This window comes from Coregonus lavaretus, assembly GCF_964263955.1.
Source record: "Coregonus lavaretus genome assembly, chromosome: 27".
In the NCBI taxonomy this organism is placed as follows: Eukaryota; Metazoa; Chordata; class Actinopteri; order Salmoniformes; family Salmonidae; genus Coregonus; species Coregonus lavaretus.
Window position 1 is genome coordinate 16,967,582 of NC_140014.1, and position 72,089 is coordinate 17,039,670.

Below are 72,089 nucleotides of genomic sequence, written 5' to 3' on the forward strand. Positions count from 1 at the left end.
TGGTTAGGCCCATCATTCCCATCGCTATATTTTTTATATTCCTTAATTGTTTGAAACCTGGACGTTTTACTTCATATTATGAGGCATGTCTTATCTTACTTGAAAGTAGCCTATAGGCTAAATCCCACCATAGAAACGTGGAGGCAATTATTTTTATAAAGTCTTACTCATATGCTTTCTCTTGTTCTATTGATTTTCTTTCAACTTTCTTTCATTGTCTAGCAGCCAACGGCATTATTCTAGTCATATTAGCAACCCATGATAGTTGTTGCATATTTAACCCCACCCTCTTTCTAAATTTACAATGGATATTTCCATCTCTTTCCATGAAACCGCTCGCATGTGCGGTGCACAACTTGCTCAGGAATGGCAGCAGGCAGGTGTGAGTGCATCTGCACGCACAGTGAGGCGAAGACTTTTGGAGGATAGCCTGGTGTCAAGAAGGGCAGCAAAGAAGCCACTTATTTCCAGGAAAAACATCAGGGACAGACTGATATTCTGCAAAAGGTACAGGGATTGGACTGCTGAGGACTGGGGTAAAGTCATTTTCTCTGATGAATCCCCTTTCCGATTGTTTGGGGCATCCGGAAAACACCTTGTCCAGAGAAGACAAGGAGAGCGCTACCATCAGTCCTGTGTCATGCCAACAGTAAAGCATCCTGAGACCATTCATGTGTGGGGTTGCTTCTCAGCCAAGGGAGTGGGCTCACTCACAATTTTGCCTAAGAACACAGCCATGAATAAAGAATGGTACCAACACATCCTCTGAGAGCAACTTCTCCCAACCATCCAAGAACAGTTTGGTGACAAACAATGCCTTTTCCAGCATGATGGAGCACCTTGCCATAAGGCAAAAGTGATAACTAAGTGGCTCGGGGAACAAAACATCGACATTTTGGGTCCATGGCCAGGAAACTCCCCAGACCTTAATCCTATTGAGAACTTGTGGTCGATCCTCAAGAGGCAGGTGGACAAACAAAAACCCACAAATTCTGACAAACTCAAAGCATTGATTATGCGAGAATGGGCTTCCATCAGTCAGGATGTGGCTCAGAAGTTCATTGGCAGCATGCCAGGGCGGATTGCAGAGGTCTTGAAAAAGAAGGGTCAACACTGCAAATATTGACTCTTTGCATAAACTTAATGTAATTGTCAATAAAAGCCTTTGACACTTATGGAATGCTTGTAATTATACTTCAGTATACCATAGTAACATCTAACAAAAACATCTAAAAACACTGAAGCAGCAAACTTTGAAGACCAATACTTGTGTCATTCTCAAAACTTTTGACCACGACTGTACATGCGCATAAAATGTGAAGAAATAATAGTTTATCAAAATTTTAAGGCAAACATTCGGATCTGTTCCATCAGCCTTATTATTTGAAATGCAGTATACCTCCACTGTACTACTCTGGTACGTATCAGTGGGGATTAAGAAGTGACTATATGCAATGCCCACGGAAAAAATAAGTGGGTATATGGCGTATACCTGCGTATACCCTCCACTACACCACTGCATACAACGAGCAGTGATCATGCTGTTTTTATGTGGCTGTTATGGAAGTTAACTGTGTTTGCGTGTGATCAGGGGTGTATTCATTCCGCCAATTCTGTTGAAAAACTTTTCTTAAACGGAAGCAAACGTAACGAAACGGGGATAAACATACAGTGGGGAAAAAAAGTATTTAGTCAGCCACCAATTGTGCAAGTTCTCCCACTTAAAAAGATGAGAGAGGCCTGTAATTTTCATCATAGGTACACGTCAACTATGACAGACAAATTGAGAAAAAAATTCCAGATAATCACATTGTAGGATTTTTAATGAATTTATTTGCAAATTATGGTGGAAAATAAGTATTTGGTCACCTACAAACAAGCAAGATTTCTGGCTCTCACAGACCTGTAACTTCTTCTTTAAGAGGCTCCTCTGTCCTCCACTCGTTACCTGTATTAATGGCACCTGTTTGAACTTGTTATCAGTATAAAAGACACCTGTCCACAACCTCAAACAGTCACACTCCAAACTCTACTATGGCCAAGACCAAAGAGCTGTCAAAGGACACCAGAAACAAAATTGTAGACCTGCACCAGGCTGGAAAGACTGAATCTGCAATAGGTAAGCAGCTTGGTTTGAAGAAATCTACTGTGGGAGCAATTATTAGGAAATGGAAGACATACAAGACCACTGATAATCTCCCTCGATCTGGGGCTCCACGCAAGATCTCACCCCGTGGGGTCAAAATGATCACAAGAACGGTGAGCAAAAATCCCAGAACCACACGGGGGGACCTAGTGAATGACCTGCAGAGAGCTGGCACCAAAGTAACAAAGCCTACCATCAGTAACACACTACGCCGCCAGGGACTCAAATCCTGCAGTGCCAGACGTGTCCCCCTGCTTAAGCCAGTACATGTCCAGGCCCGTCTGAAGTTTGCTAGAGTGCATTTGGATGATCCAGAAGAGGATTGGGAGAATGTCATATGGTCAGATGAAACCAAAATATAACTTTTTGGTAAAAACTCAACTCGTCGTGTTTGGAGGACAAAGAATGCTGAGTTGCATCCAAAGAACACCATACCTACTGTGAAGCATGGGGGTGGAAACATCATGCTTTGGGGCTGTTTTTCTGCAAAGGGACCAGGACGACTGATCCGTGTAAAGGAAAGAATGAATGGGGCCATGTATCGTGAGATTTTGAGTGAAAACCTCCTTCCATCAGCAAGGGCATTGAAGATGAAACGTGGCTGGGTCTTTCAGCATGACAATGATCCCAAACACACCGCCCGGGCAACGAAGGAGTGGCTTTGTAAGAAGCATTTCAAGGTCCTGGAGTGGCCTAGCCAGTCTCCAGATCTCAACCCCATAGAAAATCTTTGGAGGGAGTTGAAAGTCCATGTTGCCCAGCGACAGCCCCAAAACATCACTGCTCTAGAGGAGATCTGCATGGAGGAATGGGCCAAAATACCAGCAACAGTGTGTGAAAACCTTGTGAAGACTTACAGAAAACGTTTGACCTGTGTCATTGCCAACAAAGGGTATATAACAAAGTATTGAGAAACTTTTGTTATTGACCAAATACTTATTTTCCACCATAGTTTGCAAATAAATTCATTAAAAATCCTACAATGTGATTTTCTGGAAAAAAAAATCTCATTTTGTCTGTCATAGTTGACGTGTACCTATGATGAAAATTACAGGCCTCTCTCATCTTTTTAAGTGGGAGAACTTGCACAATTGGTGGCTGACTAAATACTTTTTTTCCTCACTGTACGTGAAGTTGTCCAATAGAAACTCTCATTTGCAACTGTTGGACTAATGATTACACCCTAGTTCAGCTAGATGCAGGCAAGAGTGTGCAAGACGGTATTGAATGTGTGTCACTGACTGTCACCTTGATTACTCAAAATTATCTCGACCTGTGCACCTACATTGTAAACTTTAATTCTTAGGCATGGTTGTAGCAACCTCATGATGTGTACAGGGAAAATTCGAGTATCATGTAGTAACCTAAACCTATTGATGTTACATTGAGCTGGGTGAATGGAATATGAATGACAGTCATCAAATATGCTGTAATAGAAATAAGGCCATGTTCATAAAAAAAAGAATCATCCTCCCTCATCTTAAAAGGCACCTAACGCCACTGACACACGGTATACACCATCCAACGAAATGCTTACTTGCAGGTTCCTTCTCGACAATGCAACAACAATAAAAAAATACCAAAAGATAAGAATAAGATCATAAAGTAAATGGCTCAGTAAAATAAAATAAACATTTTAGCATAAGAATACAGGAAGGCACTATTTATTTAAGTGATAATGCCCGAGGATATATTGGCACAGGTGTTGTTAGGCCCAAAACGAAGTCAAGAAAATGTGCTCTCTAGTCAGGACACTGTTGTTCAGAGGAGCTAGCCAACAACACAGCTAACACAATCACTTCAAATGGAAGCTGGAAAGACTGTAAACTAGCTGCATTTAGTTTAGTTTGACCTGTTTTCTATTGACATTTCTTTCTATATATCCATTAAAACGATGCCAGCAGATTCATGATTTCGACTGGCTGAGAAAAGCGGTCTGCCTGTCCAGACAAGTTCATTACTACAGCTGGAGATCGAATTTCAATATTAAAACAATGTTGCTAATTTGGAGAGACAGACAGCAAGGTTTATACAAATCTCCGCTGTTGAAAACGAAATGCTAGTCTAAAAGAAATGGGAGATTATGTCTAAATGCTTTTTATAGTGGAGATCAAGTTTATAAATTGCCTGGCTGGGCTGATGAGACAGTGGATTGCGCAGTGAGATGGAACAGAGTAAATAGGCATTTCAACATCATAGATTTAGCCGGTGGCAACTTGTGAAATAGACACCGGCTGGAATGCGGTTGTAACCTATCAGCATCCAGGACTAGACCCACCACTTGTATAAAGTCCAATATTTTAATGTGTTTTGGGGAAGGGGGGATTGGGGGGCAAGTGTTTATATTGTTCAGTATTTAGCAATAATAATAAGAGTCTGGTAGCAGCAGTTGTGGTGTTTGTGTAGCATGAATGTACTGTATACAGTATGTGTGTGTGTATGTATGTGTGGATGAGCGGATGAATATCTATACCCTGTAATTGTAATCTTAGAAAATTGCAACAGAAAGAGAACAATTATTGACATACAGTGCATTCGGAAAGTATTCAGACCCCTTGATTTTCCCACTTCGTCATTATGGGGTATTGTGTGTAGATTGATGAGGGGGGGAAAATAATTTCATACATTTTAGAATAAGGCTGTAACATAACAAAATGTGGAAAAAGGGAAGGGGTCTGAATACTTTCTGAATGCACTGTAGATATTGAGAGCAGTGGTCACATAGGAAAGTACAGTGTATGTCTGAAGACAGCCATATCAACATATGGGATCCATTCATGTAACTCATTATGCTCCTATACTACCACAGACATTATCGTTGAAATTGCCATTGTTATGGGAGCATTGTTAGGTAATTGTTAGGGCACTCACACACTATTAAAAGTGTGTGAGTACCCTTGTTGGTTAAATGGTTTGTCATATTGAGTGCATCCTGCATGGCCATACACAAACATAAAAAGGGCTGAAGATATTTAATTGCATTTTTTTCTATGGTAGACATATCCATTGTGATACAAAAACCACACGTTATATGGCATGTACTCACATCACATCCAACTAAGACTCTGCTTTGTAATTGGTAGTGATGATCTTATGTAAAATGACCCATATAGCAAGTAGCCCATGTTTCATGCTTCAACAACAGATCTCATACTATATGTTGAAGAGCTGATGCTCTGATATTGTCTGTATTATTCACTAAGTATGTATACTTTAAAAGGTAATTGAATCTTGAATCACAGAATCTCCTGACATGTCATGATTCGCAGCCTGCTACCACTGTGTTAAAAGCTAAGAGCTAAACATGTTATATAGGCACTACCTCTCACCGAAGTTTCAATCAGGAAGTTATCTTAAAAACGAATGTATTGTGTTATTATACACTGAGTATGAAAAACATTAACAACACCTGCTCTTTCCATGACATAGACTGACTAGGTGAATCCAGGTGAAAGCTATGATCCCTTATTGATGTCACTTGTTAAATCCACTTCAAATCAGTGTAGATGAAGGGGAGGAGACAGGTTAAATGATTTTTAAGCCTTTATTGTGTATGCGTGCCATTCAGAGGGTGAATGGGCAAGACAAAACATTTAAGTGCCTTTGAATGGGGTATGGTAGTAGGTGCCAGGCGCACTGGTTTGTGACAAGAACTGCAATGCTGCTGGGTTTTTCACACTCAACTGTTTCCTGTGTGTAGCAAGAATGGTCCACAACCCAAAGGACATCCGGGGGGGGGGGGTTGCAACTCAATAGGAAGGTGTTCCTAATGTTTGGTATATTCAGTGTATTTTGTACAATACACCGCCACTCTCACAGAGTTATCTGCCGCACCAAGTATCTGTTGACCTGCTCCTTAACATGGATATTATGTTAGGGAGCCTTTTAGTAAACTCCAAATTATTCCGACACATTCCCTTTCTGTGTGAGGTGCAGGGCTGGCTGAAGCCATTACTGGTAATGAGTGTGGAGTCCTGCTTTAGAAGGTTCAGGCATATAAAGTCACCTAAAAGCTGACTAATGGAATCCTACTGATGTACTGAATGCCAGGGGCTTTTACAATATTACAACATAACATGGCTTTGCAAATGTTCTATATTCAACAGACATGATACAGATTAACTTTCATGTACTATTCAGAAAGGCGACCTCTCACAAGATAGGAGTAACAGGTTATTTATAGAACTGGAAAACAGGTTGAGGGCCAGTGGAGATGCTGCATTGTTCAGGTGATTTGATTTCCAAGGCATTTTAACTGCAATGCAATGAATATTCGCTGTCACTGACATGCACTGCTCTTGAAGGGTGAAAAGGAAAGGGTGGATGGGAGGAGGGAGGTTGATGGGTTTAACAAACTGCATCCTCCCCCCAAAAACATTTTCATTATTATGTCTTTGAGTACTGTATGTCTACTCAAGCAATAATTTGATCACAAAGCATTATACAAAAATAGAGCATGAAAACATGATTGTACTTCAAAATTATTCCGAGCAATAAGAAATTAGTGAGTTTGAAATGTCATAGCAAATGAAAAGGCCCATGGGAAACGAAAAAGAAAAACTAATACAGGTCTGATATAATCTTTGTATATAAGTACAACTTCACTAAAACAGTTCCAGAAACATACATTGTGATCAGTTGTTTCCACTGTGGGTCTGTTAACACGACGATACATCTTGTCCTGGGCGATGGGCCACTTCAACAGGTCCGCTGGTCGTTTGGTAACATCCAGAGTGGCCATTGTTCTTTGTCATTTCACAGGTGACTCACGTCACTACACTCAAGCATGCTAGATGCAGACCACTCGGGAGATGCTAGCAGTATTCAAAATGCATGATTTCCAGCCTAGTGCAAACAAATCGCTTCAAAAGACCCGTTTAATCTATTTCAAGCTGTTTTTATGAGTTGTAAGAGTCGTTCAGATGAAGAGACTGAAGCAGGGTTAACGTCGTTGTGTTTGAAAACTCTTCACATACTTTAACCACAGTAAGAGGTATCAGGTTTATCATTATACATTTTTTATGATACAGTATGCATACAATTTACAACGTAGATAGAATTTAGTCAGATAAGGGTAACGAATGGAAGAAAAATAAACAGTATGCAGACGTTCTCTAAAGCTCTTTCTCTCAGTAGCTTCTGTTAAGAATCCCTTTTCTCAGGTAGTCCGTCATAAAAATCCTCAGAGTTTTCATTGTTCGTATTGTATTGAGGACGCAGAGCTGCTTCTATCTCGGAGTTGCTGTCGTCTGATTCTCCCCAAAAAGCTACAAAATAAATAACAGACCCATCATTTGACGCCTGAAACTGAATCATGAGATTCATAAAAGCAGAGATGGGGGGGGGGGGGGGGGGGGGTATTCAAATGCAAATAGGAACTGATAGTCATTGTGAAATGTATACTAATTACACATGTAACATTTCTATTACAGAGAGCAAGACCTTGAATAATTGTCCATGTGCCCTTTTCACACCCATTTGTGATCAATACATAGATGGATGATTCTGTCATTAGCATAACATAACATCTCACGTGGTTCACAATATTGCTAACAACTAGCTAGCTTACTTGGTGATATGACAAAGATAGACAGCATTATTTAGGTTGGCTTTGGATGCATTCTCAACTCACCTTTAGACTGTACAGCAGAATAGGTTTTCATTTTTGTTGTTTCTCTCCTGAAAATACAAAGAAAACAGTTAGCCTCTTAAGGATCGGACCCTTTTTTTTTCCAATATTCGCCTAAAATGACATACCCAAATCTAACTGCCTGTAGCTCAGGACCTGAAGCAAGGATATGCATATTCTTGATACCATTTGAAAGGAAACACTTTGAAGTTTGTGGAAATGTGAAATTAATGTAGGAGAATATAACACATTAGATCTGGTAAAAGATAATACAAACAAAAAAACATGCAGTTTTTTTCTCCATCATCTCTGAAATGCAAAATACTGGACTATTTTGTATCAAGTCTGCCCAAATGTGCCGAATTGGTCAATTGATACATTTTCAAGTACATAACTATAGAGAACATACAAAAATGATATGATAATACAAAATGTAGGTTTACACACTCCCAGGAATGTCATACATAATGGCTCATTAGCTTATACACTAACTTTCACACATCTAGATGGCCGGGCGGGGTGGGTGTGGAGCCAGAGACAGCAGCGGTTCAAACTGTAGAACCCAGTTCCTACATTTGAATATAAAAATGGATTTTATCAAACAAAACTATGCTACATTTTATCTCTGGGACCCTTAAGATGGCAAATCAGAGCAACATTACTGAATGTAAGTACATTATTTACCTTCAGAGGTGAATGTATCAAACCAGTTGCCGTGATACGTTTTCTGTTGTTGTGCACTCTCCTCAAACAATAGCATGGTATTTTTTCACTGTAATAGCTACTGTAAATTGGACAGTGCAGTTAGATTAACAAGAATGTAAGCTTTCTGCCCATATAAGACATGTTTATGTCCTGTAAAGTTTGCTGTTACTTACAACAGTCATGCTAATCACATTAGCGCAAGTTAGCTCAACCGTCCTGTATACGGGACGAGGTTAATAACCTTGTGTTTGGTTGATAAAAAAGGATATCATTGCCACAGTCAGTGAAATCATTAAAACACCATCAATAAAGCTCAATACATGTCCCATCAATCAAATGCACAACTCACACCAACAAATGCCTAGTTTCTTATACCAGTGCCCTTACCAAAATGTATATCTAACACGCATGTTACAAGGATGCCTATCTAAAACTTCCAAGCCTAAGCCCGTTTTAAAGGAAAGGAACACCAAAGGGAACTTCCTTGACTCCTGTTCTAATCGTGCTGAAGGACATCCACAAGCCCCCTCTTTATTAAGAAGTGGTCCAAAGACAGGGTTGCTGGGTTCCCATAGCATCAGTGATATCGCTATGTAAATGTAGGACCCCTGAAAAGGCTTTGATGTGCCTTGATGCATATGCAGTAGGCCATTCTACTTTTAAAGTCCTCTTCAATTTACATCATCACAGGGCCTATTCACAACCACCACAATACATCCCCATCATCTTTCGGGTTATCATATATCCATATGGCCAGTTGTTTATATTTTTATGTCCAACGGTGAAAAGCTTTTCTTTGAGATGGAACAAAAATAGGGCAGAGTTTGCTCTCTCACACACACACACACACAGGTTGTGTTGATTCATCTGCATCCCTCAATTGAAACGCATGACCCCTTTGATTGCCATCCTCACAATACCCCCTTCTCCCCAAGCCCAGCCTTGGCACAGCCAAATGTGACTGCTGTACACTGAGTATATGAACTCAATTATGTTGGCTCTGATCCTATTGAAAGCCACTCAATCTTACAAACTATACGTTTCTGCTTTTGCCACACCACCCAAACAGGTATATATGTTTAAATCCTCCCAACTCCCATTTCTAACAGCCAGAAGATTGCTTTCCAATACAATGCATTCAATTATGTAGCCGGCATAAATATTACATTGCAACCATTACATTCACATATCAATAAGCTTCCTGGCAGATATTTGGATGATGTCTACCTCTATGCCTCAAGGCAAGAGAAAAAGAGTATAACTCTGAAAACCTTTGGCACTCTGAGCAGGCAAATCAAAACAGAGCCAGGTATATTCAGGTATGATTCAATGAGATATGCTTTATGCAAGAAAATGGCTATATTTATTTAACATTAGTTAACATAAATTTATTCAGACTAGACAAATATACAGTGCCTTCAGAAAGTATTCACACCCCTTGACTTTTTCCACATTTTGTTGTGTTACAGCCTGAATTTAAAATTGATTAAATTGAGATTTTGTGTCACTGGCCTACACACAATACATTATAATGTCAAAGTGGAATTATGTTTTTAGACATTTTTACAAATTAATGTAAAATGAAAAGCTGAAATGTCTTGAGTCAGTAAGTATTCATCCCCTTTGTTATGGCAAGCCTAAATAAGTTCAGGAGTAAAAACTTGCTTAACGTCACATAATAAGTTGCATGGACTCAGTTTGTGCAATAATAGTGTTTAACATGATTTTGAATGACTACCTCATCTCTGTACCCCACACATACAATTATATGTAAGGTCCATCAGTCAAGCAGTGAATTTCAAACACAGATTAAACCACAAAGACCTGGGAGATTTTCCAATGCCTTGCAAAGAAGGGCACCTATTGATGGATGGGTAAAAATAAAAAAGCTGACATTGAATATCTCTTTGAGCATGAAGTTATTAATTACACTTTGGATGGTGTATCAATACACCCAGTCACTACAAAGATACAGGCGTCCTTCCAAACTCTGTTGCCAGAGAGGAAGGAAACCGCTCAGAGATTTCACGATGAGGCCAATTAATTTTTTTATTTTTTATTTTACCATTATTTAACTAGGCAAGTCAGTTAAGAACAAATTCTTATTTTCAAACCCGGACGATGCTGGGCCAATTGTGCGCCACCGTATGGGACTCACAATCACAGCCGGATTGTGACACAGCCTGGACAACTCTAGCACTGAGATGCAGTGCCTTAGACCGCTGCGCCAATCGGGAGCCAATGGTGACTTTAAAACAGTTACAGAGTTTAATGGCTGTGATCGGACAAAAACTGAGGATGGATCAACAACCTTATAGTTACTCCACAATACTAACCTAATTGACATAATGCAAAGGAAGCATGTACAGAATAATAATATTCCAAAACATGCATCCTGTTTGCAACAAGAAACTAAAGTAATACTGCAAAAAATGTGGCAAAGCAATTCACTTTTTGTCCTGAATACAAAGTGTTATGTTTGGGGAAAATCCAATACAACACATTACTGAGTACCACTCTCCATATTTTCAAGCTTAGTGGTGGCTGCATCATGTTATGGGTATGCTTGTAATCGTTAAGGACTGGGGAGTTTTTTTAGGATAAAAAAATAAGCGGAATGGAGCTAAGCACAGGCAAAATCCTAGAGGAAAACCTGGTTCAGTCTGCTTTCCACCAGACACTGGGAGATAAATTCACCTTTCAGCATGACAATAATGAACACTTTCTGAAGGCACTGTAAGTCAACATTAACAAATTGTTCTTAGCTACAAAATACAAAAATACTCAGCTATAAAATTAGACTCACAGCCCTGATCCAATTTGTCAAAGTTACAGTGGAAGCTGTTTGTAACCTTGCAGTGGACATCTTTAATATCAACATGTTTTAGACTTCAGTCCATGTTCAAAATCACTTTGTAAGAGTGTCTTCTTAGCAGCCATTATACCCACCATAAAAATCTGTCTTTTTTGTAATGTTCAAGTCACCTTCAAGTAGGAGAAATTCTTACGAGAATGTCAACATCCAAAAGTTTTGATTAAGTGTCAGACACTCCTGTAACATTCTTTGCTTTTCATTGAGAGATTGTTTGATTTAGGGAATACCAGACAGACAAAACTGTAATTACACACACACGATCAATAGTTACATGGTCAAGTCATAATTTTGGGAAGTGCAACCTTGTAGTCCTGACTAAACAGTTTTTCATAAGTCTTAGTGCAAGGTGAGCTTCAAATTAAATGTTTTTAAAAACTCTGTACTTGAAGAAAATGAAGTGAAATATGTAAATGTCTCGGTTCCTGCTACTGTTGTGCAGTATAAGAGGCTATCCTTCAGATTAAGTGAATGTGGAACAGCAAAGAGTGAGACAAGGATGTCTGGTCTGCTACTTCCCATTTAGCCTGCTGCTACATTTACATTTGACATTTTAGTCATTTAGCAGACGCTCTAAAGAGGGTGAATAAACCACCCGGGCCCGCATCATGTCAAGTGGGCTTGATACCCCTCGGTACTCCTGACAACGAAAACCCCAACCACGGCTGGGAGACCACTTTGACCGTCATCAAAACTGACGGTGCAGGCCGAAGGGAGTAGAAATGGGAGGACACGGTAATGAAAGTGCCCCCTAACCATATTGCCTGGGATGTGCCCGCCCGGAGCCATCCCCCCTCTCCCCGCTAGACACAGCCACATGGGGCACCTGTGGGCAGGTGACCCGGTCGGATCCGGCAGGGATTGGGGGAAGCCGGTGAACCGGGTCTTCCCACCACGGTCTCACATATCAAGCGATTGGGTCGTGCCCACAACCCATTCGCGGCCCCAGGTACCTAGCAAACCACTCTGCGCCCCGGCGCAGGCGGAGGTATAATGTCTCCCCTCCTGTCGCCTCGGCGACGGCGGAGCGCCTGGACGCTTCAGCTCTATCTAAAACCATTCTGCGAACAATGACCAACGCCATGGCGAAAGGGCCGACAGGGAGAAGAAAGGCAAACTTCCAAACCCTGCACAGCCTCTAGCCTCGGTGGAAAGCAAACAAGGGAGGGCACGGTGCCCTCCCACCACAACACACAGCCATCAATACTGACATGCATGCGGTGAGGTGCGAGGGGCAGGAACGGTAAAAGTATCACATAAGCATAAGCGAACATAAAATCAGAACATCTTCATACAACGGCTGAGGGCTCTACCTCCGATTACCGGTCGAATATGCTACACTAACATAGCTTGTCAAACACAGTCCCTCTTATTTTAGATAGGGACTTATTTTACAACATTATACATTAGCTGTTATGGCATTGCATCCTAGACTATGACATCTGAACTACACTTACAACAGTTAGGTAACACAAGGAAGTGAAAACACAGACATAATCAATATGTTTATATATATTCACATTCCCTCTTTAATCTCCAGCCATTTACAGCAACATGTTACTTCTTCTCCCTGCCACTGTAATGATGGTAATAAATACATGTTTCCGGGGAATAAATTTGACTATTCTTTTATATAACTTCCCCAGGCAGCATGGGAATGATCTATCAGCTGCTCCACTTCAGACAGGGACCGGACTGATTTTCAAGACTGGGCCATTACCATAGTGAGCCCAGGACGCCAATGACCCCTTCAATCTAATATTACATTTCCATAAACATTTATGCCAGTTCATATTGTGCCGAGTTTCCCTTAATTGAGGCAATGATCTGAATATGTAAGACAGACTGGGTTGGCCACTGTTTTGCAGACTCCGGTAGACGGAGGTGAACGTAATGTGAAAAATGATGCAAATTATAGCTACCATTAAAATGCCTCCTTTTTGGAGAGTCTCCTTCCTGGTTTTTGTGATTGTTACATATTACTGTTTACCTTATGTTATATCTACATTACAATAAGGTTTGTGAGCAGGAGGACTGGCATCTTTCATTCACAACTTCATGCTTTTTTCTCACATTTCGATTATTGTCTATCATTAGGTTATAGGCCTAGCAGAATGGAGAAATGTTGTATGATACATTGGTACAAATGATACAAAAAAAGGAAATATCAATATAACCCATCATGTCATATCCCGTATAGAAGAATTCCACAATAACACAAATACAAATCCTTATTATCCTACTGCATTTCAAAAAGCAGACTTTATTTTCCCCAATTAGACATACTTATTGCTAGTCTAAGTAAAGGAGACCTAGGCCTATGACTATCTCCCTCGCTTATCATATGCTATTCTTTCAAACTGCACTGTATAATGATTGTGAATATATTTGTAATGAGTTCAATAGAACGAAGGTAAGGTGCTTCCATAATGGAAAAGCTATACAGGGTGGTGGATTCTGTCTGGAAAAATAATGCTTACCTGGCATTTCATATACTGTTAGCACAGCCTGGTAGAGAATGCTGCCTCTATTTACCCTGTCTTTTTTAAGCTCCTAACACCCACACAGAAACGCTAATAGCACAGGCACTCTAGCACAGCGTTTGTCTAAAGGTAAAGGGAAAAAAGAGGGAGACCCATCACCCCATCAACTCCTACTCCCTTCCCAGCTATGACCCACAGCTAAATTGTTCAGATGTTTAAAACAGCAGAGGATTATAGTAGGATGTAGCACTCAGGGGATTCACCGCTTCCACTCTGTGCTCTCTAATGTGTGAGTGCTCTCTGCTGGCCATAAAGGAAAACTGCAGCGTTGGAAATAGTGCCACAGATTCACACTTGGGTACATTCATTGATAGTAGGTGGTTCCTTCATTGGAATCACAGCTACTTGACAGAACAGAACATAATGACTGACAGGAATAAAATTGAATAGTTTTATTCAATTAAATTCTAGACCAGTGAAATTATTCACTAAGATTCTCAAGTTTACAATACATTATATACTGAACAAAAATATAAAACGCAACATGCAACAATTTCAAAGATTTTACTAAGTTACAGTTCATATAAGGAAATCAGTCAATTTAAATAAATAAATTTGGCCCTAATCTATGGATTTCACATGACTGGGCAAGGGCGCAGACATGGGTGAGCATAGGCCCACCAACTGGGGAGCCAGGCCCAGCCAATCAAAATGAGTTTTTCCTCACAAAAGGGCTTTATTACAGACAGAAATACTCTTCAGCACCCCCACAGGTGAAGAAATTCGATGTGGAGGTCCTGGGCTGGCGTGAGGCCGGTTGGACATACTGCCAAATTCTCTAAAACAACGTTGGAGGCGGCTTATGGTAGAGAAATTAACATTCAATTATCTGGCAACAGGTCTGGTGGACATTCCTGCAGTCAGCATGCCAATTGCTCGCTCCACTTGAGACATCTGTGGCATTGTGTTGTGTGACAAAACTGCACATTTTAGAGTGCCCTTTTATTGTCCCCAGCACAAGGTGCACCTGTGTAATGATTAATCAGCTTCTTGATATGCCACACCTGTCAGGTGGATGGATTATCTTGGCAAATGAGAAATACACAATAACAGGAATGTAAACAAATTTGTGCAAAACAATTGGGAGAAATAAGCTTTTTGTGCATATGGAACATTTCTGGGATCTTTTATTTCACCTCATGAAACATGGGACCAATACTTTACATGTAGCGTTTATATTTTTGTTCAGTATACAATTGTTTGAACTACCTAAGTTAGACAACTTACTAATTGGAATGTGACACATTCTTTTCTTATTCAATTTTGTTTGAAAAGACCACCTGAAATTCAGCCTGTTTTAGTGGGAGGGAGTTTTGGCCTTCCATGGTGACATCACCATGCAGTAAATTAGTTGATAGACCAATAAGAAAGAGAGTTTCAAACCTCTCTGCCAATAACAGCTAATTTTCAGTTTTCCCCTCCCTACTCAAACCACTCCCAGACAGTCCTAGTAAAATTCTTGCTTGAGAAATTGCTCTTTGCTAAGAAGCTATTTTTTTTTCTATTTTTTACCATTTTAATTTAAAACAAATCACAGAATTGTACTTAATTGTTACCCCATAAAAACGTCTGCATTGGCCCTTTAACATATTAGACAGATGTATACACTATATGGATACTGTTAGGTATGGTGTGATTGACTGTGGGAGGAGGAGAGGAACCCAATACAGGAGAGTGACCTCCTCTGGCAGTATCACCTCAATGCTGTCTGTCTCTGTCTCTAACTGTTTCTCTTGCCCAGTACCAAATCAACTCAAAGAACATTTACATTTACATTTTACATTTTAGTCATTTAGCAGACGCTCTTATCCAGAACATCACAGTGGGCTATATGGAGTTACACCCATATTGCTTACACAATTACAAGGCTTTCAGATCTACAAATTAAGGGCCATCAAGAAGAAGTGTCTAGTGGTAGGGACAAGCACTTGTTTTTAGACTGGGCATGTGTCTTCCTTTGCCATGAATTGTCTCTCTGTCACCATATTATTTCTCTACCGAAAGTCTCTGACCACATTTCTGTCAGCTGTCTTCTAAATCAGGCTCTGTTAGTTTGTCTGCATGTTCGTTGATCTCTCGACCTGGCACCTTCTGGTGCATGATCTCTGTTTTTCCTCCCTCCCTCCCTCACTCTCTCTCCCTTCCTCTCCCTCCCTCCCAGTGTTCTGTGATAGATGCCACACACATCGCTTCCTCCTGCCTCTAAACTTTTGTTTATGACACTTTGTCTCTGTCTGAGTGATTGGGGGGGGGGGGCGAATGCCTGAGCACATCCTGTTGTCCAAGGAAAGCTCCACACTAATTGTCAAGTCAAGGTTTTTGTCAAGCCGCGACAAGGCATCACAAACACATCACTCACTGATTATTGGAGAGGGAGAGATCACCTACGTTTCATTTTTTAGTGTGAGTATTTTTTCTTAGATCAAGGCCAGGCAAAAAAAAGAAGGAAAAAAGCAAAGAAAATATAAAAACAAGAAAGGAAAAGGAACATCTGAAATGCCTACAGTAAAAAAAGAAAAACAGCACAATGAATCTTGCACAACAGGAAGCAGTGGCATGCACCCCCAGACAAAGGGGAACAAATAGTATTTACATGGAGTGCAGCTGCTTATTAAGACTCACTCCTTCGTGCATTATTCCTTTCAACCCCACTCAACCACAAAATGATTTTGCTTTACCACTTACAATGGCAGCAAAAGATTTCTAATGGATGAATCCTTAATAAACTGTTGCAGATCAGTCTGCTTGGCCGTGATTTATAATACAATAAACAGCACATTCTATAAAGTAACTCGCTGAAAAACTCTGTGTGGAGGAGAGAGAAAAACACTGAATATGAAAGACCTTGATTCTCTCCAATGCCATAATAGTGAAATGAGCACATATAAATGTGTTAAGAGTATTTCTTTGCATCTTGTATAGACTGCATGTATTTAATCTGTAAAGCTTATTAAGGCAGAGTCATTGCTATGCAAAGCAGCACCCAGCGCTTTTCTCTTGCTTTTCAGCTGAGTGTAGTGTTTGGCCAATAGGACTGGCCCCCCCGCCTCTCATTCTGCATTCATAACATGCAACATTTGCACAATGTATCTCTCAAAGGCTCCTGAATAGAGGGCCATAATACTCATGTAAACAACTGCAAACCAATTACTTAATGAATCGGGCCCACACATAATGAGGAGCCACACAAAGGCCTATAAATGCATTTTTTGCACCAAAGCCTCTGCTTTAAACTACAATCCCTCAGCTGTAGTCTAGGCTTAACTGGGAAATCATCATTATTGTCTAAGACAACAGAAAGGAAGCCATTTTTTATTTTGAGTCCAGCCACAGAGTCGTTTGATGTCACTCATCAGCTCACTGACAAAATAAAGCAAATAATTAAAAAGGGAGAAGTAGAGGGGAAGAGAGGAAAATACATAAGGAGAGGGAGAGAGAGAGGAATAGGGAGAGAGAGAAGAATAGAGAAAGGGGGAAAGAGATGGGGGAGAGAGACAGTGAGATAGAACCAGAGAGAGAGAGAGAAAGTGAAAGACATGGCAGAGCATGCTGCAGTGTTATGCTTCTGTTGAAGTGCAGGGCTTCCAGACCACTTGTAGAAGCAATAAAGCGCAAGAAGAGAGTGTGGTAAGTGGAATGCTTAAAACGTAAGCATCCGGGGGTGGGGAATCACAGAGGAGCAGGAAGAGGTACGATGGTGACCGCTCTTAGCTGTCGCTCTACAACAGATCACTCCTCCCCTGACCAGATTAGGTGTCAAGCATGCAAAACGACTCATTAGTCTAATTTCAATCATTTATGCACAGGACCAACACGACCACAGTGGCCAATCAGAGATGTGTGATTCTCTCCATTATCTCTCCCTTTACGTGTGTTTTATCGCCTTAGATTTGGGCTTCCAATGCGCCTTAATGACAGTGGAGACAGCGATCTGAGAGGGTCTGGAGTCTGAAATTGGCTCATGTTTATTAAAGAGGTATAGTCATTGGGCTGGCACTGGCAGACAGTAGCGCCTCAATAGAGCTGGGCCATTATGCCCTTCCCTCTGCTAATAGGTAGACTGGGAGACCCGCTGGCCTGGCCAGGGAGACACACACTTTGGGCCCTTGTGTCAGCGTGGTGCCCAGTAATCATATGAAATCAGAGAAGATTATTCCTCATAACATTTACCCAGCCATTACCTTCCCAAATGGGCACCCGGTGAAGAGCCGCTCTGAGGACACACAATTGCAGATTTTGATGAAGTCGTGTTGATATTCAAATGTATGAAAACATGGAGCTATTTAGATGTTCTTTTCTTACCACTCAACACTTTGATTTGAGCAGCCTAAACGCAATTCAGGACGCGGGGAAGCTCTGGAAATGAAGGGATGTATCATCTTAAAACTCATTCTTGTGAGTCTTCTTTTCAAAACAGTTGTTTCTGATTTTATACTTGATTTTCTATTTGTTGAAACACAGTTTGTACACATAATACAAACCATTTGTGGGCTGATTGGATTTTCCAAACTAGTTTAGTTGGCAACGGTCTGGTTTTATAGCTAGTCTCCTGAAACATGAACCCAATAAATAGTGAGAGCAGGCTTTAGGCTTGATAACAGTCTGGCCTTTTGTTTTCATGCACAAGTTAATGGGTGGCGCACCCTTGATCTAATGGAAATTAACTGGGAATTATGAGAGCTACATGCAAATGTACATCATCCACTTCGGTGTCTGGTGGCCTATTTCCATAAAGGGAGTGAATAATAATAATGTTCTTACCAAGGGTAAGGGTCTTGATGAGAGGAGCGCTCAACCCTCCCAGTATCCTCTTCATAGCCATCATTTATTCCTTAAAGAGCAAACAAGACAGATCAAACATTTTGATGTGCATCTAATTACATGATAATCTATGTTGTGTATTGACATCCATGTAAATAGATGGAGAGGAAAAGCCCAGAAGACTGACAAAAAAAATCTGTACACATGGTGGTATATTCTTTATACAACACTTGTACCAATTCTTTATAGGACAGTGAGACATATGGTCTGTGTTGACTGATGATTAGGCCACAGTGGCTTGCTGGAGGGGTGGTGTGAGCAGTGTCTCCCCTTACCTGACAGATCCTCATCTCCAGAGCTCTGCTGCCTCGCCTGCGTGGCAGACTGTTTAAGCAGCTGATATGCTTTTGTCTCTGTTCCAAAAACACAAAACGTCTAAGTTAAATATTGACTCAAGACCCAGGTTTCCAACTTTCAGAGGCTGTGTGTTTGATGAGACAACACGCTCCGATGGCTAGCTCTTTGGGCCTTCTGATGAACAGTGGGTCAAAACACAGTGCAGGGCTGGCTAAGCTGTGTATTTAAGCAGTGTGTATACACACGCCAAGGGGAGCAACAGTTTCCACGACACCATAATCACCCTCCACCTTATCTCTGTATCAGGTTGGCAGGCACCCCAACTCGGAAGAGATAGATTTTCTTTCAATAAAACACTAACTACTTCCATATACAGTGGATTAGGTATGATATTTGAGAACTACAGAGGCTTTAGAGCAGCTAGCTTTATGTCATCAATGGCCATTTGTCTCAAGATGATAACACTAACACCCTATGGTTTTGCCTTGCAAAAGTATTCATCCCCCTTGGCGTTTTTCCTATTTTGTTGCATTACAACCTGTAATTTAAATTGATTTTTATTTGGATTTCATGTAATGGACATACACAAAATAGTCCAAATTGGTGAAGTGAAATGAAAAAAATCACTTGTTTCAAAAAAGAATAACAAATAAATAACAGAAAAGTGGTGCGTGCATATGTATTCACCCCGTTTGCTATGAAGACCCTAAATAAGATCTGGTGCAACCAATTACTTTCAGAAGTCACATAATTAGTTAAATAAAGTCTATATATATATATATATATATATATATATATATATATATATATATATATATATATAAACACACCTGTTCTGAAAGGCCCAGAGTCTGCAACACCAACACCGCTAAGCAAGGGGCACCACCAAGCAAGCGGCACCATGAAGACCAAGGAGCTCTCCAAACAGGTCAGGGACAAAGTTGTGGAGAAGTACAGATCAGGGTTGGGTTATAAATAAATATCCGAAACTTTGAAGATCCCACGGAGCACCATTAAATCCATTATTAAAAAATGGAAAGAATATGGCACCACAACAAACCTGCCAAGAGAGGGCTGCCCACCAAAACTCACGGACCAGGCAAGGAGGGCATTAATCAGAGGCAACAAAGAGACCAAAGATAACCCTGAAGGAGCTGCAAAGCTCCACAGTGGAGATTGGAGTATCTGTCCACAGGACCACTTTAAGCCGTACACTCCACAGAGCTAGGCTTTACGGAAGAGTGGCCAGAAAAAAAGCCATTGCTTAAAGAAAAAAATAAGCAAACACGTTTGGTGTTCGCCAAAAGACATGTGGGAGACTCCCCAAAAATATGGAAGAAGGTACTCTGGTCAGATGAGACTGAAATTGAGCTTTTTGGCCATCAAGGAAAACGCTATGTCTGGCGCAAACCCAACACCTCTCATCACCCCGAGAACACCATCCCCACAGTGAAGCATGGTGGTGGCGGCATCATGCTGTGGGAATGTTTTTCCATCGGCAGGGACTGGGAAACTGGTCAGAATTGAAGGAATGATGGATGGCGCTAAATACAGGGAAATTCTTAAGGGCAACCTGTTTCAGTCTTCCAGAGATTTGAGACTGGGACGGAGGTTCACCTTCCAGCAGGACAATGACCCTAGGTATACTGCTAAAGCAACACTTGAGTGGTTTAATGAGAAACATTTAAAATGTCTTGGAATGGCCTAGTCAAAGCCCAGACCTCAATCCAATTGAGAATCTGTGGTATGACTTAAAGATTGCTGTACACCAGCGGAACCCATCCAACTTGAAGGAGCTGGGCTGGAGCAGTTTTGCCTTGAAGAATGGGCAAAAATCCCAGTGGCTAGATGTGCCAAGCTCATAGAGACATACCCCAAGAGACTTGCAGCTGTAATTGCTGCAAAAGGTGGATCTACAAAGTATTGACTTTGGGGGGGGGGTGAATAGTTTTGCACGCTCAAGTGTTCTGTTTTTTCGGTCTTATCTCTTGTTTGTTTCACATACAAAAAATATTTGTGGTAGGCATGTTGTGTTAATCAAATGATACAAACCCTAAAAAAATATATTTTAATTCCAAGTTGTAAGGCAACAAAACAAGAAAAATGCCAAGGGGGGTGAATACTTTCGCAAGCCACTGTATATCTGGTTGTTTTAATCCAAGTTCAGGCCAGGGGTTGAGTTTACGCATCCAAGCGTGCTATCTGTAGGCAAGAATACTTTGAACTCTGTGGGCAACAAATGTATATTTGGCCTTACCGAAATGATGAAACAATGGAACATTTATTTGCCAAATACAGTACCAGTGAAATGTTTGGACACACCTACTCATTCAAAGGTTAATCTTTATTTTTACTATTTTCTACATTGTAGAATAATAGTGAAGATATCACAACTATGAAATAACACATATCGAATCATGTAGTAACCAAAAAGTGTTAAACAAAATCAAAATATATTTTATATTTGAGATTCTTCAAAGTAGCCACTCTTTGACTTGATGACAGCTTTGTACACTCTTGGCATTCTCTCAACCAGCTTCATGAGGTAGTCATCTGGAAAGCATTTCAATTAACAGGTGAGCCTTCTTAAAAGTTAATTTGTGGAATTTCTTTCCTTCTTAATGCGTTTGAGCCAATCAGTTGTGTTGTGACAAGGTAGGGGTGGTATACAAAAGATAGCCCTATTTGGTAAAAGACCAAGTCCATATTAAAATGTCAAGAACAGCTCAAATAAGCAAAGAGAAACGACAGTCCATCATTACTTTAAGACATGAAGGTCAGTCAATGCGGAAAATGTCAAGAACTTTGTTTCTTCAAGTGCAGTCGCAAAAACCATCAAGCGCTATGATGAAACTGGCTCTCATGAGGACTGCCACAGGAAAGGAAGACCCAGAGTTACCTCTGCTGCAGAGGATAAGTTCATTAGAGTTACCAGCCTCAGAAATTGCAGCCCAAATAAATGCTTCACAGAGTTCAAGTTACAGACACATCTCAACATCAACTGTTCAGAGGAGACTGCGTGAATCAGGCCTTCATGGTCAATTTTCTGCAAAGAATCCAAAGGACACCAATAATAAGAAGAGACTTGGTTGGGCCAAGAAACACGAGCAACGGACATTAGACGGGTGGAAATCTGTCCAAATGTTAGATTTGTGGTTCCAACCGCTGTGTCTTTGTGAGACGCAGAGTAGGTGAACGGATGATCTCCGCATGTGTGGTTCCCACCGTGAAGCATGGAGGAGGTGGTGTGATGGTGTGGGGGTGCTTTGCTGGTGACACTGTCTGTGATTTATTTAGAATTCAAGGCACACTTAACCTGCATGGCTACCACAGCATTCTGCAGCGATACGCCATCCCATCTGGTTTGCGCTTAGTGGGCCTATCATTTGTTTTTCAACAGGACAATGACCCAACATACCTCCAGGCTGTGTAAGGGCTATTTGACCAAGAAGGAGGGTGAGGGAGTGCTGCATCAGATGACCTTGCCTCCACAATCACCCGACCTCAACCCAATTGAGATGGTTTGGGATGAGTTGGACCGCAGAGTGAAGATTAAGCAGCCAACAAGTGCTCAGCATATGTGGGAACTCCTTCAAGACTGTGGGAAAAGCATTCCAGGTGAAGCTGGTTGAGAGAATGCCAAGAGTGTGCAAAAGTGTCATCAAGGCAAAGGGTGGCTACTTTGAAGAAAATCAAATATATTCAAATATAAAATATATTTTGATTTGTTTAAAACTTTTTGGGTTACTATATGATTCCATATGTGTTATTTCATAGTTTTGATGTCTTCACTATTATTCTACAATGTAGAAAATAGTAAAAATAAAGAAAAACCCTTGAATGAGTAGGTGTGTCCAAACTTTTGACTGGTACTGTATATCTAAGTATCTGTCCATTGTAGTTGTCTTGTCTGTAAAATTGTTTACTAGGACTAACAAATGCATGTCACTTTGAGCATATACCGCAACACACATTCTTAACTCATTACCTTCAGTTGCCCAGCAGTGGCTCCAGCCATGAAACTGGACTGGAAATGCCTCTTTTCAAAACAATATTTTGCTTTTAATTAGTTGTGAGTTGTAACTGGACTGGTTCTGTGGTCCTGCGTCCTTGGGGATGGTCACACATGAAACGCTCAGTATGAAATCCCATTGCCAAGTGTAATAATAACTCATTTTACATTTCTGAGATTCTGGCTGTGGACTAGTACACAGGCCGCTTTCAGGATGCTTTCACATCTAGTCTTTTCAAGTCTGATGCTGCATAGCATTGTTTATAAGATAATGAGAACCAATGACAGATCTTTGGCTGCACCCCGGTGTCCTGACAATTAAACTGCTGCATTTTGCGGGGCGCGAATTATCAATTTGGCCGCGTCTCTGCTCTGGCCGGCTGAAAACATGCACTGTTTCTCCAAGATAATTAGAGGAACTGCACAGTTCTTCAGGTGGGACTTTGACCCCAGATTCACCTTGATCATCCTGCCACAGCCATCCATTTAAAAGAGCCCATTATCGGCTGCTGTGGGAGGAAAACAAACGGCACACAAGAACTGTGAATGCAGGGTTCGGCGCTGCCTTTTTACCTCTAATAGGAATACTTTCCACGGAGCTTTCATCCTGGCTGTCCTCTTCACCACTTTGTAGTCCTGTAAGAAAGGGAGACCCACACAGAGCTCAGAGACAGGGGGAGGCTAGGCTGGGACTCTGGGTTTCCCTTTGTCTGAATAGAGGGCCCTATGAAGACTGAGGCTTCCAGGGATTCAGAAAGAGGCCTATGGTGAAAGTGTTGTGATTCTTTGTCATATGGGGGAAGTTTCCTTTCAGTGCAGCGATTGCTCATACTTAACAGAAATGGCACCATTCTACAAACGCTCACATCCCAACCCTCTATCTGTCTCACTGGGCAATTACTGACTTTTCTCAGTTTAGAATGTTGTGTAAACTTAAGTTGCAGTATGTGCAAATTACTTCTGATTGAAAAAGTTCCTGTCTAAAAACACAGGCATCATTGGACAGGGTCATACTCAAAACTTCCATCATTAGTTTTAGTCTTGAGGCTGGTTATACAGTTTATTATCATAATCGGAGAGTGATGCATCACTACAAAGGAATAGAACATTAGCCATCAACTGGCCTGACAGACATGGTGAGAGAGCAATAATGACCTTGCATCCCTGCGGCGCGGTGCTCCCGAGAAGGTCTGGCTGGTCGGACCTCCACAGCGCTGTCGTCGAGGAACGAGGGAAGGCCACAGGAAGACGACTCACTCTCCACCTCCACCGAGGGGCACTCCTCACTGGACCGGGACAGAAGTGTCCCCAGCAGCACTTTGGCCTGCAACCATGGCAAATTAAAACCACATTCTAACTGCTCCCACATTGTGTAGTGTCAAATTGAACTCCTATCGACTAAACAAGTAATCTACCCAGGCCTGGCTGTGGTACAGAGCACTGCACACATCCTGACTGTGACAAAGAAAATAACTAGAAATTCTCTCTGGTTTAAGCAAAAGAGATTATCCTCTCTTTCTACTCTCTCTCTCTAGCTCTACTCTTTCTCTCTCTACTCTCTCTACCTCCCTCTCACACACACACACACACACACACACACACACACTCCTCTCATCCATGAGATTAGACAAGTGCCTAAAGAATGCAATCATCCTCGCGTTAACGTGAAATGCGTTAAGATATCTCCTCTTGGCGGAGAGGATTGAGACAAACGGCTCTCTTCCTTCCTCTCAACTGATCTCCTGGGTGACGAGGATACACAATTAAGAAGAGCTGTTCCATGTGATCAGAAGGAGGGAGATGGACACCCCGATTCCTTTCACCGTATCAAACCAGCCATCATCATCCTCATCTGAGAGATAGGCCCTCTCTTGTCTTCAAAGCCTGCCTCTCAGCTCAGATGTCTGTTCACAACTTTTAAATGAGCATTAATATGAAGGGGATGATCAGGAGGATTTAGTAACAGACAAACCTTAAATACATGTACAATATTAGTTGTGATCGGCAGGTCATCGGGAGATTGATAGTGTGTACAAGCTTTCAAATCCTGAGAGGGGAACAAACTCCAATCTGATATTTTCTTCCTATTCAACGCTGACAATGAAAAATGTCCTGATCCCTCCTGCTGATATCTCTTTTTAAATATAGTCAAATGCACAACATAGTGGAGAGAGCTCTCACAAACCACTGCAATTGAAATATCAATGAATGCAACTGTTGGCCCTTCAATATTCAAAGGGTCTGGGTGTGTGCATGCCAGATGCATGCTCCCGTTTGTTACAGAGTGGTGAAGGCTGTGTGGCAAGACGTGAATGGAAATTCTGTTTGCGCTCGTGTGTGAGAATGAAGGAGAATAAGCTGTTGTGTGGGTTTGTGAGAGGGTGCGAGAGAGAGAGAGAAGAGAGAAAACATAAAAGAGAAAGGTTAACACAGGCTCTTCCTGATGCGCTTGGACTTGATGATCAGGATTAGGGCACCTCTCTTCTCTTTGTCAGTTCATATTTTCAAGAGCCCCTACAGCCTCACAAGAACCAGAGCTAAAACGCTAGCAGCCCTTTCAGGAAATTGGACACAAATAAGATTTCGGAAAAAGAACAAAGAAATAAACTTCTCCTCGGTTGTGAAGGACAAATATTCCCTACTCCTTCATCAAATGTTAAGAGATGAATCCGTACAGACCTACACATTGATTTGGTTTGTGATACAGTTACATGTGTCTCATTTACAATGACAACCCTGAGCACACAAACAAAAGAAAGCAACAGAGGATTCAGGAAGGAAGATGAGTTGCAATGACGGTACCTTACTCTTATCGCTATTGTTCAGCCTATGTGGGCCTGGTGAATAGTCTGTGTAATTTCATGGCCGGTTTAATTGGGCGTACTCTGCTGCAAGGTCAATGAGTAGGGAATTTCAAAGACTCCCGCCTCTGTTGTGAAGAAGGTCTAATGGCTGCCTCATTCACACAGGCCTGAGCCACAGCAATACTTCAGCTAATAACAAATTAAAGGCCTGTGTTTTTCAGGACAATAAGCCACAGGATGAAAGGAGTCTGGGCAGAGCCTGTTATTTGCGATTAGCGCATGGGTCAGAGTTTCCCTTTGGTCAAGGTCACCCTGTGTAGTAATCTGATGAGAGGGAAGCACTACATTTCACACACACACACACACAGACAAACAGGCCCAAAGTGCTATTGCCATCTTAACATCGAATGTCCACACAATGGCTAGTTACTATCTTTAAAAGACAACTAACTTACGAAAGCCCTTGTCATGACATCTTGTTGTCTGAGGTGTAATACTGTATGAGTCTGTAAAAAAAGGATATCCTTGTATTGCATGATGTGCTTGCTGCACATGACTGTTTAAATGTCTGTACCAAGAAGTGGAGATAACCTGGGATTCAAACCCCGGGTAAAAGCATGTAAAAGGTACTGTACTCTGAAGTGTATTGTGAGATGCATACCTTGGCACTATAGGAGGCGTTGTATGGCAGCAGCAGTGGAGTGAACAACTGGACGAGGCGCTCGGGGGTGAGGACATGGTGGTCCTTCAGCAGAAGGGCGTGCTTGAACCAGCGATCCCACAGAGGCGCAGCATCAGGGGGTAGACGTGAGCTGGAGTGTGGAGGACAGGGGAGGAGACATGCATTACGGTGAGGGAGGAACACAGCTTGTTGTCTGAATGGACATGTACCACAGTAAGATACAACAAACATAATTCATTAAAGTGAGAGAATATATTTATACTTACACTGTCTATCTATATAATGTAAACACTTCACAAATATAAACCGTCATAGAGTTGGCTCATTCATGCATGCAATGGCAGATTATTTAATTTTTTTCAAAATGTGTAGATCGAAAGAAACACACATGGTACGCCCAAAGACAACGTAGTGTAGTTTGACATCTTGATATATTTACCAAAGTTGGCACTTATTTTATATTTGTGAATTGAAGTTAACCTAATGACACATAAATTGGCTACATACTGAGTCAAGCGACCACAGTAGGGTATAAAAGATACTGTATCTCAGGACACTTTCTTTTTGCCTGAATACAATGAAGTATTCAGGCATAGCAGAGCTGGAGCTCCTCATTATCAAAAGAAACCAGTCACAGATAGGGCATTTCATTTGCTCATGACATTCACACACACAGAGTTACTGCTTGAGGTAACACAAATGACCTTTACATTTGTGGAGGATGGAGACGTGTTCACGGCCATTCAATCCAATCTCAACCTGTTCTAAATATGTGCTTCCCCCCTCCTCTGAACTCCAGTCAAACTGTCAAGAAAAACTAATCTGCTCTTTGTCTGAAAAGTGAAATTCATTTTTGAATCGGTTCACGTTTCATTTGGACGGTGAGATTGGTCTATTGAACTCAGTCACTTGTAGAGCACTGATATCTCTGCTCAATGACTCCATTATAGCTCACATTTATTACAGGAGCAGAGTTGAAAATGTCCCCGTCTTGACTCTCACTCAGGCTTGATGTAACATTTAGCCAATATAATAATAAGGGACCCTGAAGCAGCAACACAAGACCAATTGAAGCATTTTTCTACAGCACATACATGCAGTCTTAAATAATTATCCAAAAATAATATCAAAAGCAATTAATAATATTCTTTATAAAAAAAATTAAAAGGATGCAAAGGAGAAAAGAAAGTAACATTCTGTCCATTTCAAAGGGTCATAACATTACTGACCAGAATGAACCTGAAGATCATTTTAACTGCCTCACCTATCACACGCTTCCATTTAAGATTGAAAAGAAATGCATCAAATGATAAATCCAATTTTCAAAAACAGTGACATCAAAAAAGACTTATCTGGTGCAGAGTTCACAGAAGCCTTACCTTATTTTCCTGGGCTCGGTGGTAGACCAGTTAGAGCTAACTATCTCTTCGGGTAACAGGCAACCCTTTGACGTGGTCCATGACAACCTCTGAAGCTGGTGAAGGACGACTGCTCCACATGCATCAAGGTCCTCTCCATTCAAGCCTGCCCTGGCGTTACAAAGGCTGACGAATATATAGAGCCGAGTGAGCTATCGCCATGGAACCCGGGGCTCATCCCAGCAGCCCACAGGTCAGGGGTATAGAGCACAGCAGCTGTTCTCAGTACATCCCAAGTTAGGGATGAGCCACAACACACACAGTAAACACATGGCAAAGGCCACAGCAGGAGACCAACACTCACAATTCACTGTCTGACAACTAGGTGACAGTAGTTCTGATCATTCTGGCAAAAAGGGCATAATTGGGCAAGAAGTTGGGAATGTTATTTCCTTCCCTGCTATTCTATTGCAAACACTTACTGATAATAAAAACATGTATCTTTATCCTCTTGTACAAAAATGTAATATAATTAGAAAAGTGGTCACTTTAGTTTCAAATGCCACATAGCCAGTGAATTTCCATGATTCCCAAATGCCAGGAGGACCATAACTCAGCTGCAAAGTGTGGTTACTATGACAATCCTGTCTTTGAAAAACCCTTAGAAACCAAGATGTGCTGCAAGAGCATTGTTGGTGCCAAGTGATGACACTTAATTTAAAGTGAGAGCCCTTGGCGGCAGGTTAATACATTTTCCCCAGATCCATGAACACTGGTTGATAATGAAAATAATTGCAGCCAAACTCAAGACAAAGACCAATATCATCTCTAACAACGGAAACAGCTTACCTGATCACTTTATTGCGTTTGCTTTCGCCAAGTGATGAGACACAGTACACACTTATTTCTCCTTGGTGGAATCGTTCTTCAATGCTCTCCAGTAGATGGAAGAATCCCTCCATGGACAGCCTGAAAGAACAAACACAGCAAATTAAGACACAGAAACAAAATGTCTGACTGGATTTGAACCATATGCGTTTACAGATTTTTCCAGTTAATCTCTGTCTGTCTGTGTGTGTGTGTATATATATAAATAAATAAATAAATAAATATGAGGTCAAGGCACTATGGTAGCATTTGTACTGATTGACATGTTAACCAATGTCAGAGATTGGGCCTTCAACCATTCAATTCAATGTCAATTGATGCTGAGTGAATACCATGCAGGAAAATAAATTGCCTCAGCACTGGGTACACAGCTAATAAACTGAGGCATTAGGAGCATAGAACAAAACTGTCCTTGTGTCTCATTTCAATATATTGAAAGGTATCTAGACCAAAATCTTATTTTTGGGGCCTGGAAATGACACATTGCCTTAAACTATTATAAAAAATACTAATTTCGTCCATATTCGGACAGCTAACATAGCCCAACCTCCCAACAACAAAAAACCCAAGATGATTTCTTTTGGTGAGAGATTTACACTTTAATCTGGCCATGTGAGGCTGTAAAATGAGAAATGATGCCTAATGCATGTGGATTTGGGGAATCCATCTCTTTCTTGAGCATTAAGCTCTGGGTGGCCCACATTGAATTCCAGCCAAAATCCTGAGCCCCCCAACATAAAAGGGGCAAAAATAATTTATGACAATCTATAATGGGCTCCGGGGTTAGAGGTCAGCAAACAATTGCTCCATCCCTTTTGCAGGTTGTTTCCTGGTAACATCCTGATTAAGCTGGCAGCTTGAATTATATGATGACATGTAGTGTACCATCCATCTTCGCTAAGTCCTCTTCAATGCAGCTGAAGTAGCATGTGCAAAAGCTCTGCCTTTTTTCCTCCCGTCAGCGTGGGCCTTGAAATAGTCATCAACTTTCTCTACATTTTATTTGTCAGTGCTCTTCAAAACGGGACCTTTTTACAAAAAAAAAAAGGGATTTAGTTGTGTGCACCAAACCTCTCTGTATTGTTGTGAGGGCTTCATGGCGAGGTCTCATACCACACGTTTGGTGTTGCTGTGTGTGTCTGAGTCTCGACATCATCAGGAGAGTATTATTAGTAAGGATGAAGGGGTCAGCCTCTTGGGAGCGATATTACACTGACACTGCATACAGTGGAGATTTCACCATTATTTCCTAAATGTAATGGTCTCAACATGAGTGATTGGTGTCAGGTCACTTTGAGGGCATTTCTTTTCACACACAAAGAAAAGGGAAAATACTAATAGTTGTATCAATGGAGAGACATTGTAAAGCAAATAACACTACAATAATTCTCACTATTAATGGTTGTATGTGAGAGTACAAAATAACCAGTCAATTCAGACTAACCAGTACACTCCATACAGTCTTTGTCCATTTGGAACTATTTTCTAAGTAATGCCCTTGATTAAGGGGGTTCACACTCAAACACTTCACATAGCTACAGAATCTCCACATGATTTTAGAAAAAACCCATCTCACAGCTGACATAGCCATGATCTTATTGTCTAAACAACAACATAATACCAGTAATTCCCAGTCACCACAAGAACAGACACATTATACAGTATCTTCTAATTGTGTACATATTTCCACATTCACTATTTATTTACTACTTTTTATTATTTATTTGTTAATATTAAGATAATTGTACTGTATTATTAAAGAGAGCTTACAAGTAAGCATTTCACTATCAGTGTTCAGCGTATCAATGTTTTGTGTGGACCCCAGGAAGAATAGCTGCTGCTTCTGCAAAAGCTAATGGGGATCCGAATAAACAAATAAAACCACATCCCTGTGTGAAAGACTCCAGCCATTATGATGAGCACTAAAGAAAACCCAAGAGGGTTTCTGTTCTCTACTCCCTCACCCAGGTCACACCAGGGGGAAATATAATGGAATAATGTAATGAATTGCCAACGCTTGTTTTCCTGCCCGGGAGCTGAATGGGAAAAGCGATATAAACTCTAACCTTGGCGTTGAGTGAGGCCGCGTGGCACTGGAGACAGGCTGCTCTGAGCTTCACATCAAAGCTTTGTTTTTCCCTCATACACAGGGCTCCATGTTAACAATGGAGAGCTCAGATTCTCCCCTCCCCATCACCACCACCACAACCAACCACTCTACAGCTTCTCTAAAGGGCACAGTGGAACATTTAAATGGAGTACACAACACCAAAACACAAACATTCATTGTTCAGGTTCTAGGTACAATAATTTGTCGGTTTTATTTATGTTCCATGTCAAACTTCAACCCTGCTCTCTCTGATACCAAGCAAACAATGAATTGATCTGCCACAAAAAAATTACATGTTAAAATAGTTGGGACTGTAAAGAATGCCTGTATTTTTGAGGCCTTGGAAAACATTTGTACAATACACATGTACAACTGGAAGATAATATAAGGCTTATGCATTGAGGAATCTACACCCATGCAATGCAAAAACAAATAATAGACAAGCTACAGTTATTTATAAGAAATACATTTGTGTTTCACCCTCAAACAGTTACTTGTCTACCAACACATATACTGAGAAATATCATAACACATACAGAGAAAATATGCTTATTACAGCTAGGTCTATAGCCTACAATCTGACTTTTTTCAGAGGTCAGTAAAGATCTGGATTGATGGACAGAAATCCGCACTCCCTTCACTGTGCAAGCCATCCCAAGCAATCCTTAAAATCCGAGGACACCAAGCGCTGCATTTCTTATTGTGAGTGCCTGTCCACATGCCCACCCTCCAGAACACTCTATGGAGCCACAAATGTCCTCCTCCACTGGGACTTCCTGAGGTCTCTCAAGCAGAAAATTGCTCTGTTACAGCATTATCTTGGATTATGGCAATAATGTTTGTCACGGGTCCTAAACCCTCCCTATAAAGCGGCTGTGCTGAGCTGCAGTGAGTGCGGTGGGTCGTGTGGAGCGTGACTCCCACTATCCTCTCTGACGGCTACAGATGTGGCACAAGTCAACTGTCTTGAGCAGAATCCCCAGTGCAGCCTACTTATCCCGCAGCCCAGTTCAGCTTGGCCTCTCTGGAACATGCTAATGTAGAGCTGTAGCTTTGCTGCTTTAGCATGCCCCTCTGTCTAATTTACTCAACAATAAACTGAATTAAACAGATAGGCTGGGAGGAAAATGTAGAAATATTTATACCAAATTAAAAGAACTGCATTTGTTTAGATGGCTGACATAAGGGCTCGATTGATTTTCATCAAATTAACTGACAGCTCTTTCCAGTGCAGTGCAACACTTCACTAAAACGAAATGTAATGTACATAACTAACTCATACCTTTTCGATGGGATTTCTGGAGACGTGGATTCGCTACTTGATTCTGGTCTGTTCATAGGCTCTGGAGTGTCAAGTGACTGACTGTGAACACTGATGCTGCGGAGCTCCCTCTCACTGGGTGGAATAGCACTCCTCTGTAGTGGGCCTGGTGGGCTCTCTGTCTTCCTGCTGTGGCTCTCTGTCTTCCTGGTGTGGCTGTCTGTCTTCCTGGTGTGGCTGTCTGTCTTCCTGGTGTGGCTGTCTGTCTTCCCGGTGTGGCTGTCTGTCTTCCTGGTGTGGCTGTCTGTCTTCCTGGTGTGGCTGTCTACATGGACTACACCCTCTGGTACCTCAGCCAGGTCAGACTCAGTCAGGGAGATGGACAGGTCACTACCACTGCTGGTCACTGACAGCTCCATACTGGAACTGGATATACTAAGGGTTTCACTCTTCTCTGAAAACACATAAACAACAGGCTATTTGAGTCACTGCATATATGTCGCATTATTAGTCAAAATATATGTATTTCAGCAATTCCTTAAAAGGAACACGTTTCAATCAAATTGCTAAGGAATAAAGTACTAGCTAGTACAGTGAAACAACGTACAACATACAGAGTCTGGATATCTTCTAGTATGTAATATCTTTCAGTAATAAGATCACCAACCTGGCACATCTTGAGATCTTTTTCCCAAGTCAGTTTGAGGTGGTGATCTTTGCTGAACTCTCTCCACGTCTTCTTTTATGCTCTCCTGATGGGCAGACCCTCTACCCCGAGTGTATTCTGCAGGTGAATTCCTGTCACACATATGGCTGATAGCGCTGGGCGGTGGGCTATTCTTCTCAGGCCTCGTCAAGGTCACTTGAGGTGAAGTCAGTTTTTCATCACCTCCAAAAGGCACGCAGGCGCTGGCTGTTAAGGTACGAACAGATGGAACCACTGCCGCCATCCTTTCATGTTTGTCACACAAATTACAGCCGTCGGGGGAATCGTTTGAGCCTGAAATGTCAACTGATAGATGCGCTCCGCTGTCGGCAACGACCTCTCTGGAAACTTTGGAGTCATTCAAAAGGCCACTTTGCGGGCGTTCCGAGGCATGTGAGCGATGATTTGGCGAATGATGCTCCGCTTGTCGTAAGTGTATACTTGTGGTGGCATCTTCAGCCGTGGAACTTCTGGAGGTCTGGCGACCCATGAAGATTACAGATGGTTGGTGTAAACCCCTGGCCTGTGGTGAGGGGGAATCACCCTGAGGATGGCAATGTAATACATCTCCCTGAAAAACAGGAAATAAACAATTAAAAAGGTAACACATACAGGTGCATTCATGGTTACTCAATGTCAAATAGCAAAATGCTTATCAAAAGCAACGCATTTTGGAGATCATATCTAGGGATGCAAGTGTATTGTGCAACTCCAGTTAAAGTAACAATTGACTGCTAATTCATATAATTATGCTCAAATAAAATCCCCAAGACTGATATTTTTCTTGTCACAGTCCCCATTCCAATTTGAGCAATGAAAATTCGAATGACTATGGTTTTTCAATTAATTTATAGTCATAATAACACGGCGTACCATAGACAAGATTGGCAAAATAGCATGAAATGGTCAAGGATACCCTCCACTCACAAGCAGCAAAGACATTTCAAGTTGGTGTTGGTATAATATTGCTCTTACAATTTTCTGCTTCTATAAATCTGTTTATTGTCCAAAAAATGTAACACTTGCAAATTAGGTTATAAGGGCTTTTTCTTCACAAAATAACAACAGAGTGTTTTAAAAGTATCACTTTTTCAGTTAAAACACTGTTTATTTGGGACAAGGTCATATTTATTTTCAAACCCTCTTTCAGAAGAATGTTACACGATCAATGTTTTAACTTCTAATCTTATAAGCAATCCTCTGTACAAGTTGTGATTCATGTCTGCTATAGCACCAAGGGGGTCGGAGAGAAAGCTAAAAAAAACCTTCCTCCAAACATAATAACAAAAAGCATGGCTTCTGTTTCTTTTCTGATAAGAGTCTTAAATACCAAACAGTTAGCTGCTTAATAACATTCACTGTAAACCATGCAGCTCTGCCCAGCAGATCCACAAAGTAGGTAAAAAATAGGAAAAGTTAATTTCTTGGCTGAGTGATTCCATCGGTAACTGCAGGGCAAAGTAGAAAGTGTTTCACTAAAGTAGCAATTGATTCTTCTATCAATCTGCGGCACGCGCGTGCTCTTCCAAGGAATGTATTAAATATGAAAATCATATCCCGTTATCATCTGTCTCCAGCTTTCAGCCCGGTAAGCTTCCCTTAATGAATGCTGTAGCCTGAGGGACATGCACACTGCCAGCAATGGCTTGTATGCATAATCGAGTGACAGTACCATTTTGCTCATTACAATATCGCCAAGCTGAGGGGGGTTTTGCACACAGTCACAAGTGACTGCTCTAGACAGCATGCTCCAAGTTATTATGAGATGTCTTAGACATTTCATCTAAAAGAGCTTTAACTGCGTTAAGTGAAGGAAGAAGCAGCTATGGGCTTGAACTACATCGCTTGTACAGATGCACCAGCCAGGATAAGACGCCTGCACTATTACAGCTTCACAGTTAAATGTATAGTCCTCTACAGATCTGCTCTGCATAATGTCTACTTTTCTTTGTTGTTCCAAAGCTGAAAACACAGTTTGATAGAGCTAAGATTTGCATTATCCTTACAAAAAAAGAGATTCCCCATAATAAGAGCATACTGTGCGAGTCAAATATTTTTGGCAAAATCTTCAGGAATTCTAAAACCTATGAATCACAGAATACAGTACGCATTTCCCCAAGACTATTTTACACGGTAAAACGTTTTAATCATATAAATAAATGACCCTTATATAAAATGATTTGTTCAAAACATAGGGCACCCTTCAATAACAAACAAAACAGTAGACTACTACTACTACTACAGCCAGAAAGAGACATACCGGTAGCCTAAATGCACGTCATGTCTGTTCTTTGAAAAATGCATTAATTTATTCTAATCAAAGGTTAGGCGTACATTTCTTTTCTAATTTACTTTTTTGTAATTTCAAGAGACGCTTACTTATTATTACCTTCTCTATTTCAAGATTTGGCTCTTCTTTCTTCTGCCTTGCTGCCATAAATCTGGAAATTCTATTCAAGCATTCAACCTGTGAAATTCAGTAAAAATGCTGTCAATAAAGCACAATTAATTTAGCAAATTTCCTTTTTCAAAGTGATCAATAATTCCACATCTACTGTACCGTTTTTCAATGCAGCAAAGTTATTTAAAAAAAAGCTAAATCATTGGATATTGTCCTTATCAGAAATATCTACATAATGAACATGTAATTTCATATTATCTGGGTAATTGTATACATACGATGTTTCTTCACTGTGATAAAACCGTGTTAAACATGCTCTGCAAACACATTTAAAACATGGAAAAGAGGAGCTGTCCAAACATGAGAGTTAGTCACCACGGGTATTCCCCAGTGAGTGTCCTCCACAGTGCCTGCCAACACTCTTAAATCATCTGAGTAGCCAGACTGACTGCCCTAATCCCAACTCCAATTAAACAGTCTAATGGCGCAGTTAAGGGCACTGGGATTAACTCCAACATCCCAGGCCTTTTCTTCAAAACAATGGCAATTGCCACAACAACAAAAAAGCTACTTTTGTTTATCAAAATTGCTAAATGCACTTGTTATCTATTTGCACTGATTCTACAGTGACTGATAACAACAATGAAGTCACAAATTATTATGATTATGGTCAGCATCATTTGTATGTATGGGTGTGGTCGTACTGTATTGTACTGGAGAAATAGGCTGAAATATCTAAACAAAAAGCGAATAGTGAATTAGTCTACAAAAATATCCACACTTGAATGTTAAAAGGTACCTTTTCACAGTTGTTTGACTGCTTGACAATTAAGTCATAGCACACTTATAATAAGAAGATGAATGAAACAATGTGACAACAGAAAATTATTAATAAAAATAAACTACAAACATTTATGAATCATAAAGCATAAAAAAGAAACAAAGCAACTGCTTGAGGGGGAAAAATAAACCCCTGGAGCACTTCACTGTCTCAATATTGGGCAATTAATTTAGCGAGTCATAATTAACCAATTTTGTTAATTTGATATTAAGCTGTAGAGCACTGTTGTTGAGTTAAGCGATAATCTGACTCGTTCATTGTTTTCTCTTGCTCATTTGCCTGCAGTGATAAACTGCAGTGTTCGAGTGTTTACCATTGTTACATCAAGCAAATGAGTGTAAATATCCCTACAGTGTTCGACAATTAGAGCATGATACTAAGGCAATTGACAATAAGAACGTCATTGAAGTGCATGCATCATATTTTTGAAATTCCAAAACATTTTTGTGTTGTGAAATGGCCTTGTAAATCAAGAACACACACTCACATTAACTAGCCTTCAGTACATAAGGGACAATAGAGCATGAGCATCAACCATAGGTTTACTGTACAGTGATCTTTACTGAATCATGTAAAAAGTGTTCAATAAAATGTGCTCTCCATCTCAATAATGTAACATTTGTACAGTTTGCAGAGAATCATAAACCTTTTAAATTCACAATGCCTAATACCAACTCTGCAGCTGTGGCTACACACTGAACAGATGAGACACTGGCACTGCCGTGTCCCAGTCTTACCTTGTGTTCATCCAGAGGGTTACGGCCAGGACAGTGTTCCTTCATGCTCATTTCAATGCACTCCACATCTCTCAGGAGCTCAAGGTTTCGAATTTTGGCCCGTTTTTCTCTCTCACAGATTTCCTTGAGATAACCACTGAGTTTGGCATACTTTATCTGAGAACTTAAGCCAATAAAGATATCTATTATTTAAGGACACTCTTGCAAATAAAAGCGAGATCTGCAGTACTATTCCTCCACACATTATTCTAAAGAAATGGTTACTACGGCAGTGTTTCCCCTATATTTATTTAGCAGCAGCACCCCGCCACTCTCCCCCGATTATAATATTATTATTTTTTAAGATGGAATGGGCAGTAGGGGAAACAGCGCCACTATCCACCCCACAGCCGTTGCTATTGTTTTGGTTTTTTCTTATGATGCAGAGATGAGGAGCATTGCCCAACGTGATAAAAAAATTTGCAGTACATAATCTGCTGTTCTATCGTGCATGCAATGATGTCCTAGGGAAAGAACAGTGTTCATTGTTTGCAGTAACTTCTTTGTTGTTGTAATTTCGCAAACGGATGTGGCAGTTTCACCATTAAGGACCAGCTTTAAATATTTCTGTCAAGACACGCCTTTAAGATCAGAGTGACAAGTTACAATGTACAGTATATTTGTAGCATTTTATGCATTAAGAGTATTTTGGGGGTTTTCAATTAGGCAAATGCAGATGGGCAACCCCATGTGGTCCTCTGTAGCTCAATTGGTAGAGCATGGCGCTTGTAACGCCAGGGTAGTGGGTTCGATCCCCGGGACCACCCATACGTAAAAATGTATGCACACATGACTGTAAGTCGCTTTGGATAAAAGCGTCTGCTAAATGGCATATTATTATTATTATGCCTCAGCCTATTTAAATGTGCACTCTAGTCTCCTTTTCCCCTCATTTATCACCTAGCACCGCTATGCTGCATCAGTTCGGCTACAGGTTATAGTGTTTTTAAAGGGAAAATTATATTTCAGATGGTGTCAACATAATTACATTTTCATTCATTTTGGAGTAGAATGTCCTTTTTTAAAGTCACCAGAAGTGACCTTCTCGCAGTCGTTCCACACAAAAAAAATATTCCCCGCTACCTTTGCCATTGCTGCTGAAAAAGATCCTAGGGGAAACACTGTACTATGGAGTAGGCCTATCTCTATGTTCTGTTTTCACTGGCATTCCTCATAAGTAGCTGAACAGTTTAGAACTTCAGTATACAGCAAAAAACAAAACGTTACATTGTATAGGCCTAATTCATACCTGAGTGACTACCAGTGAAATAACTAGCATAGCATAATAACAGTGGTACTAAGTAGTCTAACTGTCTGTACTTACATAACCAATACAATGTCATGACTTACCCTCTCTTCTCAGATCTGCAGTAAGCAAACAACTCCCTCTCCAACTCAAGTCTCCTCTTTTCCCTACAGGAATAGATTAAACAGATGTTGGCTACATTGTTTGTTCTCTTTGCATCACACGAATAAAAACTGTTATAGGCAACAAACAAAGAAGTGTCCCCATACCATACTAGCTTCAGCAGCCCCATGCATGCCCACAGTAGTTGTGTTCTGTGCGTAAAAAGGTCCAGATGGTCGTGCACAGAACTAAACGTACAGTAACGTTAACCGTCAACATGATCATAGTTAGCTAGCTACAGTAACGTTACAGTAACTAGTTAATTATTAAACTACTGATTAGTCGCCTTATCTAACGTTGCTGCAATTCTGGTAATACTTACATGTTTTACCAGTTCGTATGAAACCGGTATTACATGCACAGTGACACGAGTAGCTATTTAACGCTAAGCTAGCTAGCTAACGTCGTTAGTTTGTTGGTGTAAACCCCCTACTAAGTTAGTTAGCTAAAGTACAATAGTTATTGTTAAAACAATACATTCACGTTACTTACACGTCTTTTTCAAGACATTGTTGCTTGCTAGCGTGTCAACCTGCTGACCGGTAAAATGGACCCACAGCTAGCTAGTTAGCCGTTGCTAGATGGTTAGTTAGTTAGCCACTTATCGTGAAACATCGCGTGAGAGGCATCAGCAGTGTCGGGAGAGTGCACAACTCAAACTCGTGGTGTCAAAGGGGCCTGACGCCAAAAGGAAAACGGGTTAAAATCTTACCTTTCGTGCATGCTTTGTTGAATGGATCCAATTATTTCATAGTACTGGTCCTCACAGAACGCCATGACAGCAACGTTCCTTGCCCTAGCTACTAAAACGTGTTTCTTCTGGTTGCCATGAGCACCACTTCCCAGAGATCCCCTCTTGTAAACAACAAGAGCGGGAAGGTAGAGAAGTGATGTGATTTGCGCATAGCGCTGGTCCAGGATCAGCTTTGTATGAACGATACACTCATACAAAGGAAAAATGCATGTGGAATCAAAATAATTATTGCATACATGGAGATCGTGCATTATTTCCCTATAACGCACAGCATATTTGCACGAGAAATTCAGTTCATTTGTACAAGTTTTATTTGAGCTGCTTTTGAAAGTAAAACACAAATTGAAAACAGTATTGGTATTGGTGAATTCGATTTTCATAATAGCAAGCTAGGAGGACTGATGGTTTGGTTAGCTAAACTAGCAAGTATGTTTGTTTGGTTACCACGGCAACTACTGTAGCTACAGTATATAGAAAAAATGCTAGCTACTTGTTCAGTGGATGTTGAATATATTTATACCGGCAAATGAACACATTTCTAGCGGCAAATGTGTTAAATTATAGCCATGGTATAAAAAGGAATAAACAACTTGGGGATCTATGCGTTCTCTGGAAAATAATGCAACTCCGTGGAAGGTCAGTTCCAATCCACTAGCGCGTCGTTTACTGCTGATGTAGTGATTTGCATTGGTCAGCAACGATTGGATATCTGGATTGACATGTTATGCAAGCCAATATTTTCTACAATGAATTATTCTACTCATGTTCTTTACTATAATTTCTGTCATTTTCTGTGATAATCGTCCCTTTTAAATACGAAGTGATGTACAGTGTAGCGTATTTGTGTTGACCTGGCTTGACATGTCACAGCAGGCCTAGAGAGTCAAAATGGACAGAGAAGTGTGAGCCCCATACATCTCTTATCCCTGATCCCAATCAATATCCGGTAGAGTCAAAGATACTAAAATAACTAGGGAAAGCTTTCTTAGCTGTGGCCTCTTCGCCCTACAGAACGTGCCTCCAAAATTGCCAACTGCCTGTTGTAGGTTTTTGTTAAAGGTCTGAGTGCGGCTGAATTGTTAAATAGAAGCCATAACGAATACATGAGTGATGCACATGTAAGCCATTATGAGTGAACAGATAAACTGGCCCTGTTCTCTGTCCATGGTCCTGATGCCGCATGCTGCCTTTTTTCTCCAGTAGCCACAGTATCCCCACGGATCATGCATTGCATTTCAGAAGTTCATTGTTGACAGCTCTCTAATGTCATGCCACGTTCTGACTGATGCTACAATAGCGGCACATCAGTTTTGTGTCTCGCTCCCGCCGCGGCTCCCATAGCCGAGGTGCGGTTATTGTCAGCCCCTCCAAATGCAGCCCCTAATCAAGCAATTTCCCCAATTCCAGCCCCATCAAATTGCTATTTAGCTGTTGAACTGGGGAGTTTTGCTGTCCTTTTCACATGCTAATCTCCCCTATTCAGCATCTCTCTGTGAGGCTATTTGTTGTGGAATAAATCCCTTTGTTTGCCTCCTGCATGTATAATTGATATTGTTGCGGGACTCTTTGTTTGTGCTGCACAGAGCTGAAAGGCGCTACTTTGGAGGTGATGAAGTGACTGAGACTCGCAATCACTCTTCTTTCTACAGGGGCCCAGCGGAGGTTGGTGAAAGTGATCAGTCCTCCTATTAGATTATAATATTACAACACTGTATCATGTGATGGGATGCATTTACAGTCAGCTATAACTTCGCATCTGCATATGAGCATATGAAACACAATCTGCAGTAGAACCCCTATGTAAAGATACTGTTTTGACAATTACAGTCAGTCAGCATGTACTTGTGGAATACCAACAACAACCTGCCTATGGGTTATCCATCGTAACAAATACACGCAAATGTTTTATTTCTTCTTGACTTATCCCTTCAACTGACACACACATCCAGTCTCCGCTTTACCTAGGTTAAGTTTGTTATCTGACTCTTGAACCTTTAGCGACATGGAAGTCTCAAGAGATAAGTAAGCCTACATATTCCACTTTTATGGCCACAGACCCATACCATACATCAACACATACACTGCCTGCAATCCTATTTCAGTTTTACTAAGAAATTATTCAATATAAAACAATAAATGTCTGTTTTCCTTGGGAGAGTATGTGTGGAATATAAAGAGTATAATAGGCCTATCCACCAATAGCAGTAGTCATATACATATTGGGGAAAAGCCAGCTTGTTATGTTTTATCAGTTGACGCTTAATGGTAAAATGGGGCTTTAATATTTGAATTATAATATATGCATGGGAAAATAGAAATGTGTCCTTTTCCAATTGTATCCCATATAGAATGATTGGCCCTTTTCTCCCTGCCCCTTGTCTTGTAGAATAGATACAGTATGTAGGGTAATTGATATGCCTTAACAGAGGTCATAATTTGCATGAGAATTAACAGCAGTAAATTAAATTGATATTCTGTGCACATCTCAAATGATTCCTTCAGACCTTTGTTTCCCTGCTTGGCAGAGCCCGGGTTCAGCTGCTAACCAGTCAGAAACATCTGGGTGGTTAATAATTTGATAAACAGCTTATAGAAACACTCCCCAAATTATCTTCTCTGAAGACCAAGCTTTTTTCTTGTGTCAAACTTGGAACAGTTGGCTAAGGCTGGGCTTTCTGTAATGCACATGTTGGGCTTATCTGCTTTGTGGCTATTCTTCCATATCTTAGGTCTTCATGGCTTTTGCTCACTCTTTTCACTATCGCTTAGATTTTGAATCAGTGTTTGGGGTTAATTCAAACCCCCCAGTCTATCTGACAGAGAGAGTGAAATATTTTATTTTAAAAGTTGGCTATTGTGGCCAACATATAAAGGATCTAAATCTGCATTTAATATTCATTCAAAACATTGAAGACATTGTGATTAACAATAAATACAAGAAAAAGCTACATATTCTCCCGGTAATAATTGCCATGGAAGGAATAGCATTTAGGACTCAATAAGAATAAACCTCATATTTCTACTGTATCTAAGGGTAGGCCATTGTTTGACTGGAGCTCATATGAGTCCCAGTGAAATTGCAAATAAGGTGATTTTTCCCCACAGAATTTATTCTACATCAGAATATAAAAGCTTTCAAGTTCTAGGTATGGGCTAATTCAATGGTCACTTGTTTCTATAATTGGCTTATGCCATCAGAAAATGAGATTTGACAAGCTTTTATCAGTGTTTCAACAATTGGGCACTTGAAGTTGGCATAGCTATATTTTGATTTTCACACAGTCATATTAAAGCTGAAATGTGGCTAGATAATGATATGAGTTATATCTGTGAGAAACTGTCCACCTTCAACAAATAATGAAACAGAAAATATGTTTGTTTATTATTGCCAATCGTCACATAGGCGTCAAATTCGGTCTATGTGATACAACATTTGATCCAAACAAAGCATCAAAACGTGGATGTGTGTGCGGTATGTACATTTGTGTGTGTTTGTTAATGTTCGTGTGTGAGACAGTCAATTACCAGTTAAGTGCTGTCAAGTGGATAAAAAGGTGCAAAAAATCCCCCCTTTTTAATTGTATGGCCAGCAAAGTTAATAAAGTATGGAGTGGGGTTTGATGAGACAGAGTTTCTCTGAAAGCTTTTCTTCACGGTTGAAGATTAAGAGGCAATTGGATACAGAGAGTCTCAGAAACAAACGTCAAGATGCTGTGTCATTGCTGCCAGTGACTATAGTTGTCCTACTAATCCAGAAGACGTCTGCAGTAAGAAGTAGTCCTCACACATACTCTGAATGGGTGTTGTTTGAAGCTAATTTGAAAACAAAGCATTCTGTAGGATGGCCATCTCATCAGGCTAACTAGGAAGGATAATTCATGCTTCACGGCCACATGCTCCAGTGAATGTAAAGCAGTTTAATTGTGCCAAATTGATCTGAATTGAAAGTACTCTGTTAAAAGCAAGAGATGTCACCAGGATGTAACCTACCTTTGAAAAGAGTGTGAAAGGTGTCCATTATTAATGCAATAGCGTAAATAATAATTTAAAGTAGGCCATTTACAGATTACTATACACATTTTTATCTCAGTGTTCAATGGACAACTTGAGGCATTACATTTACCATGATGTTGCATTTGATGGTAATTTGAATAAGCATCAGCAAAGTCTCGAGTGCTGTCTGAGAGGACAATGGATACAGTGTGGGTAAAACAAAGCCTTCAGATGAGGACAGTACTCTCCTGTTTGTTTGTTGCTTGGTCATGTGATCTTGTGATGTCACAGGTTGGTGAGTGGAATCATTCTCCATTCTCTTCTCTGGAGACTTGGCACCGGCTCTGAGAGAGAGGAGAGAGAGGAAGCAGAGTATCGTCATGCACTCAGACATGAGGCAGTAAGTTGGAGGTTTGAGTAACAGACAGCTGACAGTAGTATCAGTGTCAGTGTGGAGGGCAGTGGATGAGGCCAGCAGTGTGTGTTGCAGGCAGGCTGGCTGATGAGATTCATGCTGTCAAGGTTGTGGGTGACGTTCAGGGCCTGTCTGGGCCCTCACATGAGGTTAGAGGTCTATGTCAACTCGTTTAAGCTGCAGTGTGTGGAAATGCACCTCCATGTTTACCAGCTTTCTGTCTGTAACTGACAGGTAAACCATCTGTCATGTGGTGGGTCAGAGATCTGATCCCATTACAGATGCTGAACTGGTGCTGGGCTCACTGCAGTTTACTTACTCTGTCTCTCTGGCATGGCCGCAGGAAGATGTTTTGGGGTGGGGGTGCTGAAATGTTCTCTCGACCCGGGGGGGTATGACAACAACAAATAATGATACGATATTAGTAAAACAGTGATGGTAATATAACCATGGCGATAATTAGGTTTTGTCAAAACTGATATCAAGCATCATATCCCTTGACATTGACTGCTCATTATCTGGAAACCTCTACCCACATTGAAAGATACATTTGTCCCCTTCTAGCAGAGAGGCCCAGGTTACATGTCACATCCACATCAGGGCATTAGGGAGCGTTAATTTGTTGTGTGAGGGAGCCCTCGCTTGCATCCTCACTCTCTCAGGGTCACACTCGATTGACACTGCCACTGGATGTTGTGCTTATGTGGGTTTAGTCTCAGAAGTCAAATTATCCTTTAAGTTGGAATGGAATTGGGAATAGTGGAGGCAAGGATCAGCCCTGAGCCCAGGCCCTGGCTCTCCTCTGTATTAAGCCACCATAGTGATGTAAGCTCATATAATGAACCCTGTCACCGCTACTACTGCACCAATATACCTACAACACAGCATGCATATTGATTGCAGATTGTGAGTGTGTGAACGTGTTAGTGTGTGTGATTATCTGTGTGTTTGTGTGCGTGAAAGTGTGTGTGTGAGTGTGGCTGAATGTGTGTGTGTGTGGCTTGTCTTTTTCCTGTGAGGAGCAGGGGAATCGTGTTACTCTCCGACTGATTAGAAAGCTCATGCATAGGAAATCACAACCGAGACGCTGGTCCCCATCTGCCCACAGTGCAGGTGAAAACAATTTACACATCGGCGGGCTAATGGATACATTCATAGGGAGCAGAGAGAGAGAGGGAGTAAAGGGTAGAGGGAGAGGGGGAGAAAGAGGGAGAGAGGGGCAGTAATGGGCCTGGGCCAATGCAGGTCAGTGGCCCTGGTCAGACGGCCAAGTCAGATAGCAGCGTATCAGATTACACATAATCGCCGGGTCATGTACTAATGAGTGTGGTCGCGCCCCGGCGGCACAGGCTTTTGCCCGTGGTAAATACACTTGTAAACAATTCTGTGGGTGAAACATGGCAATAATATGTTGATTCAGCAGGTAATGATGTGCTCCCAGAATCAATACCCCCGTCACCCCCTCCCAGCCGGGCCAGTGGAGAGCAGCTAGCCAGGTTGCTGTGTGCCTCTGCGGATGACCTTTCCGCTGCAGTAAGGACATGGTGCGGTCTGAAGAGGACTATTCTCATATTGCAGGAGGCGCTGAGTGCCAGAACTTTCATTCGCAGCAAGCAAATGAACAGGCAGCCCCTGCATGCTAATGAGCAGCAGGCTATTTTCCACCTTTTTTATCTCCACATTATGCTCTTGACTTTGGAGAAGGTGGGAATTAGGTTGGACCTCAGTGTCAGACTGCCTGATGGTTCTGCTCAGGAAAACTGGTAATTGAAGCCGATGGCTGCCGCGGAGGAGGTCTGAATTTGGAAATAAACAGTTTCAAGCACTGCGCGTCATTTCTAGAGAGATGACAGGGGGAATAGAAATGAGCTGTCTGGATCTAATGTGGTTTCACAGCAGGGAAAAAAGGGTCCATCTTTTACATAACAATTCCACTCATTAGGACTTCAATACAGCCATGATGACAGCAACCCCGAGTTGCTCAATTCAGAGAGGGCAATTAGGAAACGTCCGCACCCAAAGAACCCAAATAGATGCAGATGCATCACACCGAATTCTGTATGTTGTTGTTATTTGACATTGTGAGATACATCTAATTGTTTTGAAGGGGAAGTAAAAAAAGAATAATGAAATGGCCTCCTACTGAGTAGTTCTTATCGGTGTGGCAACTTTGTCATTATTGCTTGTTGATTAGCATAATGGGAAGTAGACCAATTATTTCTCCTCTCATTGACAAAGTGACTGATTTGAGTTTGTTTCTCAGCTTATTAAGTGTGAGGCTTTAAACATCTTCATCTCAGTGTGTATGTGTGTGTTGATGCCTGCCAGCATGATACCACACTTATTGTTTACACCTGTTATGTAACATTGCACAGATTTCAGGATCATAATTAATGTTTTTAATTGGTGCAATTGTCAAAGTATAGCCATAATTACTGGAGCTGAAGCGACAACTGACTGACTTTGCAGCATATGGCAGTTCTGCTGAAATAAACAGAGGCTATGAGAAGGGGGAAATTTTAAAGCAAATATCTCTGCTGCATATTCCACCACAATTTCTGGAGATGTGGCCTCTTCACCTTGTTCCCACTCTGCCACAATCTTCAGAACCCCCCGTGGTGATCACCAAACTTCTCTGTGGTTCAGACGCTGGAGCCTGGCGGTAAGCTGTGTGTGCACTGCATCACCCTCCCCTTAGGAGACGCTGCATCTCCCTCTTTCAATTTCCAAAGGATTATCAACAACAATGCATTTCCTCAGCAGATGTACAAACTTTCTCTCTCCCCTTTTCCCACCCTCCTTTCTCCCCTCTCTCTCCCTACCAAAGCCCCCAAACCCCAAAAATGTAACTTGGCTGACATTTTGAGAAGCATTCCATGAGCTGAATGATGTTTCTCTATTTATAACTAGTTGCAACATGGCGGCCATGGTCACGTCCTCTGTGTCTTACAGTATAATAAACAACCTGTTTATACATCCACTAATGACTTGGTCGGTTAATCCCTGTTGCTTTTTAATGTGGCGTTATTGTTGCATGTCAAAAACACTACCTTCCCCGAAAGTGGAATTGATGCGGCGCAGCAACCTTGATGTGGCGAGAGAGACCGCAGGGGTTTCTTAGCTCAGATAGACTTCATGCTCATGAATAAAACAGGGGGTTTAGGGCTTCCTGTGTGGCTAATTCACAGCTCTGAGGTTTCAATCTGTTTTTATGGTGCTTGGGTGGAACAATTTCGCTTCCCAGTTGCAGGGCTACAGCAGGGAGAGGATTCTCGGCTGCTCATACAAGCTAGTCATTTGTCATAATTAATCATTGAGCTTTTGTGAAGTCGACACAAGCTGCAGAGATATGATACTTTCTGTTTTGTTTGCGATTGTATGGAAGAAAATAGTTTATTTATAACGTCATCGAAATGGAGCTTGTATAAATATTGTGGGCCGACATGGTTTTGTCACTAATTTTCAGTGGTGACATAACATTTTAGTGCCTGATATTGTTTGTTTACTAAAACTTGTTTAAATGCATCCCTGTAAAGGAGACAAATCAATTGGAGTCTTATTATATAATTATTGTTTATTAGCAAGACCTTGTCTTGCAAGTTATACCTACACAGAGCTCTAACCAGGAGACATAAGATTCAGAGACCTGTTTCAAGCACCATCCTTCAACTTGGTCAAGTAGAGCCCTATAGCTAAAACTCCAGATACTCTCAGACCCTAGTTTCTCTGTCTCTGTCACTCAGGGCAATTAGTCATGAGCAACGCGGTTCTCTTCCTTGTAAGTCCTGTTTGCAGACTCATTACTGGGCCCTGCTGGTGTCTACTGCACTGAGAGGAAGTCAAACAAAGCGCCACTCACACCCGGCGGCTCTGCAACAGAAGCAGGGCCCGGACCCACCACCAAATGCTGAGAAGTGAAGGGCTGCGAAAACAAACCGCTACGGAACACCCTTCACTTCCACTCCCGCCCCGTCGCAGTCACAGCCCGCCACATCCTCTCTCTCACCACCACTCTGAAGTGCTGGGAAAACACACCACGGTGGTCCCTTGTACGACTCACCATCTTACAGACAGGCCAGCCCCCAGATACAGCACCTCCCCACCTGGTCCATCCTCTATTTACCTTCTCTACTCAGTTGGGTGGTGTACGCGCAGTTTAACCTGTCAAACCCTGACAGAGTGAGCTGTGGGTTTTAATAGAAGGGTAGGACACACAGGCATAGATTACTGTACACCTGTGTCTTCCCAATCTCCCTCTCCATCTCTAACACAGACAGACAGAGGGGACCAGCTAATTAAAAGCAGTGTTGCTGTGGCCAGACATAGCATATAGTGGAGCTGAGCTGGGTGCCACAACACCACAGCAGCTCCAGCTCCAGCTCATCTCAGCCAATTAGAGTGAGCATCAAAGCCAGGGCGGCCATGAAAGGGTGGGTTCAGAGGGGACATTGTTGTGTGAGTGGTCAGCAATCAGCACGGCCCACGCTGTGAGACAGGTTTTGTTTACGCCGTTTAAACATCGTACACAGTCACATGACGTGGCTCGCTACAGTGGAGGCCTCGTTTATGATGTTCTTCTCTTAACGCAGGACTGAACTGAATCGTGGATGTCTAGAAGGAAAACAATGTATTATGATGTATTCTATGTTTTCTAGGACAGTTTGGGGGTAATTTGCTATACAACTTTTGTGGTTTGACTCAGAGAATATTGCAGTGTGAAATTCAAATGAGGTGGAATAATGTAATATATGAAATGGTAGCCTATATGGCATTGGGAAGAGTATATGGTGTATTATATTGTTCATTCCCACCTGTCATTATAAAATACCAATGAAAGTGCTGAATAATATGGTGTAGGCAAGCTGCCTGCAGAAAAACATACTGCATAGAACACATTGTGTTCATGCTTTATGCGTACCGTATACTTCATGTGTCACAGTTTATTTTCTGTGAAGATATTGGTTCTCACTCCAACTGGTTCTCCAATCCTCTCCTCTTACAAAATTAACCAATTTCCTCTCTCCTCCAATGACTCGCCTGCTATCCACATCCTCATATGTCAGTTTCGAGTGTGCGAGAGAGAAAGAAAGAGAGAGAAATTGATAGTGAGACAGAGAGGCAAATAAATAGTAAGTAAGAGAGAGAGAGCGAAAGAGAGAGAGAGAGAGAGCCGTGCTTGACCTGCTTAATGGGCAGGTGCCTTCCATCTCTGTGGGTCAGTGGGAGGAGCAGTGATAGGATCTGAGGGGAGCCAGAGGAGTCAGGATGGCCCCTGTGTTTCTCCCTAAATCCTTGAATAAGCCTGCAGTCAGCAGAGACTGGATCCCCAGGATTAGGACGAGGGCAGGGCAGGAGTGCTGCCACTCTCCCTCTCAGCGGCTGAGAAGGAACTCCTCATTATACCTGAGGTGCAAACCATCACTCATGGTGCTTGGGCCTCTCAAACTGACTGTCCCGTCACTCTCTGCCACCAGGACTGGAAGGACTGCAATCTGTTATGGTTGATATAGGAGAAATTGACAGACCAATCAAGTCAACTTCACAATGCCAGAAGTATAATTGTACAGGGCGGCAGGTAGCCTAGCGGTTAGAGCGTTGGGCCAGTAACCGAAAGGTTGCTGGTTTGAATACCCGAGCCAACAAGGTGAAAAATCTGTCGATGTGCCCTTGAGCAAGGCACTTAACCCTAATTTGCTCCAGGGGTGCCGTACTACTATTGTTGACCCTGTAAAACAACACATTTCACTGCACCTATCCAGTTTATGTGACACTAAAACACATATTTCTGTAATCTATTCTGTAGCGATTCCTTCAGGTCTTGAATTTGACGGACTAATGACACCCTCTGGGATGTGTGTAGGTGGAGGCTACATGTCCATGTCTGAGAGAAATGTATATTCTACTGCAGCTAACGCATCCCTCACAGCACACTGACCAAGCTAATAGCCAATGATATTGATGGGCCTTTGCTAATTTATACATTTATTTATATATTTCCTTAGCTACACATAATTAGTGATTACTGTCCAGTGTTTGAAAAGCAATAGTTCTTAGTGAATTAGAGAATGATTAGTGCATGGCAAATCTACTTCATTCTAAATATGGTAATTAATGGTCTATGCAGTGGGAGCATTGGTTAAAAGCACTAGTAACCTCACGCAAACTTCAACTGTACCACACTCTAAATTGCTTGACATGGGTTTCTTTGAAAGGCTATATTTAATTGAATGCCATACAGTAGCCAGTTTGGAGGCTAATGGAATTTACATTATGTGTAAGGGATCTGGTGAGGAGTCACTTAACCATCCATTATGATGTGTTTTTGAGCCACATTTTTTTCTTACTCACCATACTTAAATCGTCACGATTAAATCAGGCTTGTAATATAATTAGTAACTGATAAATGTAAAATGTAGCCTAGACATGATCAGATAGGAAATTGGGGTGTGGGAGATTGAACATTGATAGAGTTATTATGAAGGTGCTGGTACACTCAGGATAAAAACACATTGATCAAAATGTGTTATTTCATTTACTGGGGTGGATTAAAATAATTGACAACCCCATCACACAATATTGCTCACTATTAGTTTTGATAGAATAAAGCATGCAAATATATGTTGTATGAAAATAATACAAACGCTTGAAGGGTGAGCATCATCTCTGAGCAAGGCATCCCTGCAGAGCCACCTAGTGTCAGTAGCCACTAGAAGTTAACACACTACAGACTGCCTGCAACATCACCAACCATCACCTCCACACTGAACACTGAGGGGACACAAACAGACAGATGCATTCTAAGTGTCTGGATTAACGATGATTCACTCTTCATATATGTAATTACAACCTTTTACAAACAAACCAGGCAGTGTTTCAGATATTGGTATGTTACCTACTCCCCATCATTGTGTACGAACACCAAACATGTTTAACGACAGTGATGGCATTTGATTGTCTATTGAATATAGCTCAGTAATGGTTGTGATAACAATGATACTCCAAGACAAAAACAATAGAGTCTTGTTGTACTTCCTGTTGTCAGATGTCACTGTGACCACAGACCAATAACTTCATGCTGTGGACCAGTGTTTCAAAACTTGGGTAAGGGTGCCCCCACATGGCCACTAGTATATTGAGTCACAGACGTTCTCAGAGGCAGGCAGCATTTCTGTTTTGGAGGCTGCTGTCATACCCATTGTGTTCTTGCAACACACTTAACACAGTTAGCTACTATCAGGATTATGATAAAGAATTAACTGTAATTGTAGGGTTGAATATTATTATTTTCAGAGTAATATTACATCATTTTGGGAATTATAATATTTTCATCAAAATGATTATTGGTCCATTTCTCAGGTTTTGAAGAATGTCACTGACTTCTCATAGTGACCTCTAAACGTTAATTATATAGTTTAATCAGTGGTATTAGAACTCAGATGATACAGTATGTAAGTATGTCTATGTAAATTATCACAATGTTTATATAGAGTTAGCCTTAAAACGAACACATCTCCCCTGAATTTCTAATATATACTCCCATCTAAGACACACACCCACATACAAGACGAACCAGAGATAGTGCCTTAAACACTCATAGACCGCAGCAACAGTTGTTTTAGTCAGACTCTGTGGCGTTAGGAGAAAGGCCCGGTCTGAGGCGCTGTAATTTGCAGTCTGGTCTGAGCCTATTTCATTGTGTGTCGTTAGCCGCTGCTGTTCATCAGTATGGAAGTCTATTAGGTGAGGCAGAAATTGTAATGATGGACACTGAATGCTGGGAATCAGCTGCTCAATATAGGCCTCTAATTGCTTAGCAACAGTGTTTCAGGCCTCTCATTTGAGATCAAGAGTTTACTGGACTGGAGACTCCGCTTTGGAGAAATAGAGCTTGTGCCATTAGATAAACCACACTAGAAATGGGCTCTATATCTGCTTCCTCTGTACCCTCCTCTTTCTCTCCTTCTCTCTCTCCATTTTTCTCCCCCCCCCCCCCCCCCCCCCGTCTCTCTATCTCTCTCTCCCTCATGCTCTCTCTCTCTCCAGACCCACCGAACCACCCCCTCCTCCCTCCCTCTCTCCCTCCCTCCCTCTCTCCCTCCCCGAACCCTCCCCGAACCCTTCCACACCAGGATGATTATGTTACCTTTCACATGCCTGATATATTCAGTTCACTAGATTATTTTCTGTCATCTCAGTTAATTGAATTCTGTCCATCACATTTAGATGTTTTTTTCATTTGCATAAAGGTTAGTGGTGAAGAGTGTCAAACTTCAATTTAGACAATGTCACTCAAATAGGTATACCGGGCTCTCTCTGGAGGTAGGTATTTACGGATTTTGCCAGATTTTAAATATATCTGTATTCTTGGGATGTGGGACTCTCATATACATGTAAATATAAATATGAAAATAACTGGATGGCTCTCTGATATTGGGTCCATGGCTATGTGTGTGCATACGTGTGTGTGCATGTAGTGTGTGTGCGTGGATTGTTAGTGTATGTGTGGTCATGGGGTCTGTTTTGGTTGCCCTCATGGCTGGTGTGTGACACAGACAGTGTGTGGGCTTCTCTACTCCCTATTGAAGCTGATGCCTCTCAATAGAGGCTTCCTCCTACTCCCATACTCACCGTCAAGTACTTCTAACCTCCAAACTATGAGTGCCATATGAAAACAGTGCACAGGGCCATGGTGGGAGGGGAAGTCAAAGGACCTACCACAATCCCATGTGTTAAAACACACACACGCGCACACACTCACACTCCTCCATTGAGTTTTTAAACCAGTCTCTCCTCGGCGGGCAATCTGTTAAATCGCTGCGACTGACAGAGGGAGACGAGGCATAATAACATGTCACACAATGAAACATAGGAGAGAAAGGGCTCCCTGTCAGCCAAGAAGACCTGGGCCAATTCAGATGTAATAAGTGTACCGGAATATCCAATTATGTTTGCTTTTGAAAATTGATTCAAATGTCTTTAGTAGCAATTTTCTGATTAGCCTCTTTCAAATAAACATCTATTAGGTTTATGTATCCCATCCTGTGTGGCACTGCAGTACAGCCCCAGCTAAAATAAGTCTGTGTCAGTTAGTCAATAAAGAGGAGCCCGAGACGACGGACAGATTAGAGTGCTTATCTCTTTTCATCAACTCTGAATGCGGACTGAATTGAAGGTCAATATCTGACGATTCTCCAGAGCTGAGCAGGTGTCTGAGAGTATGGATTTGCGGCGTTCACAGCGCCACTGGCCCTCTTTGTAGGCTCGCCAAGGCCATACTTTACACAGTGTTCCAGTCTCCTCTCCAACCCTCCTCTCCTCTATCCCTCCCTCCCTCTCTTTCTCCTCCTCCACCCCCTTGTTCTCTCCGTTCTGAGACTCCAGACATGCCATCCTTCCTGACAGTAGCCTCATGGTGTGAGTTATCTGTGGAGGCTTAGGAAATGCTGTTGTCTATTGAGAGGCCCGCAAAGTATTCTTTTTGCATTATTCACAATAAAATGAAAGACAACAGCGAGCTGGTATCAACTGAAAGCCTGCCATAATTTCACGTGAGTGCTCTGAGGCTTTGAGACGAGATGGGAGAAAAATTCCTAGTCTGGTTCTAAATTAAAGAGAATAGTATAGAAGCTAAGAATCCCTCTTTCAATGGGCGTTCTGTTTACAGACATTCTCAAGGTTGTTCATTATTGATTACATCTCTTTCTGCGAAACCCACGCCTCAGATAAAGAGCTGCAACACAATTTCAAATTTATCAGGCTGAATGTGTGTGTGTGTGTCTGTTTCTTAATCCCATTTCTTTTTTAAACAGAACCAAATGTAAAGGTTGTGTCTGTGGAATGGGAGTGGACCAGGGGCAGCAGCTAATGGCCTGTAGAAGACAAACGTGCTGTGGGAAGGGCAGACGTCTTCTCCTCTAGGCAGACTGACACACTGTTTGTGTTTCAGCTTAGAGCCCAGTTCAAACTCCAAAACCACACCAAACAGTGGATAAAACAACGTTCCCTCTCGAGTGGTGCCACACGCGAGCGAGAGGAGTGTGGCCAGGGTGTGTGTGTGTAGGGCTGAGGCTGGGTGTGGATAGCCATGGGCTGAAGGCAGCGAGGTGCTTGTATGGAGGGCCTTGTCCAGTCTGTCAGAGGGCCCTCTCGGCTACTCTCCTCTCACACAATGCCTGTGTGAAGGGGCTCACTCAAACCGGAGTCTGGATGCTGCTAAGCTGTTAGGCTGGAGCAGCACTCTGCTGCAGCCCCTCCAGGAGTAGGTCTATCTCAGCACATAGCAGACTACTCTCCTCAGGCCAGCCGGCCCTACCTACCCCCAGGGAAGGCCATATCGGACTTTATCTGATCACACGGCCTGATGTCCATCAATATGTACTGATGTAGCTACAGAAACAGGCTCTCGTAGGAAGTTTAAAAAGGTCACAAAATCTATAAAGTGTTTATATATGCTGGCTAACAAAATTATGTTCAAATAAAATTAAATATTTAGTAGTATTTAGTAGCATTTACTAACTAAGATGAAGTGATCTTGACCGCTCTCACAATAAAATGACTGAAACAGTCACACAGCTTCTTTCATGAATTTAGTTCAGAAATATACATTCGGCTGGATGAAAAATGTATATATATTTTCACTGAGCTGAATAAAAAAAGATATTGCCCGCTGAGTATATCTTTGAATGGAGCACTTTATTTGTGTACGCATCTATAATGTTATTGTGACCATTTTAATTCATGCCCGCGAAGTTGTGAGCTCATCCTAAGCTTTTATTTACATGGTAGTCTTTCTCCTGCGCTGCGGGAGTGCCTAGCAAGCTGCAGATAGGTCCTTTCAGACCCTTACAATGGCCTGCTTCAGCAGTTTTTTGTTGCTGTAACTACCTCTTTCTTCTTCACATTCCAAATAGCTTTGGTTCAAACCTGGTGGCCTTGATGGACAAGGTTCTATGGAATCCATTTTTTTATTTTTTTATTTTTTATTTAACCTTTATTTAACTAGGCAAGTCAGTTAAGAACAAATTGTTATTTACAATGACGGTCCTACACCGGCCAAACCCGGACGACGCTGGGACAATTGTGCGCCGCCCTGCTTCCCGCAGCAGATTTTAACATGCTTTAATGTTGGCCTTGTCTAGTTGTCCTTTTGATATATAAACCTCATGCAACAAGCGTCTGAGACCCAAGTTTCTTTTCTATTTTCTCTCTTTGTGTAAAGTGGATTTTAGAGAGGCCTCACTGTGGGTGAAAATATAGCAGAGACACAGGGGCTAGGCTGAAAGCTATTGTCATCTGTGGTCATCTTGTTAGGGACAGTATGTACATACTTGAAGTATTTATAATTCTTGAAATATACCCATATTAATATTTGTTATATTATTTATGCTAGTGAAGAGGGATTATATAAGCAAGGCAACATTTAATTCTAATGTTTGTGGTTTTGAAAAAGAATCAAAGGACTGAGATCTGCACAAAATAAATGAGATGCAACAATGATGCCAAAATATTTGTTTAAGATTATTGAATTGTTTATTAACTAATGTATGAACAGATGACAAATACACCTGTAATTTATTTTGTCCCATTTGTGGCAGTGACTGTTGTAAGAGAAACAGACGGCTATTCCACAATACTGCATACTGGATGTGCAAAGCATAGAAAGTGTCTCTATGACCTCTCCCTCCTTTAGTAAAACAGCAACATCTGCTTTGAGTTTTTATAGCCGACAACATATGTCCCTTCTTTAGTGACAAAGCTGACCACAGCTCTCACGCTGTTCCCTTTCCCTAGTCCAAACATACGTCTTTAGGTACCTGTCAGCCTTTATTATACTGTCTTCTGTCGCCGCAGATAAGGCAAGTTAAAGTTTAATTTGTCACAGGCTGTGAGGTAGAATCCCACTGCTATGTAAACATGGAGTCCAGTGTTAACAGTCATTAGTTCTAAATGACGGCACATGGACGGTACAGCAGACATGTCATGCTGCAGCCATTTCTCTGTTGCTCCCACAGGACCCACAGACACTATCCTGTAGACACCAAGCGAGATGGGGATGGACTATAACAAAATATAAAAGCACATCATGTTCTTTAACAGTTTTGCGGCAAATCACAATTATTGTACAGTTAGATAAAATGAATCAAAATGCAGTGAGCCCACTCACTTTACTTCCTTGGTGTCATATTAGTATGCATTATTCAGGATTAGCTTGCCTGCTAAGATTTGGTGGTACAGAACTGGCCATCCATCATTGAATAAGGTGTGATGATAACTGTGAGAGCTGGGTTCTACAGTCAATGACCCACCTGTCCCTTTGGGTAGAGGTTGGGTGCAGGGTGCAGCAGGGTAGAGGTTGGGTGCAGGGTGCAGCAGGGTAGAGGTTGGGTGCAGGGTGCAGCAGGGTAGAGGTTGGGTGCAGGGTGCTGCAGGGTAGAGGTTGGGTGCAGGGTGCTGCAGGGTAGAGGTTGGGTTCAGGGTGCAGCAGGGTAGAGGTTGGGTGCAGGGTGCTGCAGGGTAGAGGTTGGGTGCAGGGTGCAGCAGGGTAGAGGTTGGGTGCAGGGTGCAGCAGGGTAGAGGTTGGGTGCAGGGTGCTGCAGGGTAGAGGTTGGGTGCAGGGTGCAGCAGGGTAGAGGTTGGGTGCAGGGTGCTGCAGGGTAGAGGTTGGGTGCAGGGTGCAGCAGGGTAGAGGTTGGGTGCAGGGTGCTGCAGGGTAGAGGTTGGGTGCAGGGTGCAGCAGGGTAGAGGTTGGGTGCAGGGTGCAGCAGGGTAGAGGTTGGGTGCAGGGTGCAGCAGGGTAGAGGTTGGGTGCAGGGTGCAGCAGGGTAGAGGTTGGGTGCAGGGTGCAGCAGGGTAGAGGTTGGGTGCAGGGTGCTGCAGGGTAGAGGTTGGGTGCAGGGTGCAGCAGGGTAGAGGTTGGGTGCAGGGTGCAGCAGGGTAGAGGTTGGGTGCAGGGTGCTGCAGGGTAGAGGTTGGGTGCAGGGTGCAGCAGGGTAGAGGTTGGGTGCAGGGTGCAGCAGGGTAGAGGTTGGGTGCAGGGTGCAGCAGGGTAGAGGTTGGGTGCAGGGTGCAGCAGGGTAGAGGTTGGGTGCAGGGTGCAGCAGGGTAGAGGTTGGGTGCAGGGTGCTGCAGGGTAGAGGTTGGGTGCAGGGTGCAGCAGGGTAGAGGTTGGGTGCAGGGTGCAGCAGGGTAGAGGTTGGGTGCAGGGTGCAGCAGGGTAGAGGTTGGGTGCAGGGTGCAGCAGGGTAGAGGTTGGGTGCAGGGTGCAGCAGGGTAGAGGTTGGGTGCAGGGTGCAGCAGGGTAGAGGTTGGGTGCAGGGTGCTGCAGGGTAGAGGTTGGGTGCAGGGTGCAGCAGGGTAGAGGTTGGGTGCAGGGTGCTGCAGGGTAGAGGTTGGGTGCAGGGTGCAGCAGGGTAGAGGTTGGGTGCAGGGTGCAGCAGGGTAGAGGTTGGGTGCAGGGTGCAGCAGGGTAGAGGTTGGGTGCAGGGTGCTGCAGGGTAGAGGTTGGGTGCAGGGTGCAGTAGGGTAGAGGTTGGGTGCAGGGTGCTGCAGGGTAGAGGTTGGGTGCAGGGTGCAGCAGGGTAGAGGTTGGGTGCAGGGTGCAGCAGGGTAGAGGTTGGGTGCAGGGTGCTGCAGGGTAGAGGTTGGGTGCAGGGTGCAGCAGGGTAGAGGTTGGGTGCAGGGTGCAGCAGGGTAGAGGTTGGGTGCAGGGTGCAGCAGGGTAGAGGTTGGGTGCAGGGTGCTGCAGGGTAGAGGTTGGGTGCAGGGTGCCGCAGGGTAGAGGTTGGGTGCAGGGTGCAGCAGGGTAGAGGTTGGGTGCAGGGTGCAGCAGGGTAGAGGTTGGGTGCAGGGTGCAGCAGGGTAGAGGTTGGGTGCAGGGTGCAGCAGGGTAGAGGTTGGGTGCAGGGTGCAGCAGGGTAGAGGTTGGGTGCAGGGTGCAGCAGGGTAGAGGTTGGGTGCAGGGTGCAGCAGGGTAGAGGTTGGGTGCAGGGTGCAGCAGGGTAGAGGTTGGGTGCAGGGTGCAGCAGGGTAGAGGTTGGGTGCAGGGTGCAGCAGGGTAGAGGTTGGGTGCAGGGTGCAGCAGGGTAGAGGTTGGGTGCAGGGTGCAGCAGGGTAGAGGTTGGGTGCAGGGTGCAGCAGGGTAGAGGTTGGGTGCAGGGTGCAGCAGGGTAGAGGTTGGGTGCAGGGTGCAGCAGGGTAGAGGTTGGGTGCAGGGTGCAGCAGGGTAGAGGTTGGGTGCAGGGTGCAGCAGGGTAGAGGTTGGGTGCAGGGTGCAGCAGGGTAGAGGTTGGGTGCAGGGTGCAGCAGGGTAGAGGTTGGGTGCAGGGTGCAGCAGGGTAGAGGTTGGGTGCAGGGTGCCGCAGGGTAGAGGTTGGGTGCAGGGTGCTGCAGGGTAGAGGTTGGGTGCAGGGTGCTGCAGGGTAGAGGTTGGGTGCAGGGTGCAGCAGGGTAGAGGTTGGGTGCAGGGTGCAGCAGCCTATACAGCTGCAGCCTGAGGGAAGATAATAACATTCACGCTCTCTCAGTCACAAGGGCAACAGCACTACTTATACACACAGTACTATAACCAGCCTGTCATCGGGTTGAGCTATGACTGGCTATAGTGCCTGCAGCTGCAGTGGTCAAGAAGCTCCACTGAACATCCACTGAACCCTCCATACTGTTTGACTGATGGGTCCTACCACCAATTCCCCTCAGCTCAGTGTAGTAGGGGATAAGAGGAGATCCGTATCTCTGACCATCCTTACTGGAGCAGTGTCTCAAGTAAGAACAACACAGTAGCCTGCTAAGAACTCTTGGCTTCGTGTGTGAGTGAGTAGCATACTGTATTTGTGTCCAGAGTGGCGCAGTGGTCTAAGGCACTGCATTGCAGTGCTAGCTGTGCCACTAGAGATCCTGGTTCAAATCCAGGCTCTGTCGTAGCCGGCCGTGACCGGGAGACCCATGAGGCGGCGCGCAATTGGCCCAGGGTAGGGGAGGGAATGGCCAGCAGGGATGTAGCTCAGTTGATAGAGCATGGCGTTTGCAACGCCAGGGTTGTGGGTTCGATTCCCACAGGGGGTATGAAAAATAAATAATGTATGCACTAACTGTAAGTCGCTCTGGAGAAGAGCGTCTGCTAAATGACTAAAATGTATTGTTTTGGTGCAACCCTCTCCATGGTTTTGGTACGGGATTCTATCAAGAGGAACTCGCCATACTATCAGAAATTCAAACAGACATAGATTGTGATGAATCAGATGTGTTCTATAGATAACTTTTTAAAAACATGACGCTGTATATGGTTTCATGACAAGATATTAGGGAAGGGTCCATCTCTCTTCAGTGGTTTGTTCTGCACTAGTCTAAACTCTGGGAAGCAGCTTATTCTAGCACTTCAATTCTTAGCTTCATTTTAGCACAGTCTGCAGTCTAACTGAGAACACCAGTCTGCCCACCCAACAGATACACACACATTGCAGCCATTGATGTCTTAATACTGAGAGGATCTAATTTTGCTGATCCTCTGACACTTATCCTTTAGGTAAACTCAAGCCCTTCCGTCTCTGTGTCCCTATGGCCCCCTTGCCAACAAACACAGCACTGGCAGCTTTTTGAACACCCGCTTCACTGCCAGTAAAGGTCTGAGCAGGGTCTGAGCTTCCTACAATTCTACACATTGTGCCATGGGGCAAAGAGAAAAATGTGCAGTTTTATAGCTAATCTTATGCTATTATACACATTTTGCCATGAGCCTGAGAGAAAATGTTTCTGTTTTAAAGCTAATTTCCTGCAATTCTACACATATTGCCATTAGGCTGAGAGAAAATTGGGCCCCCACGCCTTGCGGGGGCTGCAGGGTTGTGTGGCATGCCAGTGTTCACTGCTGAAAACACGCTCAGAGATGCTTGCTGCCTCTGTCTTTTCACTGTGGTAGAACAGATTGATATTGTGAATAATAGCCATTTTCAGCTATACAAAAACAGAAAACAGAACTCTCAGACAGACACTATAGACACACACAAGCACATACACACGCACTGTCCAAAAACAGACACACTGACAAAGACACGCACATACATCCTGCCTGTGTGGTGTGTGTGTTTGCGTGTGGCTGCGGCTGTCTGGACTGGCCCTGGCTGGCTGTAATCAGTAGCTCTGTGACAGGAGGGGAGGGAGGCTGGCGGGAGGGACAGAGGGACAGGAGTGATAACAGATTGGCGACTCTGATAAACTCTCCTCTAATGGCTCTGCCTGTCCCTCTCCCTTTTTTTTCACCAGCACCTATTTAGTGGAGTCTTTCACTGGCAGGGGATTAGCAACCTGGATAAGGAGAGGTAAACACTGGCAGCTTCTCTGAGCAAGCAACGGAGAGAGAGAGGCAGATGGAGATAGAGAGAGGGAGAGGAGAGGGAGATAGAGAGAGGGAGAGGAGAGGGAGGGGAGGAGGGATATGAGGAGAAAAGAGAAGGTAGACTGAGAGAAAATTCAAGGAGTGGCACTTACAATATCCATCCATCCTTTTTTAGTCTATTCCCCTTCTCTTCAAATGTTCATGTTTATTTTACTTTCAGGCCCCTCACCAGTGCAATAACTTCTATGTTCCTATACTCTGTTTACTACATTGTAGTGATGATGGGTTCCTATACTCTCTTTACTACATTGTAGTGATGATGGTTTCCTATACTCTCTTTACTACATGGTGATGATGATGGGTTCCTATACTCTCTTTACTACATGGTGATGATGATGGGTTCCTATATTCTCTTTACTACATGGTAGTGATGATGGGTTCCTATACTCTCTTTACTACATGGTAGTGATGATGGGTTCCTATATTCTCTTTACTACATGGTAGTGATGATGGGTTCCTATACTCTCTTTACTACATGGTGATGATGATGGGTTCCTATATTCTCTTTACTACATGGTAGTGATGATGGGTTCCTATACTCTCTTTACTACATGGTAGTGATGATGGGTTCCTATATTCTCTTTACTACATGGTAGTGATGATGGGTTCCTATACTCTCTTTACTACATGGTGATGATGATGGGTTCCTATATTCTCTTTACTACATGGTGATGATGATGGGTTCCTATACTCTCTTTACTACATGGTGATGATGATGGGTTCCTATATTCTCTTTACTACATGGTAGTGATGATGGGTTCCTATACTCTCTTTACTACATGGTAGTGATGATGGGTTCAAGTGCTGGGTTGCAGTTGGTGTCCAACACGGTCTAATTCTGTGTGGTTAGCAGCGAGCCGGGTGAGGCGTGACACACAACACACATGACAGTGTAAACATGGATTAGGTTGATGTCTCAATCACAGCATGGCAGCCTGACTGACAGACAGACAGACAGGCAGGCAGCTCTCTCTGACACTATCAATTTCATGGGGAACAGTGGGTAGGGTTTTCTCTGCACTATTTCAGCTTGATGCAATGCCCATGTGTGAAAATAAATACACAATATACATAAATATTTGATTACTCACATCTTAAAGTGTTGTAATTTACTCATTCACAGATAATTAGCCTAATTAAATTATAGTTAACTATCTTAACATACTGCAAAAATTATCCAGTATATAGTCAGTTGCATTGCAGTGTTTCCCCTATATTAATTTAGCAGTGGCGGGCCTCCGCTGCTAAATTGTTGCCGCAAATCCCCAAAATATGAAAATAAATAAATAAATAAATATAGGTGAAAAAATATTTGGGATGGTAAAACGTTTTCAGTGTAAACTGAAATGACTCAAACCAGATATAAAGTATGTAGAAAAGATTATGGAGCTATATATTTTTTTATAAGATCATCTTTGAGAACTATCACCAAAATAAAAACTAGACATTCAGGGAGAATCTAAAACTCAAAAAATTTAATGGCATGGGGCCCCCATTGATTTTGTTCTAATGTTTGAGTCACTTAGATAGCATAAAAAGATGGCATAAGCCGTGGTAAAATTTGTAGAATTGCAGGAAATGTGCTTTAAAATTGCAAATCTTCGCTCAGCCCCATGACAAAATGTGTAGAATAGCCCGAAACTAGCTTTGAAACTGTAAAATGTTCTCTAAATCCCATAGCAAAACATGTAGAATTGCAGGAAATTAGCTTTAAAAGAGCCACATTTTCTCTGCGGCCAACAGGAGTGACTCTAATTTTTATGTAAGAGACAGCACATTTGGCCATGCCCACAGCCACTACCACGCCCCCATCAACCCCCCCCCCCCCCCCCCCCCCCTGTTGAAGAACATCCTAGGGGAAACACTGCATTATAGTCAGTTGCACTGTGGATTATGTGGGTTACTGTAAACAATAATGGGAAGCCAACAATGCTACAGTCAGACATCTAAAAATTGTATGAAATAACATGGGTTGTGAAGGGGCACTTATTTTGAAGGGCATCTTTGTCAATAAGGTTGCTTGACTACATGTGAGACCAAGACAATTTCAGCGTGCTGAGGGCCGGAGAGCAGCATCACTCAGCCTACGCTGTCAAGTGCTGCAAACAATATGCACTCACTGGAAGCACAGCTCGACTCATGAGATGACTTCTTCCAATGATCATGGCAGTGCCATTTTACAATAGCCATGTTACAGACCTATACACAGTGTACCTCAGTTCCTTCATATCTCAAAACAACTTGTTTCGAGAGCAAACAAGTTACATTTACATTTTTGTCATTTAGCAGACACTCTTATCCAGAGCGACTTACAGTTAGTGAATACATTATTTTATTTTTTTATACTGGCCCCCCGTGGGAAACGAACCCACAACCCTGGCGTTGCAAACGCCATGCTCTATCAACTGAGCTACATCCCTGCCGGCCATTCCCTCCCCTACCCTGGACGACGCTGGGCCAATTGTGCGCCGCCCATGAGTCTCCCGGTCACGGCCAGCTGCGACAGAGCCTGGATTCGAACCAGGATCTCTAGTGGCACAGTTAGCACTGCGATGCAGTGCCTTAGACCACTGCGCCACTCAGGAGTACTACTAAGTTAGTGGTAAATAATTCTCTCCTCCAATTCTTTTAGACTATTCATCTGTCAAGCGTACAGAAATGTACGGCCACGCTCAAGGCTGAACTAATACAGCAAGCCCAGTCTGAGAGAAATCTGTCTCAAGATCCATCTCAAAGCACTGGAGGAAGACTGGAGACACACCAACGTAATCACTGCAAAGCAGCCATGAACTGTGAAATCCTACCCTTTCAGTCAAACAGCTGAGCCTGGTGGGAAGGATGGGGCTACAGTACTGTGGCATGGTTGTGCTGATAGAAAGTGTACTTCCCCAATAAGAAAGACAGACAAGACAGAAACGTGAGTTAGTCTACAAATACAGTAAAACAAGTCTTTGTGAACTAAACAATACTAAAAGAGATACATCTGTAAAGTATTATCAATAAAGTATTCCACAGCACATCATACACGTACATACTAAACAAAGAGTTAAAGTAACTGTCCAGTGAAAATCTCACTTTTAAAAGTTCATATTATGTTACCTCATACCCAAATAATGTTGTTGATTTATCCTATACTCGGATTTGTGGCCAAAGCATAAATGAGAGAAAAAACACAAAAAAAATCCCACATCAAATTTGTATTTCAAATAGACAGTTTCAAAAATGCTTGCTATTTCCTCATAGAGGATGATGTCATGAGCTGGCCAATTAGCAGTCTATTTGCATGAATATTTTTTATGACCGGTATACGCCCACAACATTCTGTTGTTGGGGTACGCCCACACCATTCCAACAGAAAAAAATGCTTTTTAATATACTATATTTAAAAAATTGGGAAGGAAAACAATTTAACTCATATTGTAATTAATTATTAGTCATATTTTATAGAAATCGGGAAACACTGAACAGTTACTTTAAAGAGCAATTAGCTATGAAAGATCCCACCAAACTAGTAAGCAAGCTAAACATGTTATACTGGCCAAATTCCCAATCTGTCTCATGTAATTAAGCCATTTAATCATGCACCAGGCTAATTGCATAATTAAATCACTGCCTCCTGGGTCCTGCTGATGTGTTCTGCGCAATCTGGCGCTACAATACCACTCATCAACACTGTGCTTGGCTGATAATGGTAATGGAATGGCTAAGGCCAGTGGAACTTACCATGGACAACTTTCCTGGTAAACACATATTATTGTCAACATGTATATCATAATTAGCTGTGATGCTGTAGTTGTAGTCGAGATATCCTACTGTAAATGCCATAATCTATTAATAGACTGTAATTACCTCATGTAAACAAAAAGTATATTGTGGTTTTGCATGTTAATCAATACACTGTCAGCTATGCCAATCAACCAAAATGGCCAGATCAGAAAATGAATGTTCCTTGTTATACAGTATAACCTTTTTAAATACAGTATACGTTTGTTATGGGGACAGAAATTATATCGTGCCCTCACAAGTGCAATATACTGTACACAGTGGTGTAGTGGAGGGTATACGTAGGTATATGCCATATACCCACTTATTTTTCCGTGGGCATTGCGTATTCTCACTTTTTAACTCACTTTTTAATCCCCACTGATACGTACCAAATTAGTGCAGTGGGAGTATAGTCCGTTTCAATTAATAAGGCTGATGGAACAGATGAGAATGTTTAGCTTAAAATGTTGATAAACTATTATTTATTGACATTTTAGGTGCAGCAATGTACAGACGGCGGTAGGCCTTCGGGTGAATGTCCAAAAATGCAATTTGCGCGAAAAATGCCTTTCTAAAATCGACAGAGATGGAAATATCCGTTAGAAATTTAGAAAGAGGGGGGATTTAAATATGCAACAACTATCATTGGTTGCTAATATGACTTGGCTGCTAGACAATGAAAGAAAGGGGCGGCAGGTAGCTTAGTGGGTAAGAGCGTTGTGCCAGTAACCGAAAGGTCGCTGGTTCTAATCCCCGAGCCGACAAGGTGAAAAATCTGTCGATGTGCCCTTAAGCAAGGCACTTAACCCTAATTGCTGATGTAAGTCGCTCTGAATAAGAGCGTCTGCTAAATGACTTAAATGTAAAGTTGAAAGAAAATCAGGAGAAAGGATATGAGTAAGTCTTTATAAATTTTGTTGGGGATATAGGCTACTTTCAAGTAAGGTTAGACATGCCTCATAATATGAAGTAAAACGTCCAGGTTTCAAACAATTAAGGAATATAAAAAATATAGCAATGGTAATGATGGGCCTAACCATATTCTGGTAGATGGAAAGGCTTTCCCAAAAACCTTCTCTATTAAATGTTAACTACAGTAGCTACAAAGTAGCCTACCTGTCAGAATAATATAATGATTATTTGCATCAATCCAGTAGCCTAGTCATTTCTTTTGCAAACTCCAACTCATGTGCTACAGAAACACTGCTAACCAAACAACAGTGCCTGCACACTTGAATTAAAGGGTAACTACAAAAAAAATCTAAATTTCTTATATTTTTCCCAGACCTCAAACATGGTCTCCTGATGTGGTTTAAGCATTGTTATGGACTTAGAACATACAATTATGTTGTTTTTCTGTAAAAAAAGAAAGAAAGTGTGACTTTTGTACATGTATCTGTTTCAATAGTAGGCCTACTATTAGCCTACTTGTACAGCTTGGGTTGGCCTGACTGTGAAAGACCAATATGGGATTAATCATTTTAGGTAATTCAGAGTGTATGTCACTGTTTCTCATAGAATTCTTCACACAGGGCGCCTTTCCTTCGCTGGGCGGGGCGTTTGGAAAATGTTTAGAAAAATTTGAGTATCCCCACATCTCCAGGAACCACTACACCACTGACTGTACAGTTCACTGACAGACAACAAAACATGTTCTACTTCATAAGTAGATTTAAATGTTTGTTCTTTATAATGTTCAAGTGGACTGGGCCTGGCCGGCAAGTGTGCTACATCCTAATGAACTTCAATAGTTTATTTTTGGGTTCGGGATATGTGGGTGTTACTGAATATATTCTTCAGACAGACAATGCAGACAATCAATTTGAAGTTTAGACCACAGTAGTGAGTGGGTTACAATATGCAGGAAGGAAGGATGTACTGTATACTGTAGTGGTTTACTGATTGCTCACTCAATGGCACTCTATCAAGCTAAAGTTTGTACAAGACATATATTTTATTATTTCACTCAATCAAAAGCCCTTCAAAATAACCACTTGAATTACTGTACACAACAAAAAATTATGTCTCACTCCTACACTGCAAAAAAATGACTATTTATTCAAGAAACACACATTGCATAAAAACAAACTGAATGTAAAATAAATTGAAAATACTAGTGAACAATGGTGGACATCGAAGTTCCACAATAGCAATGTCTAAACCCCAGATCCAGACGCAGCAACAAGCTGTAACCAACCCCTTCAATTTAGCACAATTGTGGTCATCCGGCTTTAGTATGCCCAGCACAAACACCTTGTGTGTTGGCATTGTGGTCCTGTACGTCTCAGCACGAGGCAGGGCTGCTCCAGCCAAGTGTTTCAATTCCTGAAGAGCCTCCTGAAGAAATTAGTATGTAATGACCACACTCCGCAAGAAGAAAGGCCCATTATGGCTTCCACACACTGTACTTGGCTTTCATTTGCAAGCTAAATGGATGCGTGAGAAGGTCAGAGTTCACTAGCCATTCAAGTATTTGGCTTTAACAGGCTCCAGCACTCTTGCTTTAATTCAAGCAGAATGACAAGTATGAATAATCGCACTAGATAATACTCATCAAAACCAGCAGTGCTGCCATTCATGGGTACCCCTTCCACACACACACACACACACACACACACACACACACACACACACACACACACACACACACACACACACACACACACACACACACACACACACACACACACACACACACACCGTCTCCCCCTTCCACAAAATGGCTGGTGAGGCTTAATGACAAAATACAAAATACATTATGCCTTTTAATTTGTAATTTTCTGGCTTTTGTGGCTGCAATCTGAATTTGGTTTGTTATTGCACACTGTGTTATTTTGATGCAAATTTTCCCCAGCTATACTCAACTAGTTCTAATTTCACGTTGGTTTATCAGGGTACAGAAAATAGCGAGAGAGAGGAAAACTGCAGCTCTAATGAATTTAAAATGGAACAATAAATATGAAATGGTTACAAATGCATGAAGACTAGTAATGCTCACTGGTTTGGATGTGCGAGGAAATGATGGTCTGCTGCGTATTATGGAGACAAAGAGGCTACACCCAAATGACACTGTGTGGCCCATTTGTAAAGAATTGCAGTTAGGGAGAAATGTCTCTTTGTGGGCACATAATAACGAAGGAGTGAATGGTTTATTTAGATACATGAGGGTGCACAGCCAAAACTGCTAATACAAGGCCCCAAGGGTGTTCATTTCATGTAATATATGCACAGGCTAATTTATTACACTGTGACTAATTTCCATTTCTTGTGCTTGGAGTTGCCTCACTAATTATGGGAATATATATTAATTTCGTAACATTTTTTTCCCCTATTTCATAATTACGCTTCCACATTCAGGAGAAGCATTGGTGCAAATGAGATGGGCCTCGCTATTTGGCATTCACAGACCCCCACACCCAGGTGAGCCCAAACCCCAGACAGGGGCTCCGAAACCCCCATCCCTGACCCCCCCCCCCGCCCCCTTCCTTCCCGTTCCCCAAAAGCACCCACCCTCCCAATCAGCACTCGTGGCATCTTTGATCCGCTCTACACTGGCGTCAGCCTGACCATCGCTTTCCGCTCACAAATATCAGATAGGCCGGCGTGTAATTAGACTTGGGACTTTAATTAGGAAAAGTTAACTGTCACATGAAAGCTGTCACATCTGTGATACGTACTGCTGGTTCAGTGCCTGTCCCCCAGGGGGTCTGCATCAAAAGGCCCTTCCCTGCTGAGCAGGCCCACTCTAGCATGTTCTCATGCACCAAATCAGACCTTCCGAGTGGCTCGGGATGTGAGGGGATGGAAACAGAGGCAAAGACACACAAGTTAACGGCAAAAAAAAAGTAGAGGAAGAAAAAGGACAAGGAGAAGGAGAAGGAGAAAAGAAGGAGAAGAAGAAGGGGGAAAAGGGAGGAAGAAAAAAATAATTGAGCTGCTCTGCTCTTTCTTGTGTCTCGTTAAACGGGGAACACGGCACAGACACAAAGGGATCTGAGGGAAAACAATGTCGCTTAACAAGACATCACTGGGTCATCATTAGCAATTTGTTGTGGCATAATTTCAACTGCCCTTGCATAATAGGTGCCCAGGGATATGGGGAAAGGCGCCGGCGCTCTGTATGCCTTCATTTAGCTATTTATTTACTTGGCTCGTGTCACAAAAGAGATCTCTCCACCTATGGCGGAAGCCAAGATAACTCTGTTATGGCTCAGCATCACAGCTCTATTAAGAAGGGTCTCCTTTAATTGACTCCCCGGGCTCATCTTTAGTTCCAGAGTTGTCCTGATCCAAACCCACCCAATGAAAGGCTTTGCCATGATTTGAAAGAATAAAACCAGTTAATTAAGGGACTGTGATTAAAGCTTTGCAAACTAGTTTTGTCTGTCGTTATTTCAAACAGTCTTGTTATGGTGGCTGCTCAGTTTTTATATTGCGGTATCAACTCCTGAGATGCTAAAAGAATAATTATTGCAGTAGTAGTGGAAAATTCTAGATTTTGATGGCTGTTAGCTCCTCTCTCTCCATTTCTTTCTCTCCATTTCTCTCTCTCCCTCTCTGTTTAGAGGAGAGAATGGAACAGCTGCATACTGCTATGGTTGTGTTAAATATGGTGAAACGGCTTGACGGATATCACTGCCATTAATCACAAAAGGGAAAAAAGCCTTATAATTTAATTGTGTGTTTCCTGTTTACCCGTCCACACAGATGTTACTGACAGAGGTCTTACACTTTCAGGCTGTTCCATCATTCCCGCTTTAGTGGCCCTTTTGTGACGCTGCAGACATGGAGCTGTCATTTACATTCAATAGACACATACCCACTGGGAGAGGGAAGAATAGATGAACACAACTTGTGATAACAATGCTGCTATGTGAAAAACTGTCAACAGTATATCTAGAGAATGGAAAGAACTATCATTAAGAATGTGACAGTGACAGTTGGATACGATTACAATGAGATACAGTAAGACCTCTAGAATGGCGTGACTGACATTCATTTGTCGACTTCCTCTTCTCATTCAGAGTAGCTTGTATGTGCTTATATGCGTTCCATAGTACATTGGATGTATACATGTAATGCCTTCTGAATGAATCCTTTGTTGAGGAAATGGCATATTTGACCTTTGGTGTCTTCTTAGTGTGTCTTCATGGCATCGGTTTCACTGTTGGACTAAAAGGCTGCTGCTCAACATGAACATCCATCTGATTATCTTGTTGCCATCAATGCTGTTACCTGGATAACAAAGTCAGAACATCACTATCTTAATGTATTCTCCTCTCAGCCCTGCTAGACATTTGCATGAATTTGTTAGGCTTAACAAAGCCAGGCTGAATCTACTCAGTCCTTCATTGTCAGTGTGTTAAATGTACAGACATGCACACCACACCGTGTCTGCGTTGACATTGTGCAGCTCTCCAGCGAGGCCAAATGGGAAGATTGTGAAATCGATTTCCACGTTGTATTTCACACCCTTTCATCAGGCACAGCCCTCATGCCTGGAACGTTTGTGATTTCAAAAGCACTTAACATACGTCAGCCCCTTTGTTCAAGAAGCAAACTACTTCTGAGGAGACATCAATGCAAATAAAACCAAATAGCAGAGAAACTCGAGCTGAAGAACAACCAAATTAACTGTAGTTAATACGTCTTCATAACTATTAATTTTTTCTCCTGCACACCAAAGATCCCAGGCACTAATGATTTCCTGGTATTAAAGAGAACAGCCACTGCTGTCACTTTGAATATGAAACAGGAAAACAGATTATTACAGAGATTTCTTACACAACACGCTGTGAACACCCAAATGATACTTAAAATATAATGATGTTCTTAACCACTCTCATTAGCACGACGGCACAGCGCTGGAAAGAACAATGCTCTCCTTCAGGAAAGCCAAACAGGTTTCAAATTAGAGCATAAAGAAACCAGGCAATCAGTTTGAGGGAAATATTGAAGACAGAAACAAAACCATCAGTGCTGTGTGATATGGTGTTCCCACTCCCACAGACAATGTGTACATCGCAGCCAGAGCGTAGTGAGCATTTGGCTGCCCTTATTGATGGAAATTCAAAACATCAAAATGATATTTTTTTGCTTGCTAAAACAGATTTTTGCAATACACTGACTGTTGCGATAGGCATTGTTTGTTATGTTAATATTTAAACTTTGCTGTTCCTCCGAATTCAAATGCATAATTAACATTCCATACTTTTTGAAGATTGGTCTCATAAGGGATTGGTTTCATTTCAAAGCATTCTGTTCTGTCCTGAGAAAAAGTACACAAATGTACTGTATATGAAAAACACATTTTGAACCTCCTCTCATTTGCTAATTGGAACAATAGTATAATATGCACAGCCTGAATGTACAGCAGAGCAGGAAGCTGTCATTTGGTGATAGGCTGCCTTAGATTTTATTTCTACCGGATGTGATAAGACAGAGGCATCTTTTCAGTGGTACAAACCACTATACTACCGCTAGGTTTACAAGCCACTGAACAAACAGTGGGAGAGAAACTCCATTCTGTCTGTTCCCATTAGTCATGGCCTGTCCTGCACTGCCACCCCAGATAGAGAGGACAACTAGGGACACAGTGGAATTGTTCACTACTTTGCAAAGTCTAAATGATTCTTTGTCACAGGGGTGTAAATAACATAGTGTTGATTGTTCTGTGAAATATAATCTGACAGCTAAACAGTCATTTATCTAATGACAGAGTTTCTATGACGACAATCGATGCTTGAAGCAACCAGGGGAAGAAAAAATAACGAATCTTATTGAAAAGGCAAAAACAGTTACACCATCTATCCAGGAAACATTAGCTTAACACAAAACACATTTACCATGGCTTTATCTACTGTCATCATTATGGCTTGCGTTGATGCACCCTCTTAATCACACTTTAACCTCCTAAGTCTCCACTGAGCTACCGTATAGCCAAGGAGCATTCTTGAGTTTCACCGTCACAATCTACATTAAAATACTTGCATTCTTTATAACAGATATTTGAGATATCTGGTGTGAATAGAGGGGTAGATAATGGTTTGATACTGTGATGCTGATTCTCTTTGAGTCTGTGTCATGGGTTTTCCACTTAGGTGGTCTGTCTCCTCAGAATCTTCATTCAGAACCTTCATTCATGGAACATTGCTGAGTTCAGTCTCTCTACATTCCACTTAAAATTCATTCCACAGAATAAATGGCAAAATTCCTTTTTTAACAGATGAAATTGCAGTTGTGGGAGGCGGAGGGAGATGGAGGAGGGTATTGCATAGTTAAACGGCTCACATAATTTTAGTACTCATCTGTAAATGGAAAGTTTCCTCTCTCATTGGACTCAAAAACATTTAGCTCTCTCCGCTTCTTTTTGCACCGCGTGGGTCAAATGTATTTCTGCTCTGTGCTCTCGATATGGCAGAACAATGGCTAGGGTTTTTAGACTGTGGAGTGCTGGGAAAGTGGAGTCTGTAATATCCCTCCAAAGATGGCCTTGGACGCCTCCATCATTAAAGTGTCCCATTTGATATAAATTCCTCTCCTCAATGCATAGCCTTCACCTTGGGCTAATCACTTGTCCCCCAGGAAAATGAACGGCATTCAGAGAAAGGACTGTGTCTTTATGATGTCTACTGCCCTGGTAATTACATGCACTGCTATACTATGGCTGAAATGCTGAATGTTATGAATGTTGTCAAATATATTTTGTTATGGATTATTCCTGACTGACAATAAGGGAATTGGGGAGGGGGGGCACAATGCAGAGGATTGGACAACAGTGGCTGAGCAAACAATGGCTTAGCAAACCTTAATTTTTGTTGGTTGTTTTGTGTATGTTTTCTAGCATGTTTTTAACCATAGCCAGTTTAGCTATATTTGTACACAGAAACATTTTGCATACAGTATGTCTTAATTTTACTTCTAAAAGCTATTGCCTAATATACCACTGTCACGACTTATTTGGGTTATTTTCAAATGATAAAAAGTTTAAATGACCCATTGCTGCTTCATATCAATGTCATTTTGCAGACGCTCTTTTCCAGAGCGACTTACAGTTAGTGAGTGCATACATTTTCATACTGGCCCCCCGTGGGAAATGAACCCACAACCCTGGCGTTGCAAGCACCATGCTCTACCAACTGAGCTACAGGGGACTATGTACTAATGCCCCGGAATGGTATTTTGACAGGACATTTCAATTGGGCTATGACATGCAAAAGAAAAGACAAGAACCAAAAAAAAAAGAGAAGAAACAAAGAAACAGAACCGTGACAAATATCATTCCTAACATTAAAATGGCCCCATTGTCATTACGGACAGAGAGATTAAATTCCCCTCATCAGACGTGAGTATGACAGGTGCCTCAATAGGCTGATGCCAAGCGCCGAGCCAAGAAGATTAGTAGGCCACTGATATCATTCTTTCGCCTATCAGGGATTCAGCAGGGAGGCAATTGTAATTTCTAGGCTTATTAGTCCACACTCGGAGGAGAAAACCCAGTGATAAAGCTCCC

General features: G+C 42.1%; 1 protein-coding gene across 1 annotated transcript; it reads right to left on the reverse strand.

Moving 5' to 3' along the window:
• Nucleotides 1–5,677: 5,677 nt before the first annotated feature.
• On the reverse strand, nt 5,678–39,043 carry kiz (kizuna centrosomal protein). Its single transcript, XM_084143926.1, has 15 exons — nt 38,973–39,043; nt 38,203–38,265; nt 36,814–36,976; nt 35,224–35,301; nt 32,796–33,405; nt 32,150–32,582; nt 28,719–28,838; nt 27,891–28,055; nt 26,491–26,641; nt 24,181–24,349; nt 23,599–23,661; nt 18,992–19,069; nt 18,657–18,726; nt 7,779–7,825; nt 5,678–7,413 (listed from the first exon to the last, which is right to left on the reverse strand). The coding sequence occupies exons 1-15, from the start codon at nt 39,035–39,037 to the stop codon at nt 7,289–7,291; spliced, it is 2,400 nt and encodes a 799-aa protein (XP_084000052.1). The 5' UTR covers nt 39,038–39,043; the 3' UTR covers nt 5,678–7,288.
• Between the last annotated feature and the right edge of the window lie 33,046 nt (nt 39,044–72,089).

What these genes read in the sequence shown, in the direction of transcription:
- kiz (XM_084143926.1), bottom strand. Translation starts at nt 39,037, where the DNA reads ATGGCGTTCTGTGAGGACCAGTACTATGAAATAATTGGATCCATTCAA. An exon ending in TGCAGATCTGAGAAGAGAGG is followed by an intron (nt 36,977 to 38,202) that starts GTAAGTCATGAC and finishes TATTGGCTTAAG; the next exon opens with TTCTCAGATAAAGTATGCCA. An exon ending in TGGAGATGAGGATCTGTCAG is followed by an intron (nt 18,727 to 18,991) that starts GTAAGGGGAGAC and finishes TTGCTCTTTAAG; the next exon opens with GAATAAATGATGGCTATGAA.